Genomic DNA, 72,089 nt, shown 5'->3' on the forward strand with positions numbered 1-72,089 from the left:
TCACACCTCAGTTAAATGCTTTGACTGAAGTCTCACTGCACACACTCAAACTTAGTGTTTGTGTACACCTTGGTCATTATAACCTGACACTGATCAGTGCTGCTCTGACGATCACACTCACATCCATGAAATCATTTAACTGGGATGATCTGAATTTACTGTACAATGCTGAATGTGTCCTTACATTATAGGGAATAACTCTCTCTGTGTTCCTGTAGAGAAACTCTGGGTTTGTGTGCTGACGAGCATCACTCACAGTACGATATGAAGGCTCACTCTTAATTTTCCACATATGTGACAAATTCACTGCTGAAACCTTTAGAACATCATAAACTACACAGTGTTGTACTCTTTTAGGATGGAACAGCTTTCAGATTTATTTACTCTTAAAAGGATAAAAGATGTTTTTTAAGAATTTTGCATTCAAGAGGAAAATGTTTTTAAATAAGTCATGTAAATGAGAATTACAAAGTTGGTGGCTGCAGTATATACAAATTGGTGTATCTCAAAAATAAAACTATGAAGCCATTAAAAATTAATTTGGAAACTGTTTTATGAAACTTTTTTACATTTACAATTTTGAGGGATGAACCTCTGAAATTTCTTTAACTAGAAATTTGTGTAAAAAATACCACTTTTGCAATTTATGTAGTTACTGATGACTTAATGCATACATATGATTAAAATTTGGGATATAACGGTTGTATTGATGTATAGCAACTTGAAATACTCCCAGAAATGGCACTACAACATGTAAAAATATAAAGATAAGCTCAGGCGGACTTGGTTCTGTGGTAGGTCTAAAGGGTTAAACTGCTTCCTCACATCTGCTTCATGAATATGAAGGGTTGTACTGGGAGAAGGTGGTGTGAAATCCTCATAGCTGTGGAGTGAGGAGGGGGCTCCTGTGGGTGAAGTCTTTGATGGAGGTGATGGCTCTGGGCTGGTGGGAGTGGGGAGGTGGGGGGATGATGGACCAAAGTGTCTCTATTGTTGGGGAAGGTGGAGGTGTCAAGGCTGCTTGATGTCTCATCAAACCAGCAGTAAAAGTCGTTGAGGGTGTTGGCCAACAGCAGGTTGTCAGTGGAGTGGGGCTGTGTGCTTATATCCTTACTCTCATCTCCCTTAGCGTATCTGTAACATGCAACTTCTGTCGGTGCTGTGCTACTGGAAACTGAATTTCCCGGAGGAACCCACCCGAGGGATTAATAAAGGTCCATCCATCCATCGGACATTTGCACACATGCTTAAGAATTGCATTGACCCCATTTCCTCCAAAGTAAAATTCTAGCTGCACATGTCCATGAAAATTTCTCCCACTGAAATGAGAGCCAGCACTGTTTTGCAGTATGTTTTAAGTTACATTGTTTTGAGTTTGTCATACATATTTACTGCACAGTTTAAAGCACTTCTGAATTTTCCTGAATATTGAGTCTTTTTTGTGGTGAATTGTTTGTACCAAAATAATTGATTCTGTTCATCTGGACGTGGCGTTTTCAGTGTTCCAAGTGACTTCTTCAGTCTCAGCTGGCTGCAGGTTTCCCCAACCTAGTAAACAGTACATTTGCACAATGACGGAAAACAGCCCACTGAATGAACAATGGGCTGTAATCAGAATCAGAATCAGAAGGGGTTTTATTGCCAAATGTTGAGCAGGTTTACAACATTAGGAAATTGCTGCGGTACTTAGTGCAAACACACTGCCATATAACGCTTAAATAGACATAAAAATAAGAATTAAAGAATTAAAAGAATTAAAAGTGCAGTAAGGTCAGTTTCTTCATCATTAATATGCAAATCATGACCATTGATCAACAGCCACTGATCAAATTCCATGAGTACCATTCACAGAGAGTTGGGGAATGTTTTAGTAAAAGGGAAAGGTTTAAGCCCAATCTTAAAAGTAGAGATAGTGTCTGCCTCACCAATCCCAACTATAAGCTGGTTCCATGGCAGAGGGACCTGAAAACTCAAGGCTCTGCCTCCCATTATACTTTTAAATACTCTAGGAACAACAACTAAGCCCTGTCAGTACTCTTGCTGCAGCATTTTGGATTACCTGCAGGCTTCTCGGGGAGTTTTTAGGACATCCTGATAATAGCAAATTACAGTAGTCCAGTCTAGAAATAATAAATGCATGGACTAGTTTTTGAGTGTCACTCTGACAGGATATTTTGAGATGTTTAGAGATATTGCACATATGAAATAAAGTAGCCTGTGATGGCTAAAACCATGGCCACACTCTAAAGTTGGTAACTCTTGTGTATTTTAATTTCTTCATTTGAACACAATCACACACTTTAGTTTCTAATAAGTTTACTGATTGGTAGTGATGGCTTGCTTGAAGCTGACGCTCTGGTGCATGTGTCAAAAAAATCAACACACTGCTTCAGAAACTCTTTGTCGAAGCTTGATTTGTTTGGCCAGAGTCACATGATCAGTGACGTCCAAAGCTTCATTTAGAACGTGACTGCTTCGGTATCTGATTCAATGGTTCATAAAGAAGTGAATCATTCGCGGGATTTGTGGAGTGTTTTGATGGTGACAGATAGCAAACCACTGATATTTCTACTGAGAGATATGGAGCCAGCGAGGAAGAGAGGAGTTTCTGTCGTGTGGGAGTATTTTGAGTAGATTTTGGTCAATCGGGTGGGTTTTCCAGCTTTGTGTTCTGGCTGTTTGCTTTTGTTTTGTGCGTGTTTATTTTATCTGAAAACGGGAAAAACTCAAAATGTCAAAATCTGTTTTTCATAATATAAATATCATTAAATAACTTTAGAAAAACTTCCATTTGACTCATTACATTTAATGTTAAAAATATATATATATTATTGTTTAATTAATCTTAAACTGCTAGTCTGCCAAATGTGCAGCAATTGAATGTATTTATTCTCTTTAGCTGATAGTTTGTGGGGCCCAGGTAGACTGTATAACTGCATCTCTACCAGTTTCTCTGCACTCCAGCCTCCTCTGTGCCATGTGAAGGGATTTTCCTTAATGCAGGAGAAATTATCTCCACAAAAAGGAACAGGTTCGGCCATCGCACAGTGGAACACATTCTCTTCTTAAATAAAAATGAAAAAGGTTACCTTAAAAGCATCATGTTTTCACAAGCATTTTCCCTTTCCATTTCACAATCAATTCTACCCCCAGGTCAGAAATATGTATAGGAAAATTTCCCCAATATGATATTATTGATAAATACATAAGTGCATGGAGTTAGGACCTTACAGCAGAAGCATACTCCATAATGTGTTGTACATTATTATATGTATATTATATGTAACGTGGTGTTTTCCAATTATTGTATTTACCAACATCAAGAAGTGAAAAGCAAAGAAAGACCACACAATGGAGCATGTTTAAACAAGGAAAATTTGCTGGTCAAAATTATTTATTAAACAAATAAACCACATTTTTATAACCTCTAAAAAATACACGTTCAAAGCAACACAACGGCGGCCCAATATCAGACAGGACACCGCTCTGTAGAGTGAGCAATCATAATGAAGCAGTTGGTTTTATTGTGTGGATTCAAGCTGCTCTTCATATTTTTGGCCACCAGATGTCACCAGAGAGGACTGTGTTGAAAAGCTTTGAGTAATGAACCGTTTTTCAATACAAGCTTCAGAAAGCTTCATTTGGCCATCACTAATAGTTTGTTTCGCTCCTCTGAGTTCAGTACTTTACTCGCTGTGGATGAAAAAGCAGCTCTGCCTGTGCAAACACCTCTTCTTATGCGGTAGAATCACTTTTCCCCTTCTTCCTGTCCTGCTGTGACTTGTTACTGTGCGGTCATATGACTCATTTGCAGGCACAGAGCTGCAGAGAGTGAGAAAGAGGAGTAACAGATATGATTATTAGTGCTAGTAGGACGGAGATTAAGAGTAGAATACAACACAAAATGAAGGAAAGGTGGCAAAAGCAATGGGGGGAAAACATGAGAAGGAAGAAACAGGAGAGAGTAGACGGTTATATCTCGACTTAGATTGGGACACACTGGTCCGACCACATGCTCTGCAACCCTCTGGCCCGTCCTCGCCTGCCCTCCTCTATCATCTTGGCTGTTGGAGGCTGCAGTAAAGACAGTCCCATCAATAGCATAGAGGCCTACGACATCATTGCAAACCGCTGGGTGAATATACCTAATGTTAGCGAAGTACTTTGGGCCTATCAGGGTGTCACTTTCGTGGATGGATCAGTTTACACCGTGCAGAGTTTGACCTGACCACACACAACTGGCAGGAGGTGGCGCCAATGCATGCATGTCGGTCCTACATCAGCGTAGCTACCATGGACAGGTACATATACGCCATGGGAGGTTTTGATGGGCACGGCAGACTCAAGAGTGTTGAACACTATCAGCCAAGCACCAACCAGTGGACTTTAATTGCATCCATGCACAAGCCAGGGAGTGACGCTAGCTGCGCGACCCTCCACCACAAAGTAGGTGGCGCTGCTTTTATGTGTTTCAATTGTTTTTTTCTTTTTTTGGAGAAAAAGACAGAGTTGATGTGCTATTAGATCGATGCTACTGTGACGGGATTGATATTTGAACACTGAATTGTATAAATATCTATTTTTTTCTTTATGGAAATGTAAAAGAAAAGTATACTTCAAACACGCTCCATGAAAAATGGCTTAACATTTTAATGTTGATTTTTAGCTCTATTTTATTTATAGCCTAGGCTATGAGACATTAAACAGCAGAAGCAGAGTCAAAGTGTTGTAGAGACATGTCAAAGGAGTTTGCAAAGAAAAGCGTCTGGACTTCTTTAAGTTGCTTGAAGACGTTTCACCTCTCATCCGAGAAGCTTCTTCAGTTCTAATCACATGAGTCAAGGTGTGAAAGCGGGTGTGGGTCACAATCAGCCAGGGTTTCGGGTGAGCTCATTGTGAAACCTGGCCCCACCTTGTCATGTGAATTCCTGAGGTCAGATGGCCCAGGATGTGAGTGGGCGTTAAGGCGTCTGGGGAGGGAACTCAAAACTGTATTATAGATGGCAGACAGTTGGTGTCGTAAACCACCGCCTCTGTTCAAAGATGGTCGCTCACAGTGGACATAGATGGCCTCTTTCACTCCTCTTTCAAACCATCTGTCCTCTCTGTCCAAAATGTGAACATTGGGGTCCTCGAAAGAGTGACCTTTATCCTTAAGATGCAGATGAACTGCTGAGTCTTGTCCTCCACAGCTGCCTTTATAGGTTAAACATTTCTACACTGGCATTGGTGTCAGCAATACTGGTCCTGTATTTACTTGGTATTGGACAGACACTAAAATTTGTTGTATCATCATTCATCTTTAACATACAGTGAATTTTATAAACCGCCTTCTTTATTCATTAAAATAGGCAAAATACTTTTAACTGTGAAGATTTGGAAAAACAGTTTTTTGGCATCACCTCATAGAGTCTTAACTGTTTGCTGCCAGCTGTCTGGTCTCTTTAAAATATGTGTGCCATATATTAAACTCGAGTTTTTGTATACTTGTCTACATGAACCCTTACATATATTTATGACTCCAGATCTACATCTGTGGTGGTTTCACTGGAACTAAGTGTCTCTCATCTGCTGAAAGTTATAACCCAAGAGCCGACCAATGGACTCTGATCAGAAGAATGAGCAGCAGGCGCAGCGGCCTCAGGGTCATCACCTTTGCAGGCCATGTATTTGCAGTAAGCACAATGAGCATGTGCAAAGACAGTAGGACGCAGAGTCATGAAAATAAATTATTAATAGAAGATATTTTAGTTTGCCATCATCTGTCTGTCTGTCTGTCTGTCATTCTAATAAATGGCTTAGAGCTTCCTCATCTTCACATTTCTGTTTTCCTCATATAGGTAGGTGGTTTCAGTGGAACTGCTCGTCTGCAGACTGTCAAGGCATACAATCCTGACACCAACACCTGGCTGGATATGCCCCCCATGCTGAGCCCCCGCAGCAACTTTGGCATCTCTGTGATGGATGACTGCCTGTTTGTTGCAGGGGGCTACAACGGCTTCACCACCACCCCTAATGTTGAATACTACAATGTCAAGACTGGGGCCTGGTCTGATGCCTGTGACATGGAGATCTCCCGCAGTGCACTGAGTTGCTGTGTGGTGTACGGGCTGAACAACATGGCTGAGTATGCTGCTCCTCGTTACTCCCCGGAACTCCCCAGTGAGGAAGAGGATAAAATGGAGGAATGAAGCTTCATCATACTATGAATTATATTATTGTGCAAAATAAACTGCTAATGGTATTTAATTGAGTAGAAGTGCTTGATGGAGTTACAAAAGCTTGGTCGTTTTGTTAAGTTTCACGTATGATGGAGGGCAGTGTAAATAAATTGCTCGACTCTGGGAACCCAACACGTCTGCTGAGTCTCCATCCTTGGCGTTCGAGTGAGAGTACCTCACATGCGCCTGCTCGTGCAAGAGATTAAAGAAGTGTTTGACGGGCGGAGGGATGATGGAACTCGAGCACGGCACGCTGCCAAACAAATTTTCCACAAACTGCTGCAAAGTGCCATGTAACACACAAAGACACACAATTTTTAAAATGTATCTATTTAATCAGAAAAACTTTCAAAGTAAAATACGTTTGTCCTGGTCAGGAAAGACATCAGTGTAATCAACAGAATTGCATCAGCTAATCAAACAAATACAAACAGAATAAAACCCACAAAACAAGAAATTAGTAAATTACTAATTAGTAAGAAATTAGTAACAATATCTGTAAACAAATCTGAAGTCTAATACGAGAACTTCCATCAGTTTCTGTTGCTGAAACTCGCAAACATGACGGGAACATCTGCAGTGAAGCTGCACAGCTGTACCCTCACAGACAGAAGCCTGGTCTATGTGATGACTTTGTCCTTCATGCTGCCTCGCTTCAACTTCATTTCATCTGCCAGTCTCACCAGGTGGAAAGTGTTATCCATGCAGAGGGCATTTTTTTGTAGGTAACACAGGACTGTCTGATGTTGCTGGGTTTTGGGGGTTTTTTTTGCTGTTCGTTGATGAGGCTGGGGAAACCTGCAGTCAGCTGAGGCTGATGAAGTCACTTGGATGAGTGGAAAACAGATGAACAGACTCAGCCTTTTGGGATGCAGCGAGAACAGTTTCAGTCCATGGAGCTCAATTAAACCATGTTCGGACGGGATCCCGGCAGCAGCAGTGGGAGGTGCAGCATCGGTGTGCTTGCTTATAATTAACCTCATCTTTACAAACAGCCATTAAACCATCAGGAAATGACAGGAAATAGTTGGCATTAAAACACTCATCTGGAGGAAGAGAAAGGGGAAACGTCACAGTGCTGATATGGGCACGTGCAGCAGGTGGAACTCACGTTATAATGAGCCTGCCATGGTCCTGGGTCCAGTGACCCAGTGTTTATGTTTTTGATTATTTAATGTTCTGTGATTTTGTACTTTTTCATGGTTTTATCTTTGTATTTCTAGTTCCCTTAGTTATTCTTTAGTATTTTTGTAGTTTCTAGCCCTTAGGTTTTTGTCACTGAACCTCCCTGACAGTGCCAAATTGCCGACTGTCTTCCAGTGTCCTTCCTTCTGAGATGTGAGGTCGAGGTCGGGTAGGATGTGACCAGTGCAGACCAGTTTCGACATTTTCGGAGAGGTCTGAGAGCCTATGAAATGGCAGCACGCTGCCTGTTTGTCATGGCAGCATTACCCCGACGCCATTTTGGTTTTTTGGTGTTTCTCTCCCTATCTCTCATTTCCACTAAGGGGAATGGAGTGTGTGCGTTCAGCAGTCTTCAGGGCTTTCCAGGGGGGTGTCTCTGAGAGTTACCCGCCATTAAAACAGCCACACCTGTAAGATAATGGCACTCAGCTGTTGCTGATCAGCCGCATCTGAGGGGCTACTTAACAGAGGAGCTGAGCCTCAATGGACACTGGATTGTTGAGAGAAATCAGTTAGTTCCCACTAAGTGTGTAACAGTGTTTCTGGCGTTGAGAAGTGGTGTGTACTTACCAGTTGCTTGTTGTATTCCCAGAGTTTTGAGGATACAAGTGGAGGGAACTGATCACTTTGTACACAGACAGGACGAGAGGGAAGGAAGATTATTATCATCATGTGCATGAGAGAGAGCATCCAGTATAGGCACCGCTGTGTGATCGCTAAAGGAAAAGAAACAGCCCTTCCTTAAATACGGACAGAGACAAAGAACATTCCACTACTCTCAAGTTTCCCCATCCCGGAGGGGGAACTATACCTCCAGCCCTATTCCTCCAGAGACAAAGTTACAACTTATCCTCCATTTAACTGTCACTCATGATATTCTGATTCCCAATTTTCCTTCGAGAGGCCTCTTCCTTCTCTAGGGGTCAGGGAGGTCTCGCGGTCTGCCTAACAATGAGGCATCTGTATGTCTCAGTCTAACTTACTCATAATGCCCCACTATGTGTAAAACAACGTTTGACACACATGTGACGCCATTAAATATGTATATAACTAAGTAACACAGAGGTGAGATACTTAAAATTAGAAGAAATTTCCATCACAGAACTGGTGTAACTAAACAGAGATCCTAGTTTCAGATCCCAGCAGCGCCCAAATGCTCTGATTCATTGTCAATGCTCTCTTGTTCTAATGAGCAGAGCTCGAGATCTTAAATGAAAGAACTTTTTTTCTCACAGAAAGTCTCACTGGGCAAACTGTCGTCTGTAGGGAGGCCAGCTGAACCTTTTTGTTACTATCTTTACGTGTTCAGCACGCTGAGGAGTGACAGAAAGGATGTGGAAGCATCCTAAAAATCTGTTTTCATATCTGTGTAGGTGGAAATTATTGGAGGACAACTGGGTTATGGGACTACTGTGCTCCTTTGTGTCAAATCTATCCAGTAAAACATCCATCTAGAAGTTGATTAGACTTACTGGAGACCTGTTCAGTCCTTTATCATCAACTAGACATGTTTTGGATAAAATCAAAAATTAGCATTGGTTAAATCTTTAAATGATCTCTTTTATTTTCAAACTAAGTCAGCTTTTCACTTTGAGTTTCCAGTTGAGGTGCATGTTTTTGGATAGCTGAAAAAGTGCCTTCCGGTATGATAGCGCCTGTGTTTGGCTTTGCCGCTGCCGGCCGTGGTTTCTCTGTGCTGTTTTTTTCGGCCTTTTTGCTTTCGCTTTTTTTACTAATGTGTTGGCTGGCCTTGTCTATGATCGTCTGACGCTATTATCCATCCGATCCTCTATGATAAGTCAAGATGCCTCATCCTCCTGCAGTATTTTCCATCCTCCGCTGCCGACACCGGTGTCTGGATCTTCGTTAGGTGTCATCAGTGGCGCCTTTCTGTGTCCGCGCAAGTCACGGAGGAGGAGAGGAAAAAGAGCAGGTGTCCAGGTAAAACTCAGACTGTTCTGGAAGCGGGGACTCACTGTGCCTGGATCTATGAGACGGCGCTACCTCAGGAGTGTTCATCCAGACTCTCCTGTTGTTTGGCCCTCCATCCCCGCGGTGGGAATTTATGAACGTCGCGGATCCAACTCTCTGTTTCTTCGTCCCCTAAATCGGGCCGCTTCTGTTAATAATTTGTCTTCTACTTCGCTGAGAGTGGCGCTTTTTAACGCTCGATCAATGACTAATAAAACATTCTTGCTGAACGATTTTATTCTTTCCAAGAAACTGGACTTCTTATTTCTAACCGAAACCTGGCAGCACGATGGTCACTTTTCATCCTTCATCGAACTCTGCCCGAGTGAGTACTCATTCATCAGCCAGCCTCGGACGTCGGGTCGAGGAGGAGGTGTCGCTGCGGTGTTTGGAAGCCGGTTTTACTGTTGCGCAGTGTTGGTCGGACATTTTTCATCCTTTGAATTACAGCTGGTTAGAATTGGAAATAAAGATCCATTTTACTGCGCTGTAGTGTATCGTCCACCTGGCCTAAACAGTATGTTTTTAAAGGAGTTCAGTGACTTTTTATCCTCGTCTTTGAAGCTGTCCAGACTGGTTATAGTTGGGGATTTTAATATACACGTTGATGATGACTCTGACCTCTTTGCCAGAGGTTTCCTTAGCATCATGGATTCTTTTCATTTTACTCAGCATGTGTCTGGTCCCACACACACCAAAGGACACACACTGGACCTTGTTTTTACTTTAGGTTTAAACATTGATTTTATTTGTACTGAGGACATTTTTATTTTGGATCATCATTGTATTCTTTTTAATCTATCTTTTCATTTGTCCCTCTCTCCTATTCGACATGTGGTTAGCTCTCGCATCTTAACTTCCTCTACTGCTGTTAAATTTTCCGATGCTTTTAATTTAGTTTTATCTCCTTATAAAGATGTTCATTTTTTAACAAATCTTTTTAATAATCATTGTCTTTCTATTTTAGACAATGTTTGTCCTGTCAAAACTAGACCAGCTCCGGTTTCAAAGTCTTCTCCCTGGACAAATGACAGCATTCGCTTCTTAAAGCGTTGCTGCCGTAAGGTTGAGCGTTTATGGAGGAAAACGCATTTGCATGTCCATCTCCTTCATTTAAAGGACCTTTTAGTCTCTTTTAACACTTCAGTTCGAGATGCGAGGGCGGCCTATTTCTCAGACTTAGTGTCTAAAAGCAGAGGTAACCCCAAGGTACTATTCGACACCATTAGTGATATTGTTGCTCCTGCTCCACATGCTGTCCCAATTTCATCAAATGAAGATTGTGAAAAATTTCTTTCTTTCTTCGTTGAAAAAGTCAGTAATGTGAGGAACAATATCTCTCCTTCTGTGTCTTTCTTGTCTGCTCCAACTCAAGCTAGGCCTGTAATTTTAGAAAGATTTTTACCTGTGTCCTTACCTGAGCTGGTCAAGTTAGTTAATTCAATGAAAGCATCCTCCTGCTCTCTTGATATTTTACCTGGATCTTTATTTAAAAATGTCTTTCAGTCTATTGGTCCCTCTGTGCTCACAATTATCAATACCTCACTGGTTTCTGGTCAGGTCCCTGTTTATTGTAAGAATGCTGTTATTCACCCACTGTTAAAAAAAACCTAAGCTTGATGCTTCTCTTCTCAGTAGCTACAGACCGATTTCAAAATTACTGTTCATTGCTAAGATTTTAGAAAAGGTTGTGGCTAAGCAGCTTATAGCTGTTCTAGATGAATACAGTATTCTGGATAAATTCCAATCTGGCTTTCGTAGAGCTCACTCTACTGAAACTGCACTTCTTAGAGTCTCCAACGACATTTTGATGAGATGTGATGCAGGAGAATGCTCCGTTCTGTTGATGTTGGACCTGACCTCCGCCTTTGATACTGTGGACCATCATATTCTGCTAGATAGGCTGAGACACTGGGTGGGTATATCAGGGGCTGCTTTGGACTGGTTTAAATCCTATTTGCATAAACAATCCTTTTCTGTGGCTACCTCTAAGTACAGTTCCTCTTCTACTTTTCTTGCCTATGGTGTGCCACAAGGTTCAGTTTTGGGGCCTTTATTGTTCTTACTGTATTTACTTCCTCTTCAACACTTACTGAGCAATTTTAAGGACATATCGTATCACTACTATGCAGATGATATTCAGTTATATATCTCCTTTAAGCCCCATGATGTTACCAAGCTACAGATTTTGCAGAAGTGCATAGACTCCATTAGATGTTGGATGGCTGGAAACTTTCTTCAACTAAATGAGGAGAAGACTGAAGTCCTTGTTTGTGCTCCTAAAAAATTTGTACCTAGTGTTTTGGAAAACTTGGGTCCACTTGCTACATTTGCAAAACCGTCTATCAGGAGCCTTGGTGTTAGTATTGACTCAGCTCTGACTTTGGATGCTGTCAGGAGGAGTAAAATATTATGCTGCTATTATTTGCTGCTATTTTTTATGATCATTATTACTATTCCATTAATTATTAATATTGATATTGCATTTAGATGTTTAAACATATTGGTACCCAACTAAGCTTTTATTACAAGTCCAGTAAGAACCACTTTAAACTGTTGAGTTGAATCTATAATCTTAAAATGTTTATAGGCAGATTACATTGCATTATTTGAAAAGGCTAACCTTTGAAGATAATCTGAGCCTAAAAGTCTTCACGGGAAACTGCAGGTTTGCAGAGTGTGCAGGGCAGGAAGTGAAACCGAAAGCAGAGTCTGAGTGCAAGTATTTTGAGTAGGTTATGAATCTGTAGTATCTTTTATGTATCTATATCTTTGGATTAAGCTTTTAGTAGAGGTTTTTGATTAAAACATTTATTCAGTAGATTACATATATAGTTCCAGTTAGGTTATTACATGTAAGGATGAGCCTCTGTTCTGGTGAAGGGTCAGAAGTGCAACGGGTGAGATGAGAGAGCATTTAAGGACGAGACACACATACACACACATAGTTTCAGTTGTGTACATGCTGGCCTTCTGTCTGGTGGAAAGGTTACAAGGTTTAGCTGATGAAGTGAAGGGTGAAATAAAGGGCAGCAGAAGCTGACACACACATACACATACATATAAGTAGACTGATTTAGTAGGTAAGAAGTTAAGATGTGTTTTGCTGTAACTGCAAAGTTGGGGTGCGTACGTGTTAGTCTGTTCCAGGAAGTACACCAGATGTCCCAGAGATAAGCGACAGCGAAGGCGAGCTGGGGGAAGCACCTGGGTTCGAGCCGAAGATGATGTTCTTTTAAACTATGTCAAAGTTAACTGAACGTTTGTGGTTTTGGATTGACGTATGCTGTATTGGATCTGCCTGGCAACAGAAGGGGGGCTGTACTATTTCAACCCTATAAAGTCTTTGTTCTGACTATTGTAAGACAGTTCAACACTGAATCTGCACAGTGTTGGACTCCACATGTGTATTCATTAAAATGTCGTCTAATTGCACCCGGCAGGATCAGTGGTCATTATTTTTGGTCTTCCTCCTCAATTTCTGAACCCTTAACAATGCCCATGTAAAATCTCTGGTTCGCTCCTGTTTTTATCACTTGAGAAATATTGCTAAGCTGAGTCCCATTGTATCGCGCTCCGAATTAGAAATTGTCATTCATGCATTTGTTTCATCTCGTCTGGACTATTGTAATTCTTTGTTTACTTGTTTATGTAAAGCCTCTTTGGAGCATCTGCAAGTTGTTCAGAATGCTGCTGCAAAGCTTCTGACCAAGTCCTCCAAGTTTTCCCATGTCACACCCCTGCTGATTCAGCTGCACTGGCTCCCCGTTAAATTCAGAATCCAGTTTAAGGTTTTGACCTTGACTTTCAGGGCTCTGCATGGACAAGCACCAACATATATAAGTGAACTTTTACATCCATACATTCCCAGCAGGTCCCTGAGGCCATGTGACCAGGGCTTGCTCGCTGTCCAACACACGAGGCTGAAAACAAAAGGCGACAGAGATTTTGTAACTGTGGCCCCCAGATTGTGGAAGTCTCTCCCTTTGAGACTGAGATCTGTGGACTCAGTGGTCGCTTTTAAAAAACAGCTAAAAACTCATCTTTTTAAACTTGCTTTTGGTTGATTTTTATTTTTAGGTTTTAGCTTCTGTGAAGCACTTTGTGATTTTTATCTTGAAAGGTGCTATATAAATAAAGTTTTACTTACTTACTTACTTACTTACTTACTTACCCACAGAAAACCGAGAAATATAAGGAGAACATGCAAACTGCTCACAGGAAGAGGCTGAGGTTGCAAAAACTCCTCCATTCCTCCTGTCAGGTCTGAGCCACTATGCTGCCTATTTTCCAATCCTGCAAACAAACGAGCTGAAAGCTGAACTCTACAGCTTGTTGTGGTCCCCTGTGGCTTTAGGTGCTGACATGCCTTCCATCTGTTCTCCAGCATTTTCATTTACCGCCATAAAATATCTCCACACATTGCTCCTCTTTCTCTCTGTCTTAGTGATGTGTCGGTCGCGAACGAAATGGCTCTTAGAGCCGGATCTTTGACGTGAACGACTCGAGCCGGCTCCTTATCTCGAGCCGTGTTTTTTTTTTTTCCTTCTCTCACCCTCTCTCTCGCACTTTTTTTTTCCGCTTCACTCCAGTGGCGTGTCTAGAAAATTTTTGTTGGGGGGGCCAGGTAGGGGCACAGATTTGGAGAATACAATTAGGAAATTAGCCAATGCCAATGCAAAACTTTATCTGCCTATTAAAAAAAGGAGATAATCTTCTCACAAACTGGTGTTTGATTTTGAAACAGGAAAAAAGTGGGGAAACAAATGAAAAGACTAACATTTGAATAAAAACTGAAAGCAAGTAAATACTTTCTATGCTGCCTTATGGTAAACTTTGGTAATATTGATGTATAAAGAACAACACTGGCTGATGATGAAATGCAGTCAGCTGGCATGGTGACACTGCCAGTATTAACCTGCAGGGCTGGACTGGGACAAAAAATTGGGCATTTTGACTAGAGACCGGCCCACCGGGTATTAATCAGAACTGCTCCCAACAAACACAGATGTCTACATCAGCGTTGTAACAATTTGTACTGTTATAACTTGCACATTACTTTTCTCAGCTTATATATACACTAACTTATTGAAAGTTACATGTCTACTTTTTAATGCACAGGTACAATAAACAATCTGCACTTTTCTAATTATTCTAAATATTCTTAAAAATTTAAACATCTTTCAGTATCCTGCTATGTTTCCACACTATGTGTACGCTAATTTAAACAACTGTACTGTACTCTGCTCTGGTAACTATTGTCCATGATGTAAATATGTAAAAACTGTGCTTCGGTTCTGTGTCCTGTTCTGTTTGTATATGTGTGTTTTTTTGCTGCTGATACAACCAAATTTCCCCTTGTGGGACAATTAAAGGATTCTTCTTCTTCTTCTATTAAAGCCATAAAGCCTTTGAATGAGAACAAACGTTGTTGTGACAGTGATGTACACCGTCTTGTTGGTATATGTATGATTTCTATACATTTTACATCAGATAAAAACTTTGTTCGCAAGATTCAGATAATTATTTAATAAAAGCTAGATATTTTTTTCCCTGTTAATGCCCTACCTGGCCGCCTGGCAAAACTTTCCTAGATCCGCCCCTGCACAGTTACCAGCTGTCAGCTACGTAGAAAAGGATCCTGGTGTTATTTGTCTCTCAGAAACAGTTCATAACTTCAACTCATTCATGTCACCTAAAAGGTAAACCTGTTTCTCCATCACCTGTTCAGCTCTGATGATTCAGTAAGGACATCTCCTGGTTTCATCTTCATGTTTCCTTCTCACCACATATCCAAACCGACATCATGACCAGCAGCTTTACAGCTGTGGCTCCAGCAAACATCAGCTGACACTAGAAGTGAATATTAAATAAATTCTAACAACAGCTGATCAAGCTTAAACATGCTGCTGTTGTTTAGCGTTCATCCGCTGGTTTCCTGTTTCTGGCGCAAAGTGGGCGATAAATAAACAAGAGAGAAAAGCCGATCAGCTGATCATTGATCAGTTTCATGACTGAAGTAAGAACAGGAGAGGGAGGGGGAGAGAATGAGAGAAGAAAAGGCAGCTGTGCAGCGTAAGGACAGAATAACTCCAGCTTTGTGTCTTTTTTTCATTCTAGCTGAAGTACGGGACAAACTGCGTCTCTTCTCAGCTCAACACGAAACGCGTAATAATTTCTCTGAATGAGGGACCATTCCATTTTTTAAGGAGCCGTTGGCAACTCTACTAACTAACCTTATGAATAAAATAAAGTTCACTATCAGTAACATCATAGCACCCACCAGCTGTGTAGAAACTCCGTCATGCTAGCTAGTACGCAGTACGAGTTATTGTAACTGACTGTAAAAAGTCAGCACAACGAAAATAAACTCCACCTAAACTTGGTTTATATCTGACCCAGATAGACTGCAGGTCATAACTTCTTACCTGAAGTTCAGTTCACCTGACACTCGGACCAGCGGCCGCCTCGGGTCTCTCCTCCTGCCTCCCCTTTCCCTCATCCACCTGCTGGCCGCTGTGGCAGCTCTGCCACAGCCACCACCAAACAACTGAGTTATTTTTACACATCAGCCAGCATCTGGCCAATCCACCACCTCTCATTGTTCATGCAGTTACAAAAAAAAAAAAAAGTCATCAGCCCACCGGGCAAATGTCCGATGGCCAGTCCAGCTATGTTAACCTGTTAATCTTCGCCGAAAAATTGTTTTCTGCGGTGCCGTCTTTCATGCTTGGCTCTCCTATCTTTGTTAACGTGATGCTCATAGTGCAGAAGCCGATGCTGCATTCACTTGCACTCGGATATCTGAGCTTCACTGTGAAAACATAATCGTACATTTGATGTTTCATTGAATTTTATTGTTTTAGCTTAGACATGCCACTGCTTCACTCCACACGCAAGCCTTGTGCTTTGCGCGGGGCAGAGGGGGGAGGGGCGGTAGTTACACTGGCAGTAGCACAGGAACAGAGCCGGAGGAAAAGAGAGAGAAAGAGAGCCAGGGACAACAACGTCACATTAGAAAGGTATAGTAATCATCCACAACTATTTTCAGTTGCGGATGATAAAGGATTCAGAAAGTTTATTCATGCAGGCCCATATGACAGAGAATGTGCATCTTCTTTTTGTTTTCATATTTTAATTTATATTTAATTGTGTCGTGGTTTGCAGTGTTTTGTGTTGTTTCACTTTAAATTTGTAAAAGGAAAAAGCTGAAAATTTAAATAGTTAAAAGTTGAACTGTGAACAGTTGGTTTTTGTATTATATGATTTATTTATTACATTTTATGTGGAGTGAATAAATAAAAGTATATTTACGGTGGCCCCTAGAGACAAAACACGTACAAACTTCAAAACACGTAAAAACTCCAAAACACGTACAAAACACAACAGAAGTGCTCCAGAATGCTAGGCGCAGTGTTGAGCTTTTGTTACCTAGTGACTACAGAAGCCACCAAGTACCAACGACCGGATTTGGTATGTGGTAGTAACAGGTAAATGAACTTTTTTTTTTAATTATTTGAATATATCTGAGTGCTTGTGTCTAAATATACAGACAATACACACATGCTTTCAGTCGTGTAATTTAAATGATCTAGGTAGCTCTGTTTTGGAAGTTCAGTTAATGCTAGAAATATGTTTTGGAGTTTGTACGTGCTTTGTCTCTAGGGGCCACTGTACATATTTATATATAAACATATATAAATAAAACCACTTGTTTTTCAATTAGTAATTACTTTTGTAACATGGGGGCTGGAGAGACTTGTGAAGTGGTGATCAGGTATGGGCCCCTGTTATTATGAATGGTGGAGGTGGTGGGAGTGGGGGGCTGAAGGAGTTGAAGTGTGGGGTGGGGGAGTAACAGGTCTGTCCCTGTTTGTGGAAACCACAGGAGGAGCTGTTCAATCTGTTGGCTGGGTGTGAATTGTTGATGGAGTCTTTAAACTTGTAGTTGCTGTTTTCCAGACTGAAGCAGAGTCGTTAGCTGAAAACTGGTTTTAGAGGTTCATTCAGGACACCTTCTCAGGCTCTTGCAGCCTTACCTGTATCATAACAAAGTGTATAAACCCCAATCCACCTTTAACATGGTCCTTCTCCCAAACCTTCAAATATGACTTTCTGGCCCTGTCATAGTAAAGGGCTGCTTAGAATATTAGAGCCAATGTCACAAAGTTACTCCTGAAGTATAAGTGAGTGAGAGAGTTACCTCACTTTGCAGCACAACACGTCTCACAAGATTTCTACAATCAGACTGAAATTTGTACTTTGTGTTGTCAGATGAACATATGAGACACTTTGACTCTTCAGTGCAGTGTGGAGCCTAAAAAAGATCTGTTTTGTGTCCCAGCTGATCAGCAAGAGGAGAAGAGTCTGACGGAGCAGCAGAGGAACATTTTCAGCCATCTGGACTCAGCTGACTCACTACAGAGGAAACAATGAGCTCAACACAGAAGGTGAGGAAAATATCACAGTTTCACCAAATAATCAGTCACGTCTAAAACTCTCATACTTCCAACCTGTTATATGACTGTGTTGTATTTTATTATATACTATGTTTTTAATTTGGTTTATATCTATTATGTTTACAAACATCAAGAAGTCACAAGCAAAGAGAGACCACACCATAGCACATGTTTAAATAAGGATATTCATCAAAATTATTTATTCATCAAATTTCAAAACCTTTTTAATCACACAAAAAATACATGTGCAAAGCACCACAACAGCAGCCCGATATCAGACAGAACTGTCACATGATATTAAACATAATGAAGCGCTTCATTATAATTTGTAGATTCAAGCTACGCTTTGTATTTTGACCAGCAGATGTCACCAAAGAGGACTGTGTTGAAAAGCTTCAAGTAATGACAGTTTGTTCCACGACTGCATTTCACTGGGGGAGGGTTTTGATTATTGATTAAAATCGGTTCTAGGTTGGATAACGTCAGATTGATTCATTAAAATCCTGAAACGATTTTTAAATATAAATTAATTTTGCCCGAAACGCCAGAATCTCAGGTTAAACAACCACCAAACAGCTAAAACAGTAAATGAGAGCAGGTACACGGAATCTGCACAAAGACGTCCGTGCCGTCGGGGCTGAAAGCCGGCAGCTCACTGATGGTTTTTTTTCTGTTTGTTTCTTCTTCTTTTTTTCCTTCCAGCAACAAAGCCTCATTTCTGCTGTTCAATACAGAACAATTGTAAACTTAAATTATGCAAAACGTTCAGCTGTGTCTCTAATAAACCCTCTGTAACTTTGCTCTGCTTCACTTCAGCAGCATCAGGTAATGTTCATATGTTGATTCATGGTTTTCTTTCATGTTTGATCCACTGCAGAATATTTTTATACTCAGGCCAGGAAAATCTCCTTCATTTTTTTTTCTGTTTTATCCTCAGTTACTTTGACACAAAGGCATCTGCTGTGATGCTCACACCTCTGATGAAGTCTCACAAGTGTCAGCTTTCGTTTTAGAAATATAAAATATGGATATGTACTGATAAGTAGTGATCAGAATTCTAATATTTCTGATTGTCTGAGGCAAAATTTCCCCGAATCAAAATCAGTGGTGATGCCCAAGCCTACATTTCACTCACTGCCTGTGTTTGTATCTCTGTCACTGCAGGACCAACATGGAGCGAGAAGTCAGCGCTCTCAGGAGGCCGACAAACCTCACAGAAGAAAGAGAGAGAAAAAATACAGCTGTGACGACTGTGGGAAGGATTTTACTTTGAAGGTGTCACGAGGTGTCATGAGGTCATCCACACTGGAGAGAGACCGTTCACCTGTGATGAGTGTGGAAAATCTTTTCCCTGGGCGCGTTCCCTAAAAAGACACCAAGTTGTCCACAGTGGAGAGAGACCGTTCAGCTGGGACGACTGTGGAAAGTCTTTTACCCAGTCTGGAAGCTTAAAAACACACCAATTCCTCCACGGTGGAGTTGAAGGGTACAGCTGTGATGAGTGTGGGAAGTGTTTTTCTCAGAAGGCATCCACAGTGGCGTTAAACCGTACAGCTGTGATGAGTGTGGGAAGGATTTTAGCCAACATGCAGACCTAAAAAAACAACAGCTCATCCATAGTGGAGTTAAAGCGTACAGCTGTGATCAGTGTGGGAAGGGTTTTATTGAGAAGAAGGCTTTAAGGTTACATCAGGTCATCCACACTGGAGAGAGACCATTCAGCTGTGACTTGTGTGGAAAGTCTTTTTCCTGGAAGGATGCTCTAAAAAGACACCAACTCATCCACAGTGGAGTTAAAGCGTACAGCTGTGATCAGTGTGGCAGAGCTTTTACTCACAGTAGCAGCTTACGGAGTCATTTAGTTACCCACTCTGGAATTAAAGCGTACAGCTGTGACATTTGTGGAAAAACCTTCAGCCGGATAAGAACCCGAAATACACACCTACACATTCACACCAGACATGATGTGTACAGCTGTGATCAGTGTGGTAAACTATGTTTAACAGGCACACAGTTACAACACCACATGTTTACCCACTCTGAGGAGAGACCTTATAAATGTGACCTGTGTGAGAAGACTTTTAAATCTCCACGTTACCTGAGACGACACCAACAGATCCACGCCAGAGAGAGACTCTCCAAGTGCAGTTACTGTGAGGTATGTATTTATATTTTTATCTTGTGATTTTTAGTCTGACTGTCTGAAACAACTGTTAGCAACATGTTAGCATTTCTGCTGCATGGAAAAGCAGCTCTGAGTGATTATTCAGATTTGAATTACAGTATTTTAGTGGTAGCAGTTGAGAATTACATTAGTGTTATTGTAGTATTGTTTGTATTACAGTTTTTGCAACACATTAAGCTGAGTATTATAAAGCAAACAGTAAATGGATGCTATTTTATGTCTTGTCTTTTCTTTTTCCTGGATGTTGACACAGATGATGTTTTGTGTTTTTTTGTTTTTTCAGGCAACGTTCACGATAAAAATGTTGAAGGACTGACTTACACTGTCTTTGTGTCTTTGTTTAGAAGCAGAGCGACACAGTTGGATCCAGTTCTCAACTCTGTCATCTCTGTGGTGGTGGGAAACACTTTCGTTGTGACCTATGTGGGAAAAGTTTCAGACATCAAATCACCCTAAAAAGACATCAACGTAGACACACTGGAGACAAAATGAACTACTGCAAAGAATGTGGGAGAGGCTTCCCCACAACAAGTGAGTTAAAACAACATGAACTTATTCACAGTGGGGTCAAAAAGCATCTCTGTGATCGGTGTGGGTCATCCTTCACCACTGCAAATCAGCTTAAAAAACACAAATTAGTCCACACAGGAGAGAAACCATACAAGTGCACACACTGTGACAAAAGCTTCTCACATTCAGGTAGTCGTAACCTTCATGAACGTACACACAAACTCTTTCACTGTTAGCAATGTGCCAAAACATTCACCTCATTGTCTGCTCTATGCAAACATCAGCGTGATCATCCAGGACTGAAATCACTCCCATTTCTGTGAATCTGAAGAGACAGAAAGATCCTCTTCTGGTTTCAGGGTCAGACTTAAAACCCTTGAGATCAGGCTCCACAGAGTTCAGGTGGAATCTCCTGTAAAGATATGATGAGGCAGCTATGAATGAAAATGTGCCTCGTTACATTTTAAGCTTTCTAAACTGTTCTACTGTAGTGTTCGTGTTGAGTGGTTCGCTTTGTTCCAGCAGTTGAATCAAAAGATCTGTTTCCTCTTATTATGTTTTTATTGAATGTATTTTGATCCATGTGTTCTGCAGATGTTTTTTGTTGGGTTTTTTTGTTCAGGTTGTTTGTGTTATGAAATCCTTTAACAGTTAAACCAAAATTTTAAATGTTAAATAAAGAAATAGTTTAATGACTACAAGTGTGATCCATGATGTCATTTCCTGTATATCAAACCAAAAACTGAAGTGACAAATGTTCTCAGTGACACAGATGGAGGTTTATCAGAGGAGGAGACTTGGCTGTTCTCACACTGAACAGGGTTCCTGCAGCTTACTGAAAATTCTAACCTGAAATTTATGAAAAAATAAGATCTTTAAAATCTTTTAGATTTTAACAAAAGGTATTAAAAATTCTGATTTGTGTTTGAGATATAAAAAAGATTAATTTTGGAAAATAATCATTTAAAGTTGTGGTTTGACTTGCTCTGTTTATCAGCGCTTCCTTTGTTGGCACTGCCTCTCTTCAGAAGTTGTTGGTCTATATTGACATGACAGCAGATTTTTCGGCTGGACATCCATGATGTGAATCTTATTTCACCACATCCCAAAGGGTGCTCTATTGGAATGAGACTAGGGCTGGGCGATATGACCCAAACTTCATATCTCGATATTTTTCAGCTGGATGGCGATATAAGATATATATCTCGATATTTTTGTTAAAGCCATAAAGTAAGAACAAAAAGAGAGTTCTTAGTCAAAGCTGTGTCCCAGATGTCACACAGGCACTTTTATTAACATACAGCATAGATGTACATGAAAAAAACTACTCAAAATAAATTATGAGCATTTATTAAATAATGATGCTCTATAAATAAAAGAAAACTATGTTGTTTTTGTGCATAACAAAGAGCTCACAATTGTGCAGTCAAAATGTAAACTAACAGACGCTGAGCATAATAACATAGACAGATTTCACAGCTGCTCTGTTCCCAACTTCTACTGCGTGACTGACAGCCTGGAGTTTGAAATCCTCTTTGTAACCATGTCTCTGAACAGGAGCCATTTATGGTCCTTATACACACACAATACGGTAATATTACGTTGAAGCACAGTACGTACATTCTCGAGGCTCCTCAGTAGCCGTAATGCTCCGACAATCCATCAAGCGGTGCAGCTCCGTAGCTTAGCAAAGTCGTACTAAAACATTTTTTTGACAGATTGCTGAGCGCTATGTATCACATAAAATCGGTTCGCGGTCATCAAGCACAACCGGAATTCATACAAAAGGCGCGCAGTCAACTTTTGAGAAAATTAAAGGATTTCAGGCCGTGCAGTTAGGCGTTAGCGTGGCTAACTCGTTAACAGGTTGACGCCGTCCAGCCCCACACACGGGGCGATGCGCAGTAACTCGTTAACGGAGATTTGCCGTGTCCATCTTGTCGCTGCCTGCAGGTGAAGCGATGGGGGAGGAGGGGGAGTTGTGTTCAGTTAAGGAGAGAAGCGAGGTCGAGTAACGTTGCGTAGAGACAAAAGTAGACGAAAGAGAGGCAAACTTGTGGCTCCACAACTATAATTATAACGTAACACAGACTCTATCGATATAAAGGATATTGTCACATCTTATATCTCGTATAAAAATATATCGATATTTAAAAAGAAAAACTCGATATATCGCCCAGCCCTAACTGAGACTCAGGTAGCCTGTGGTCTGTAAATGATGTCAGTTGGTACTAAAGGACCCAAATTGTGCCAACCAAATATCTCCACGCTATTACACCAGCAGCAGGATGGATCCATGCTTTATGTTGTTTAAGACAAATGCTGCCCCTAAAATCTGAATGTTGCAGAGATTGAAAAATGTTGCCTGGTCTGATGGGTCTCAATCTTTTCTTGGCCACTTTTGTACTCGGCCCCCTAGAACTTAACCCACATTTTGTCACATTACAGCCACAAACATGAATCAATTTTATTGGAATTACATGTGAAAGACCAATACAAAGTGGTGTACACGTGAGAAGTGGAACGAAAATCATACATGATTCCAAACATTTTTTACAAATAAATAACTGCAAAGTGGGGTCACAATGCTGGAATTGCAGCCATTCCCCAACTCTCTGTGAATGGTACAGAATCAACTATTTTGGGAGAACATTTAGGTACAAACAATTCACCACAAAAAGACTAAATATCCAGGAAAATTGAGAAGGTCTTTGAACTGTGCAGTAAACATGTTTGACAAACTTAACACAATGTAACTTAAATCATACCGCAAGACAGAGCTGGCTCTCATTTCAGTGGGAGACAGTTTCATGGACATTTGCAGCTAGAATTTTAAACTTTGGGTGAAATGGGGTCAGTGCAACTCTTAAGCATGCAAGCAAATGTTCATTAGTCAGCTGTGAGTGATTTTTTTCCCATTCATCTTTAAATTGCAGATTTTCACTTCAGGATGCACACAGCCCCACTCCACTGACGACTTGCTGTTGGCCAACACCCTCAACGACTTTTACTGCCGGTTTGATGATCCACCAACCAGCCTTCACACCTCAATAGAGACTTCCCCAACAATAGAGACACTTTGGTCACTCATCCCCCCATCTTCTCCACTCCCCCCACAACAGAGCCATCGACGCTATCAAAGACGTCACCCACAGGAGCCCCCTCTTCACTTCACACCTATGAGGATTTCACACCACCTTCTCCCACTACAACCCTTCATATTCATGAAGCAGATGTGAGGACGCAGTTTAACCCTTTAGACCTACCACAGAACCAATTCAATTCAGTTCAATTCAATTGTATCTATATAGCGCCAAATCACAACAAAAGTCGCCTCAAGCCGCTTTATATTGTACAGTAGATACAGAGAAAAACCCAACAATCATATGACCCCCTATGAGCAAGCACTTTGGTGACAGTGGGAAGGAAAAACTCCCTTTTAACAGGAAGAAACCTCCGGCAGAACCAGGCTCAGGGAGGGGTGGCCATCTGCTGCGACCGGTTGGGGTGAGAGAAGGAAGACAGGATAAAGACATGCTGTGGAAGAGAGACAGAGATTAATAACAGATATGATTCGATGCAGAGAGGTCTATTAACACATAGTGAGTGAGAAAGGTGACTGGAAAGGAAAAACTCAATGCATCATGGGAATCCCCGGCAGCCTACGTCTATTGCAGCATAACTAAGGGAGGATTCAGGGTCACCTGGTCCAGCCCTAACTATATGCTTTAGCAAAAAGGAAAGTTTGAAGCCTAATCTTGAAAGTAGAGATAGTGTCTGTCTCCTGAATCCAAACTGGAAGCTGGTTCCACCGAAGAGGGGCCTGAAAACTGAAGGCTCTGCCTCCCATTCTTGTTTTAAAACAAAGTATTTGTACTTAATGTTTGAGTTTAGGGTTTAGTTTTGATTTCCTTCTTTGGTGTTTAGTTTATTAACAAACCAGACTATACTGCCATGTTTGTTGTTTACAATTGTGTTTTGTTTAGTTACTCTTCGTGTGTCATAGTGGTCTGTTCAGACTTTATATTTACCCTTCTGTGCCATTTCATGTTTAGGTCAGTTATGTTTGTTTAGGTCAGTTATATTTCTTTGTGCAGTCATTTGGTTTGTTAAGTTTGCAGTTCTTTGCCTGAATTCAGTTTTGTTTCTTTGACCTTTTTTATGAGCTCAACATTAATTACTTTTGTAAATATAATTTTTGGGTTAAATGAATGAAAACCCTGTTTTTCTAATAATTCTTGTGACTCCTTCTGCTTTTTCAACTTGGTTCATCACACAGCCCTAAATATTTGTTTAATGTCCTGGTCAAATATTACTCCAAGGTGTTACTGGAGGCCAAGGTAATGCCATCCAGAGCAAGTATCTGGTTAGATACCATATTTCTAGGTATTTTAGGGCCAAGTATAATCAGCAGCATAAAGTTAGTTGTCACCCAGGTCTTTATATCAAGCTCTGCTGTGTTCAAGCTATTAAATACTGCACGCAGGAGAGCCAAAACACACATCAAACATTAAAGTTCAGTTATGCCAGCTTTAACCTTGGGACGCCTCAGCTTCTCTTTTATATCCCTCACACTCAACTCTCTGCACCAGGAAGCTCCTGCCACTGGTCACCCTGGGAGTTTCGTCCGTCTACGCCCTAACAGTTAGCAGATAACGTAGTGAAGCATCGCCAAGCAGTTTTCACAAGGTCATGCTGACACATAATCTGACTCTGACTTTAAACACTGGTCACTTCAGGAGTTACTCTGATATACAGGAAATGACATCACAGCTCAAACTCTTTGTCAGTAAACCATTTCTTTATTTAACATATAAAATTTTGGTTTAACTGTTGCAGGATTTCATTTCACAAACAAGCTGAAAAAAAACTGCAGAACACATGGATCAGTGCATTCAATAAAAATATAACAGGAAAGAGATTTCTTAATCAAACTGCTGGAACAAAGCTAACCACTCAACACAAACACTACAGTAGAACAGTTTAAAAAGCTTAAAACCCACCCAACCAAAGAGGGGCATGAAAAACTTAAGTACCCTGGATTTAGAAACATATTTTATTCATCAGATACAAAGGGAACCAATAGGGGAGTTGCAATTCTGATTTCAAATAAAGTCTCTTTCCAGTTGTCTTCACAAATTGCAGATAAGGAAGGACGATACATTTTGGTAAAAGGAATCCTAGACTCTAAGGTAGTGCCGCTACTTAATATTTACAGACCTGGACAGGACAAATCGTTAATAAGGACCATATTTGATTTAATTGTTACGGAGACATCAGGTGTCCTGATATGTGGTGGAGACTGGAATGTACAATTACACCCTACCTTGGACTCCTCAAACTTATCAAAAAAGCAGAATCCAGAATCTCTTTATGTAAGAAAGATGCTTAATGAGGTTGGGCTGATTGATGTGTGGAGAGAATTTCATCCTTCTTTAAAGGCATATACATTTTTCTCCCACCCGCATGGTGTCTACTCAAGAATTGACTAATTTTTTATGTGCAAATCAGAAAGACTGAGGATAATAGAATGTAACATTGAACCCAGAGACGTTTCTGATCATTCGGCAGTACACCTAAAGATACATTTGGATATTAAGCCTAGAAACGTTGTATGGAGACTGAACACTAGCCTTTTGAATGACCGAAAATGTGATGAATTTATTAAAAAAGAAGTTAATGACTTTTTGGAGGTTAATGACAATGGTGAAGTGTCACCGAGTAGTGATGGGTCATTCGCGAACGAAATGGCTCTTAGAGCCGGATCTTTGAAGTGAACGACGCGAGCCGTGGGGTTTTTTTTTCTTTCTCTCACCCTCTCGCACTTTTTTTCCGCTTCACTCCGCACGCGAGCCTTGTGCTTTGCGCTGGGCAGAGGGGGGGAGGGGCAGTAGTTACAGTCACAGTAGCACAGGAACAGAGCGGGAGGGAGAGAGAGAGAAAGAGAGCCAGGGACAACGACGTCACATTAGAAAGGTATAGTAATCATCTACAACTATTTTCAGTTGCAGATGATAAAGGGTTCAGAAAGTTTATTCATGCAGGCCCATATGACAGAGAATATGCATCTTCTTTTTCATATCTTAATTTATATTTAATTGTGCTGTGGTTTGCAGTGTTTTGTGTTGTTTCATTTTAAATTTGTTTAAAAGGAAAAGCTGAAAATTTAAATAGTTAAAAGTTGAACAGTGACTAGTTGGTTTTTGTATTATATGATTTATTTATTACATTTTATGTGGAGTGACTAAATAAAAGTATATTTACGGTGGCCCCTAGAGACAAAGCAGCAAATACAAACTTCAAAACACGTAAAAACTCAGAAGCACGTAAAAACTCCAAAACACGTAAAAACTCAGGCTACATCCACACGTACGTATTTTTGAAAACGGAGATTTCTAAAAATGTCTGTTTTCGAAAACTCCGTTTTTGCATTTACGCGTGGATGAGGAAAACGGAGAAAATGCAGCGTCAAAGATGTGCGCCTTTTTTGACGTCACACCGTTTTGTTTTGGTGAAATGAATTTCTACAATACTGTTACTGTTAATTGTCCTCTCTGCAGTGTTTAAATGCTTACATATACACACACAGTTACTGTCCCTCCACACATACGACTCGGTTCTGCTTCTATGCCCCATCTTTGTTTACTATTTCCCACCGAGGCTTCTAGACTTCTGATTGGCCAACATTTCTACACCTTTAGGAATATATCGGCACCTGTTGCTTTGGCATGCTCCTAGCAGCGTTTTCCTTCATTTCTGCGTTTACATGTGGACGGGATTATTTTTTAAAAGGAAAACGGAAAATCTCTGTTATCAAAAATACCCGTGTACGTGTGGACGTAGCCTCAGAAGCACGTAAAAACTCCAAAACATGTACAAAAGACAACAGAAGTGCTCCAGGATGCTAGGCGCAGTGTTGAGCTTTTGTTACCTAGAGGCTACACAAGCCAGCAAGTACCAACGACCGGTGTGTGGTAACAGGTAAATGAACTTTTATATATACTGTATATATTTATATAGAAACATATATAAATAAAACCACTTGTTTTACATTAGTAATTCCTTTTGTGCATAATTTTATATTATTGTAATAATAAATTAATTAAAGCAATAAAACAACCTGAAGAGCCGGTTCGGAGCCAAAAGATCCGGCTCTTTTTAGTGAGCCGAGCTGAAAGAGCCGGTTCTCTAAAAAGAGCCGGAAATCCCATCACTATCACCGAGTACCTTGTGGGATACCGCGAAAGCAGTGCTCAGAGGAAAACTAATAATGTGGTCTGCGAGAAAGAAAAGGGAAGGAGAGAGGCAACAGACTATCATGTGGAATAAGTTAAAAGAATTGGAACAAGCACATATAGAATCAAAAGACGACAGAATTTTAGAACAAATTAAAAATATTAAGGAGGAGCTAAACAATATTCTGGATAAACAAATAGAAGTCAAGCTAAAATATCTCAGACAAAACTACTATGAAAACGGCCCCAAAGCAAAAAAAAATATTAGCATGGAAACTGCGCAAACAATTAACAGATAGAACAGTAACAAAAATTAAAAATCCACTTACTAAGACCTATTGCCATAAACCTGAAGATATAGAAGAATCTTTTGCGTTGTATTATAAAGAGCTTTACACTCAACCCCAAACAATGGATTCATCACTAGTGCAAGGATTTCTGGAGTCTCTAGACTTGCCTTCCATAGGAGAAGAACAAAACAAAATACTAACTCAAGATGTTACTAAAGCAGAACTTGATAAAGCTATATCTAGGCTGAAGACAAACAAAGTGCTAGGAGGAGATGGATTCCCTGCAGAATGGTTTAAGCGGTATAGGGACCTTTTGTCACTAATGCTGTTAAAATGTTTTAATTATATCTTGAAGGGAGGAGAGACCCCAGTATCCTGGAAACAAGCTATCATATCCGTGATTCCAAAGGAGGGAAGGGATAGATCAGAGTGCACCTCATATAGACCTATCTCAGTCTTAAATATAGATTACAGAATATTTACTTCAATCATCGCAAAAAGACTGGAAGATATTATTCCTGACTTGATTGACCATGACCAAACGGGTTTCATAAGATATAGACAGACACAGGATAATGTAAGAAGAGCATTATACCTAATTCATTTAATGAATATTATGAGTCATAATCAATTTAAATCAGTCGCTTTGAGTTTGGATGCGGAGAAAGCCTTTGATATGGTGCAATGGGAATTTCTTTACTTAGTACTAAAACAGTTTGGATTCAAAGAGCAGATCATAGGCTGTTTAAAATCGCTATACAGTTGTCCAACTGCACGGATTAAAATTAATGGAAATCTGTCCAGGACTATTACACTGGAGAGAGGATGTCGCCAGGGGTGCCCCCTAAGCCCTACCTTGTTTGCACTTTTTATAGAGCCCCTGGCGCAATGTATTAGAGAAGACCAGAAAATCGAGGGCATTCAAGTTAAAGGAGTGGAGTCTAAAATATGCTTACATGCAGATGACATACTTTCGACCTTGTCAAATCCGGACGCCAGTCTTCCCAAACTGATGATGCGCCTTGAACAGTTTGGCCAATACTCGGGCTACAAATTAAATATACACAAAACCCAAACTCTGACTTACAATTATGCACCAAAAGAAAACATACTTAAAATGTATGGTTTCAAATGGAATACTAACAAATTGACATATCTTGGAGTCATCATACCAAAGGATTTGACGGAAATTTATAATTTAAATTACAATGCCATCACACACAATATAAAACTGGACTTGGGAAGATGGGCACATTTGACAGTTGGTCTGTATGGTAGAATAGAAATTGTGAAAATTAATGTTTTACCCCGTTTGTTGTTTCTTTTTCAATCCCTGCCAATTGAAATTCCCACAAAACAATTTAATGAGTGGAAAAGAATGATTTCACAATTTATTTGGCAGAGTAAAAAACCAAGGGTACGACTTAAAACGCTACAGTTGCCAAAAGACCAAGGTGGATTATCCTTACCCAGCCTGGAGGACTATTACAATGCGGCACAGCTTCAGTATTTGGTTAGACTATGTGATAACAGATATGAAGCAAAATGGAAAGATTTGGAACTTGCTCAATTGGATATACCTCTACAGTCTTTACTGGGTGATATAAGTCTACAGAAAAAACACATGTGTAAATTGCATGAGTGCACCAAAGTAGCCTTAAATAAATGGGCTAAACAAAGTAAAAAATTCAATTTAGAAAGGAAAATGCGAATACTAAGGTGGGTAGGATATGATACAGATTTCACACCAGCACATTTGGATGGGGTGTTTAGAGAGTGGACTTGGAAGGGTATTACAGCATACTGTAAAATCTCAACCAAAACAGACATGGACAGCTTCTTACAACTCAGTGAAACATACGGATTAAATAAAACGGACTTTTACAGATACTTACAATTGAGACACCATTTTAATAAAAATATTAAAGTTGCAAGGGAGGACTGTGAGGAGGGAGGGCTCATTGATATGTGTCGACAAACATATCACAAAGGGTTGTGAATAATGTAGGGAAATGATCTTATTCATTCCCTTCCCATTCTGTTTTCATTTAACCTGATTTTCCGGTGCTTGACTGGTCTTAACACCTTATGACCATTTTTTTTTTAATCTTACTTATTTATATCATTATTATTGTTATTATTTCTACTTATTTTGTTCAGCTTTTTCCTTTGCCGTGTCTGTGTAAATGTTCATGTTCCTGTTCCTAAAAATAAATAAAAAGAAAGTTTAAAAAAAAAAAGAAAGCTTAAAATGTAACGAGAGGCACATTTTTATTCATAGGTGCCTAATCAGATCTTTACAGAAGACTCCACCTGAACTCTGTGGAGCCTGATCTCAAGGGTTTAAGTCTGACCCTGAAACCAGAAGAGGATCTTTCTGTCTCTGCAGATTCACTGTAATCCAGAGATGGTAATGATTTCAGTCCTGCAGTAAAACAGTTCCTTCATAATCATTATGCAAATTTTTACTCTATGAATGGCACTCATGGTCATTGACCAGTGGTTGTTGATCAATGTTCATAAGAATTTGCTTATTAATGATCAAGAAATTGACCTCACAGCCCATTGTTCATTCATTGGGCCGGTTTCAGTCGTTATGCAAATATACAAGACTGACTTAAAAGCGGGAATCAAAACGTAACAGTTTATTCGTAACATGGAATTGTTTGTGAGTGGAGTATGAACTGAGATTACTCAAACTGTTTCACAGACGAAGTTCTCTTTCATGTGTCTGCGTTCATGCTTAGTATGTTCACATGATTGTGAAAAGGTTTTGTCACAGTGTCTGCACTTGTATGGTTTCTCTCATGTGTGGACTCGTTTATGCTTTTCAAGCTGACGTGCACTGATGAAGGATGACCCACACTGATCGCAGACATGCTTTTTAACACCACTGTGAAGGATATTGTTTGAAGTCCTTTGAAGTGGTGAAGCCTCTCCCACATTCTTTACAGTAGTTCATTTTGTCTCCAGTGTGTCTACGTTGATGTATTTTCGGAGTCTTTCGATGACTGAAAGTTTTTCCACAAAGGTCACAACAAAAGTCTTTCCCACAGCGATGACAGGGTTGAGAACTGGATCCATCTGTGTCGCTCTGCTTCTAAACAAAGACACAAAGACAGTGTAAGTCAGTCCTTCAACATTTTCATCCTGAACATCGCCTGAAATAAAGAGCATCTCTGCCAAAGTCCAATTACATTTTACTGTTTACATTATCACACTAAGCTCAATTTACTGTGCTATAGAAATGATAAGAGTAAAAACATTAAATTAATACTAGTTTAATCCTACAATAACAGTAATACAGTTCTCAAACACTATTCCTAAAAACCTGTGATTGGAGTCTGAATAATCATTCAGAGCTGCCTTTCCATGCAGTAGAATTGCTAACATGCTAACGCAATTTGATGAGCAGAGTAGTTTCAAACTGTCGGGCTGACAAGATAAAAATAAAAGTACATACCTCACAGTAACTGCACTTGTAGAGTCTTTCTGGTGTGGATCTGTTGGTGTGCTTTCAGGTAATGTGGAGATTTAAAAGTCTTCTCACACAGGTCACATTTATAAGGTCGTTCCTCAGTGTGGGTAAACATGTGATATCGTAACTTTGTGTTTGTAGCAAACTGTTTACCACACTGATCACAGCAGTACACATCATGTCCGGTGTGAATGAGTAGGTGTGCATTTCGGTTCTGTATGTGACTGAAAGTTTTTCCACAAATGTCACAGCTGTATGCCTTAATTCCAGAGTGGGTAACTAGATGATTCTGTAAGCTCTTACTGTAAGTAAAAGCTCTGCCACACTGATCACAGGTGTACGCTTTAACTCCACTGTGGATGAGTTGATGTGATTTTAAGCTTCCAGACTGCGTGAAAGACTTTCCACACTCGTCACAGCTGAATGGTCTCTCTCCACTGTGGATGAGTTGGTGTTTTTTTAAGCTTCCAGACTGCGTGAAAGACTTTCCACACTCGTCACAGCTAAATGGTCTCTCTCCACTGTGGATGAGTTGGTGTGTTTTTAAGTTTCCAGAGTGGGTAAAAGACTTTCCACACTCGTCACAGCTGAATGGTCTCTCTCCAATGTGGATGAGTTGGTGTTTTTTTAAGCTTCCAGACTGCGTGAAAGACTTTCCACACTCGTCACAGCTAAATGGTCTCTCTCCACTGTGGATGAGTTGGTGTGTTTTTAAGTTTCCAGAGTGGGTAAAAGACTTTCCACACTCGTCACAGCTGAATGGTCTCTCTCCAATGTGGATGAGTTGGTGTTTTTTTAAGCTTCCAGAGTGGGTAAAAGACTTTCCACACTCGTCACAGCTGAACAGTCTCTCTCCAGTGTGGATGAGTTTGTGTGTTTTTAAGTGTCCAGACTGCGTGAAAGACTTTCCACACTTGTCACAGCTGAACAGTCTCTCTCCACTGTGGATGAGTTGGTGTATTTTTAAGTTTCCAGAGTGGGTAAAAGACTTTCCACACTCGTCACAGCTGAATGGTCTCTCTCCAGTGTGGATGAGTTTGTGTGTTTTTAAGTGTCCAGACTGTGTGAAAGACTTTCCACACTTGTCACAGCTGAACAGTCTCTCTCCACTGTGGATGAGTTGGTGTGTTTTTAAGTTTCCAGAGTGGGTAAAAGACTTTCCACACTCGTCACAGCTGAATGGTCTCTCTCCAGTGTGGATGAGTTTGTGTGTTTTTAAGTGTCCAGACTGCGTAAAAGACTTTCCACACTCGTCACAGCTGAATGGTTTCTCTCCGGTGTGGATGACCTGATGCATTTTTAGGGAAGCTTTCACAGTAAAATCTTCCCAAACTCGTCACAGCTGTATTTTTTTCTTCCACTTCTTTCTTCAATGAATTTGTCGGCCTCCTGAGAGTGTTGACTTCTTGATCCACGTTGGTCCTGCAGTGACAAACAGATACAAACAGAGGCAGTGAGTTGTGGGAAATACATTATTCTAACCGGCCTTTTATTAGTGGTATTTTGTGAGCTTTTATTTAATAAGTAGTTATACTCATTTTCGTACACAGATTGCAAATGTGCTCATGAGATTTGGCATTCAGTCTTTTGAGGGTCAATGCAAACACGCTTACAGACACAGATAAATATTAGACTTGTTTCTAGGGCAAAGGTGAGAGACATTTGGCCTGCAAAGTGCCTGTACGCCTGCTCTAACTGTTTCTAACTGTAACTGATGCATATTATGATGTCTGCTTACATATTGTGAGGCTGGACTTTAATATACAAAAGTAGTGTGATGCGTGCTTCCTAGTTGAGATCTCTGTAAGTGAGTGATGCTGCAGACCTCTCCCGTGTACGTGTAATCAATAAATCATTGTTTGACTGGACTTCTCTGGAGTGTTGGTTGTTTTTTCTCGAACTCAAATAAAAGGATCAGGACAGTGTGAAATGCAGTCGTGAAACAAACTGAACCTTCAAGCTCCCTCCATTAACACTAGTTTTAAACCCGAGGCTGGTAGTGATGTGAAGTTCATGAACAAGTTTGCTCTAAGAGTCGATTCTTTGTAGTGAACGAGACAAACTGGCTTCTGTCACAAGAATATCAATAACCTTCCCTACCCCACCCGCTCCAACATCTTCAGCACCCTCAGACCCACCACCTCCAAAATTCATAATAGCCCAGACAAAACTTCATTAGAAATTAAACCCAACATTCAATCCACAACACGATTAAAAACATGATTCTCCCAAATCACCAAGAGCTGCACATTAAACACCACAATATATTTTTATTCTCTGTGCTTTCAAATATGAACACTGTTTACTTTCATCTCTGTTTCATTAGTTTTTGTTAACATCTTCCTGTGCATCATTTTACAGCAGCCAGACTCATTAAAATGAGACTTTGTAGGAGTTCACTTCCTCTCATGTGTTCATCCACAGCAGGTGGACAATAAAGTTTATGTTGTGTGTGTGTGTGTGTGTGTTGAATAAACTCTGCTACCCATCCTTCAAATCTTGGGAAATGAAGGACACGTGTCGGAGTCTTCAAATTTGGACATTCTTTGTTGTGTGGCAGTAATCGGCCTACAAATGCGGGTACAGGAAGATGCGGTTACTGAATCTGGGCACAGCTAGATACCGGAAACTGCTTCTTTTTCTTTGGGGTTTAACGGCAGCTGGCATCATCAAAAAGCTTCAAACGACGTGTCGACTATTAAATTAGTCGTTGACGATTTTGATTGTTGACGTAATCGTGACTAGTTGACTAATCGTGGCAGCCCTAATATATACATCAATATTTTTCAATACACGTGTCCATATTTATATCTCCAGATTGTTTGTATAGTGAGCCTTTAAGACTGTACTCTTGGTACAGTTTTTATTTTTGCTGCTTTTGTCTTACACTGTCAAATAAACACAGACTTGCAGCGTTTGTATGTGTGTGCAAAAGCAAATGTGCCAGGCCTCAAGACATTGGGTGGTTTGCACAACAAAAGCAGGAGGAGAATCGAGCACATGACCTGTACAAATCTCAGTAGGGGTGATTAACACCTCGGGACTTGCACCAGAAAATAAAAAAGTCAGTAATTCTAGTAGGTGTTGGGTTCAAGGGATTTCTGCAAATTTGCGCAGGGTTAGTAAATCTAGTGCTGAAGTTAGCTCGGTGCTTACCTTTAGATGAGCCCACAAACCGAGAGAAACTCCGTGATGAAGCTGGAACTCTTTCCAAACACAGGAAACAGATCAGGGAGCAGAGACCCACGTGGTTCACGCTGATCTCAGCCACGATCCAGGAGACAAGGGTGGGCAGATCGATGCAGATATCGATCCAGACGTTGGTAGTGGTTTATGATCGATACTTTGGTTTGTTTCTCTCCTGGAGGTTCACTATTTACTCGCTGTGGATGAAAAAGCAGCTCAGTCTGTGTCAACACCTCTTCTTATGCGGCAGAATCACTTTGCTCCGCCCCCTTCTTCCTGCCCTGCTGGGATTTGTTACTGTGTCGTCACGTGACTCAGAAGCGCTCAGAAGACGCATTTGGACTGCAGAAAGTGAGAAAGAGGAGCAACATGTGGAGATATTTTATGGCTGTAAATGAAAATGCTGGAGAACAGATGGAAGGCATGTCAGCTCCTAAAGCCACAGGGGACCACAACAAGCTGTAGAGTTCAACTTATTTTTTCACACCTCAGTTAAATGCTTTGACTGAAGTCTCACTGCACACACTCAAACTTAGTGTTTGTGTACACCTTGGTCATTATAACCTGACACTGATCAGTGCTGCTCTGACGATCACACTCACATCCATGAAATCATTTAACGATCGTGGTTCAAGAGCTGGGAGTTCGCCTTGTAATCGGAAGGTTACCGGTTCGAGCCCCGGCTCGGACAGTCTCGGTCGTTGTGTCCTTGGGCAAGACACTTCACCCGTTGCCTACTGGTGGTAGTCAGAGGGCCCGGTGGCGCCAGTGTCCGGCAGCCTCGCCTCTGTCAGTGCGCCCCAGGGTGACTGTGGCTACAATGTAGCTTGCCATCACCAGTGTGTGAATGTGTGTGTGAATGGGTGAATGACTGGACATGTAAAGCGCTTTGGGGTCCTTAGGGACTAGTAAAGCGCTATACAAATACAGGCCATTTACCATTACCATCTGGGTTTACTGCACAATGCTGAATGTGTCCTTACAGTACAGGGAATAACTCTCTCTGTGTTCCTGTAGAAACTCTGGGCATCACTGACGAGCATCACTCACAGTACGATATGAAAGCTCACTCTTAATTTTCCACACATGTGACAAATTCAAAAAGCTGCTGAAACCTTTAGAACATCATAAACTACACAGTGTTGTACTCTTTTAGGATGGAACAGCTTTTAGATTTATTTACTCTTATTTATTTTGTGACCCAGAAAGGGTAGTCTGGGGAAAAGGAGGATCGCATTTGTCGGCCACGGTTGTCGGAGCCTGTGCCTACTTGTAAGCGCGGCAATGGCGGAGAAGAGCCGCTGAAAAACTTATTATTTTTTCTGGGTCACAAAATAAACTTTTAAGATATTTTCAGGCGAGAATGTAGCTGTGTAAATTTCAAATATCTGCTCGATTTATCAAGTCATCACATATTTGCAAAAATGCTCCGACGTTTTCGGAGACTCTATGTTACAATGATTGCACAGCCATTAAGGATCAAATCGGTTTCTGAAAAATGTTCTGTTTTTTCTCCCTCTGCTTGCTTCTTACTGTCTTTGAGGCTCGGGACCAGCACTCCTGTTGTTGGACAGAAAGACATCAGTAAGTATTTTGGTTTTCCCATATATTAGCAACTGTCAGTGACATTTATATTAATCAGGCTGAACTTTAATCATACTTTAGATCAGCCTGTTTTACTTATTGTTTTATTTGTGCTTTGGTTTGGGGAAGTTGTTTCTTTACTGATCTTTTCCTGTCTTCTGTTATTAGACTTGAGATATGACTGCACTATGCTGTTGCTGGTGACCACAGTTAATTCTACAAGACATGCTGTGTAAGTAAACAAACAACAACAGTTTGGTCTGCATTTCTTGAAAGATCACATCCCCCAAACTTAGTTTAGAGGGTTTAGTGAGGGTTTAGTGAAGTCTGCAAGTTTTCTAACAGCAAAATTTGTTTTGTGCCCAAATCATTTTGCACATCATTAGAATGAAAGTTATTGGCCATGTTTGCATAGCCCTTTTTAAAATGATGCTTTCATGACATTATTGTGTGTTGGGTGGTGGTCAGGGCTATCCAGACTGACAATTGGAGCATTGAATGTCACCTCTCCGGTGGGGAGGGGGCCTGAGATCGTCTAAATTGGAGTCTGTTTTATACCAAATGCAGAAAAAAATGTTTTAAGAAAGCAATTAAGTTCATGTTCCAAAAAATATGATTGTTTGCTTGCAGGACAACAGGAGAGATGAGTCCTCCGTCACAGATGGTGTGGTCAGTGAAGATGGTCGCCTGCAGGTTCAAGCTCATTGCATCTCCAACCCACATCCACTGCCAGTGTACTTAAGGGAAGTTAAAGACTTTCTTCTGCACCTACATTTGGATCACCTCGATCCATGACAGTCATTCAGGCAGTAATGTTTGAAAATAAAAGTTGAGCTCATTTTAACATCATTACAAAAATTGTTGTTAATTATTTTTAGTCATATTCATGCTACCACAAATTGTTTTTTCATTTAGTTGAACTTGAAATGTTTGTCAGTAGGTAAACAATTAGTATTGTACAGTCAGAAATATCAAGTTATTCTTAATACTGCAGACTTGCAATGTATAAGTTGTCCTAACAGTCAAATTAAGTAAGCTTTACTAAAAAATTTTGAGGCAACGAGTTTCCATAATTTTTTTGAGTTCTGGGAACTAATTAGATTTTACAGTGTAGTTACTGATGACTTAATGCATACATATGATTAAAATTTAGGATATAACGGTTGTATTGATGTATAGCAACTTGAAATACTCCCAGAAATGGCACTACAACATGTAAAAATATAAAGATAAGCTCAGGCGGACTTGGTTCTGTGGTAGGTCTAAAGGGTTAAACTGCTTCCTCACATCTGCTTCATGAATATGAAGGGTTGTACTGGGAGAAGGTGGTGTGAAATCCTCATAGCTGTGGAGTGAGGAGGGGGCTCCTGTGGGTGAAGTCTTTGATGGAGGTGATGGCTCTGGGCTGGTGGGAGTGGGGAGGTGGGGGGATGATGGACCAAAGTGTCTCTATTGTTGGGGAAGGTGGAGGTGTCAAGGCTGCTTGATGTCTCATCAAACCAGCAGTAAAAGTCGTTGAGGGTGTTGGCCAACAGCAGGTCGTCAGTGGAGTGGGGCTGTGTGCTTATATCCTTACTCTCATCTCCCTTAGCGTATCTGTAACATGCAACTTCTGTCGGTGCTGTGCTACTGGAAACTGAATTTCCCGGAGGAACCCACCCGAGGGATTAATAAAGGTCCATCCATCCATCGGACATTTGCACACATGCTTAAGAATTGCATTGACCCCATTTCCTCCAAAGTAAAATTCTAGCTGCACATGTCCATGAAAATTTCTCCCACTGAAATGAGAGCCAGCACTGTTTTGCAGTATGTTTTAAGTTACATTGTTTTGAGTTTGTCATACATATTTACTGCACAGTTTAAAGCACTTCTGAATTTTTGTGGTGAATTGTTTGTACCAAAATAATTGATTCTGTTCATCTGGACGTGGCGCTTCAGGGTTCCAAGTGACTTCTTCAGTCTCAGCTGGCTGCAGATTTCCCCAACCTAGTAAACAGTACATTTGCACAATGACGGAAAACAGCCCACTGAATGAACAATGGGCTGTAAGGTCAGTTACTTCATCATTAATATGCAAATCATGACCATTGATCAACAGCCACTGATCAAATTCCATGAGTACCATTCATAGAGAGTTGGGGAATGGCTGCAATCCCAGCATTGTAAGATGATGAAAGATGTACCCTTAGGGTTAGGGGCTCCAGATTGGATCATGGAGGTAGTGGACCCCCTGCCCTGCAATAATACATACAAAGCCCAACAATCATTTTGGTGACAATGGGAAGGAAAATCTCGCTTTTAACAGGAAGAAATCTCCGGCAGAACCAGGCTCAGGGAGGGGCGGGGCCATCTGCCACAGCCGGTTGGGGTGAGAGAAGGAAAACAGGATAAAGACATGCTGTGGAAGAGAGACAGAGATTAATAACAGATATGATTCAATGCAGAGAGGTCTGTTAACACATAGTGAGTGAGAAAGCTGACTGAGGAAGAAATACTCAATGCATCATGGGAATCCCCGGCAGCCTACGTCTATTGCAGCATAAATAAGGGAGAATTCAGGGTCACCTGGTTCAGCCCTAACTATATGTTTTAGTAAAAGGGAACGTTTTAGGCCTAATCTTAAAATGAAAGTTTATAATGAAAGTATTGAAAGGGGCACTCTTCCCCCCCAGCCTCACTCAAGGACTTATTACTTTAATTCCCAAACCTAAGAAGGACCTACTTTTTATAGACAACTGAAGACCAATAAGCCTCCTAAATAATGATTATAAAATATTAGCTCTATTGTTAGCTAGAAGAATTAAATATATTTTGGATGATATTGTAGATGAGACACAGTCTGGTTTTATGACAAACAGGCACATCTCCAATAATATTAGACTCGTCTTGGATATTCTGGACTACTCAGCATTAATATCTGATGACTCATTCATCCTTGTCCTGGACTTCTATAAAGCCTTTGACTCAAATGAGCATGAATTTATATTTCTTACACTTCAGAAATTTGGTTTTGGTGATATCTTCTGCAAAGCTATCAAAACTCTGTATTCCAATGCTAATGGTTCTATTAGAATGAAAAATGGCACCACTTCTCGTTTTAGTCTTAATCGAGGGGTACGCCAGGGTTGCCCGATTAGCCCTTATCTTTTTTTACTCTGCACCCAAATTCTTGCCTCTCATATTTCGAATAGCACTGTGAAAGGTATAAATATAGCAGACAGAGAGATTGTCAAGTGTCAATTGGCAGATGATACCACAATTTTTCTTAAAAATGCCCGCCAAGTGCCAATTGCTTTACATGTAATAGAGGATTTCTCAAAAGGGTCTGGATTGGTCCTAAACTTAAATAAATGTCAATTATTACCTGTCAAAGAATGTAATGTTCAGAGTATTTGTAATATAACAGTTAAAAATGAAGCAACATATTTAGGTCTGATTATCTGCAAAGATCCAAAAGACAGAATTTCACAAAATTTTCCCTCAATTATTAAAAAATCTCAAACCAAATTAAATCAATGGTGGCAGAGAGATTTAGGTTTAAGAGGAAGGGTATTGCTCTCAAAAGCAGAAGGTCTGTCTCGACTGACTTATGCAGCAATTTCTCTACATGCCATCACCAGTGTGTGAATGTGTGTGTGAATGGGTGGATGACTGGATATGTAAAGCGCTATATAAATACAGGCCATTTACATGTGGACGGCAAAACTTGTAAGGATATTGACCGAATGCTCTTCAACTTCCTCTGGAAAAACGGGACACATTACATCAGAAAAAGTGTAGTGATGAATGACTATGAACACGGTGGTCTCAATGTTTTGGATTTTACTACTCTAAACAATACATTTAAGATTAATTGGGCTAAACATTTTCTTAAAAATCTGGTATCCATTTGGAATTTTATTCCTCACTACATTTTCTCTAAGTTTGGTGGTCTAAGTTTTATCTTAGGTTGTGATTTTAATATAGATAAGCTTCCAGAAAACCTTTCGATGTTTCACAAACAAGTTCTATTAGCTTGGTCCCTTATATATAAACACAACTTTACACCCCATACGTATTCAATTTGGAATAATAGGAACATAGTGTATAAAAATAAATCATTATTTTTTTTCTAGGTGGGTTGAGAAACGGATTGTTTTAGTGAATCAGCTGTTTAATCCTAATGGGCAGCTTATGTCCTATTCAGAATTCTTAAACACCTATAAATTTCCAGCCACACCCAAAGAATATGCCATATTATTTGATGCAATACCTACAGGTATTATAATGCTTTTTAAAGGTATTCAACCTTGCATATCATCTGTTTCTCTCCCCAACCCTTTGCATTCACACATAAGATGAATCTGTCTAACAAACCAGAGTAAAAGTAATAAGAATATTCGTGCTTTGTTCCAGACAGAATCTCTAACTATTCCACATGTGGTCTCTTATTGGAATTCCTTTGTCAGTGACATTAACTGGAAAAGAGCATGGACAATTCCTAACAAGTATCTGGTAACGAATAAAGTGAAGGAAGTCTCATTTAAAATACTGCATAAATTTTATCCTGCTAATCATTATATGACAAAGTTCAAAAGGGACATAAATGTGAACTGTGGATTTTGTGGAAGCCAACCTGAGACTGTGCAGCACCCCTGCTGGATCTGTTCATACGCTAAAACATTTTGGAAAGACTTCAGTAGATTCATTGCTGGACATCTCTACAAAGACTTTACTGTGAAATGGAAAAATGTTGTTTCTTTCAAAGGCAAAAAAAAGATGATGTTTACTTTATAATAAACTTGTTAGTTATCTTAGCTAAATTTTCACAAATCCAAATACAGTAACCAAAAGCCTAATTTTAAACATTACTATAATGATGTTTTATGTTACATAAAATTGATTCGTGGATCACTTAACAAAAAGGCTATGAAAGCTATTACTATTTGTAGTAATGACAAATTATTTGAATGTATGTAATTCTTTGTATTACACCCCCTGGCATATGTTAATTTTGTTCTGGTTGTATACATGTTCTGTATACTGTTTCTCAATAAAGTTTAATAATTAAAAAAAAAAAAGCGTGCGGTCTATTAATTGGGACACAGCCTCAGTCAGTGTCGCGAGCGTGCGTGCTTCCTTCCTTTCTTCCGTGCTTGCTTGCTTCCTTCCATGCTCCTCGTCCGTAGTCTCTGGTCTCCAGGTTTCTTAGTGTTCAGTATTAGTTTCTAGTTTTGGTTTGTTTTTGCAAGTTTATTGTTTATAGAGTTTTTCTCCTGCGACTGCAGTAAAGCAGCCTCTTTGAGTTTACTCCTCCTGCATTTTGGGTTCTACTTCCTGCCTGCCACAGCCGGTTCATGATACTGCTCCTGTAAGAAAAACAGAGAAACACACTCAGATTGTCTGAAACTTCCCTTCCGGAAAAGGCCCAGAAGGATTGTTAGCTCCACTGTGAGCTCGTCTTACTGTTTGTTAATGTTTCACACCGGCGGTTCAAAGTTCAGTGGCACGTGGTTATTGTATGACCTCAAATAACACAAATTGAAGATGAATATGGAGATTGAATTGAATCTGCAGACCAGTGAGCTCCTGTTTAGTCTCGTTGTCAGTTGCTTTACATTAGAAGCAGCGTATTAAGATTAACTTCACACAGATTATTTCTCCCATTAAACAGTAACACAAAGTGCTTCCTGCCTCTTCACTGTCAGCAGGTATGTCCAAACAGCTTCCAAGTGTTTGAAGGATCTTGTTGTATTTTGCTGCAGGGGTGTTTTTGTCTGTTCATGCATTTTCATTCATGTGACCATCTGCTGTCTCAGGACGCTCTCTGTTAGAAAATTTACAGGAACTGACTAAATGACCTTTTCAGTGGTTTATGTACAGCTGTCCCTGCTACAATACATCATTTCATTTCATTTGTTTCAAAAAGCTTTCAGTTCAAAACTGTCTTCTACGAAACAGAGGTTTGATCAGCTACTGACTGGAACGCTGGTGGTTCGAGCTTTGGCTTCCCCAGTCTGCATGTCGAGTATCATTGGGCAAGACACTAACCCCAAGTTGCTCTCCGATGCATCCATCAGAGTGTGAATGTGTATGAATGTTGTTTAGATTGCACTCAAGTATAGAACAAAGTGCTAGTATGAGTGGGTGTGAATGGGGGAATGAGGCATGAGAGATACAGCGCTGTGAGTACTCCAGGAGAGTAGAAAATCACTATATAAGAAGTCCACTATATATCAGTCCATTCCTGTAACTAGCAGCGTGTCCATGCAGAGCGATCGGTCCAAGGTTCCTCATGTTGACTTTAAACTTTAAACATGAGCAGAGGCCTTTTCTGTCTAAGACAGCGACTCATCCCCAACCTGGAGTGGGCACTCCACCCTTTTCCAGCTGCATCCAGCTGCTCAGACTTGATAAATTGAATTCTCATCTTGATAAATCTCATAATTCTCTCAAATTGAACACTTTTGCTGTGAGAATAAAAATTTCTGCATAGCTCTTAATTACTAATGTGTTCGATTTCAGTTAGACAGATCACGCTGATACAAACAGGAGGATATTTTAGTCAGATAACACGCTTTATGAACTAGATTAGTATTAGTTAATACAAGTATATAGATCCTCCTGCCAAAAGAAGTTAAAAATCCTATAATGGCTGCACCAATCTATCAAGACTTAAAGGGGCCCTCTCAGATAAATCTGGACACTTTGAGCTCTTTCCCTGGATCGTTAGGCCTCTGTTCATGTTTAACGTCAACACGAGGACCCTTGGACCGATCGCTCTGCTGCTGGATACAGGAGAGTGTTGTCTCTGCTGTAGGATCTTCCTTCAATTATAGAAACACATTTATGTTACACACCATCCTATGTGACCTGTCTGTTAGAATAAGTAAATCCTCCTGCTAAAAAAACTTAAAGCCATGGAATGGTTGGAGCATGATATAAAGAATTTAAGCCATGTTAAATAAAATGTGTGAGTACAAGAAAACAATTATTAGAATATAATGTGTTAAATTTGCTTAGATAAGAGGGTCCAGCAGTAGATGAGAGGAATAGGGAAGGATTGGTCTGTGTTTTAGGCTGGTTTAGCTGTAGGCCTGAGAGTGTGTAATTGTTTAGAGGGAAAGGAATTTATGGACACTGGGGGTCTGTTGTCATGAAAGGAGACAGGAAGCTACAGTTGGGGGTTGCTGATGCTGATGCTTGTACCTTTAATAAAAACTCATAATTGTTCTAACTTAGAAGTAGGTTTGCAGGAGACTCTCCACATGCTTATCTGTAAATGTAAGACAGCAAGAGGCCAATGGCCCAGTGGATGCAGAGTGGGGGTCTCAGTGTTTGTAATATGTTAACTCTGTTTTCTATGTTGTGTAGAGGAATTTGGTGTAGCTTGAGTGAGGAGATTACTTTTATGACCGACAGGAAGTCACATACACAGAGACACACACACACAGTGCTTTGACTGTTACGCACCCACACCTACATACACACTCACTCACGTGCACTCACATAGACACACAGGCACTCACGTGCTCGTGCACACACACACAGACAGAGTTTGCAGCACACCATGGGGGTTTTATGATGGGGTCGCTTCTATAAAGCTGACTGTAACAAACAAAGGAGGAGAGATCTGCAGAGGGACACCGGCCTTGCACGTCTCCCCTTCTAGAAGATGCATGCTTAACTGAAGATGAATGAAGATGAGTAAAGATGAATAAAGGTTTTGTGAAATGACTACTGAGTTCCGGTGCCGTCTCTGGATGCCTCGAGGAATAAAAAGAACCGGGGTGAAACTGATTTCGTAACAAATGTTACAGGCATCACCCTAATGCATGTAGCCTGATGGGCAGTGTAGTCCGTGCTGCAGGGAGAATGGACTGCCATACCCGTTATGTGTCTGTGAGCGCAGGAGGGAGAAAAAGGAGAGTCGAAAAGTCCGAGCTGTCACCGAGCAGAAACGGGAGCTGGAAGCATGTAAATATAATAATCACCACTGCAGCCAAGAAGAGTGCCTGACGAGCCCAGCTGTAAGTAAGCTATTAAGACTCAACTGTACACTGTGTTCGTGTTTTCCTCCGAAAACAATAAGTTCTGTTGGAGCAGCCTTTCAACGCCTCTCTCTGTCTCTCGCTAGCAAAGTTGACCCAGACAACAAAGTAAAGCTAGTTTTCGGCTACGAGCCCGACATGAACCCGACGTATTAGCCAGAGGTCGTGTCTTTCTTCTGGCAGATCCTTGTGAACTTACGCTGGACAGAAACAGCACACAGAAAGCTGAAACTTTCTGAAAATGGTAGAAAAGTGACGCTGGTAGGAGAGAAGGAGCAGACCTATCCCGATCACCCAGACAGATTTGACCATAGGGAGCAGCTGTTGTGCAGTAATCGCCTGACCGGTCGCTGTTACTGGGAGGTGGAGTGGATAGGAGAAGTTGACATAGCCGTAACTTACAGAGGAATAAAATGGAAAGGAAACAGTGAAGACTGCAGGTTTGGAATGAACGATCAGTCGTGGTGTCTGCGATGCTCTGATGGTGGCTTCTCTGTCTGCCATAATAACAAAATGAGATCAGTCCCTCCCTCCTCTGTCTCTTTTTTTTTTTTTTTTGTCTGTCCCATTTGGTTCTTTAGCCGTCAGAATTGTTGTCTGAAGACCAACAAGGATACCAAATGGATTTATTTTGCCAAATGGATCATCATGGCATTGCCGTATTGGTCCATTTGATCAAACTTTGTTGTTATTATTTATTTTATTTTCAGTTGTTACAGATGGGACAGACATGACTGGGGGATAGGAAAGGGAGAAAGAAAGAGAGGAAGGAAAAGAAAAACAGAAGGGAAAAGGGACAGTGAGAAAGGGCACTTACAAAGACAAAGAAAAAAAAAATCTCCTGGATCACCTGTTGAGAGAAAAAGAAGAGAAAACAAGCAAAAAACCAAACAAAAACAAAGCAACATACTAAACACAACACCATCACGTTAATCTAGCTGAGTGTGAACAGCAGTAAATACTAAATATTGAAAGTTGTTGTGCAGCACGCAGGACAGACAGCGCACAATGTGCTTTGAAGTAGCAGCTAAGAAAGGTGTAGTTTATGTCTCACGAACAGTGAACACCGTGTGCACACCTGCGTGGATCAACGCGCTTGTATACAAAAAGGTTTCCCCATGTAACGGTCTGCTAGAGGGTGTGGAGGCCCATAGCCCCGTCCCCAGGGCATGAAGCAGGCATGGAGGAGATCCAGGCTCCAGACATCCAGAGGCCCCAGAGTGCGAGAGCCCAAGGAGCACCACCGGGGGCATCCGTGCCACCTTCCTGGGAAGGGCTGAGGAGATCCCCAGACGAGGGGTCACCCAGTAGCCACGGAGCAGAAGCCAGAGGGGGCTGCACTGGCGTGCCCGCCCGGCTCTGCCGGCAGCCAGCTGTGCCAGAGTGAACCGAGTTGCAGGCCCGAGGCCGGAGGCCCGAGGGCCCCTTGCCCCGGAAGAGGCCTGACCGAGCGACAGGCATCGGGCCCCGCCAAGTAGCCACCGGGAGTGAGCCGGTGCATACCTGAGCGCCCAGCCCCGGACACCAAGAACCACCAATGCACCAACCCCTGAGGGCATCAGCTACTGGCAGGGAGTGTGGTGAGGGGAGATAGGCCTCCACACTTTGGAGGGCCTGGGAGTTCCCAGGGAGGTGGAGTCTAAGACCCGACCTGACATATAGACACAGACAAACAGGCACACACAGACATAAACATGCTTTCCCACCCTCATGCACACATATACAAACACTCAGCACTCACCCAACGTAGGGATAGACATATATAGACATGTACACACAATCATACTCCCCAAACATACTCTATGCCCCGGGTCCAGGTACCCTCGCCCCCAGAGGGGAAACGGCACCCAGACCCAAGAGATGTGACCCTTTCCCCGGGGTGGAGGCAAGCAGACTGCCCCAGGCTCCGCAGCAGCAGGGAGGCCAATCGGACAGCCAACACCTCCTCCCAGCCCCCCCCCGATGGCTAGTAGAGAACGGGGGTGTGTGAAGACCCCATACCTCCCTCCTCCCGCTCATGTGTAGTGTTGCTGCGTGTTGTTCTAAAGTGCATTTAAAACTAGAAAGCGAAAATTTCAGAAGAAATTTTATGTGTGCCTATGCCGCTGCTAATCTGTGTAGTTTTCCATTCATACGGCTACAGACAGCAAAACTCAGAAGAGCAGCCATTCTCCACCATGAATTATGGTAAAAACAAACACCGCTCGCGCCTCACAGATGACAGCTTACAGTTTTGGGTACAGATGAGGTCACTTTGTACAGCCCGGATTTGCAGACGCTGTGCACACAGGTTCATAAGCAGAAGTCCCTCTGTACCACGGCAGACCCCGACAATGTTTGCACGAACACACTTTGAACCAGTACGTTATGGACCACTTTTCACACATGGTTGGTGTACCCTCCCAGCCAGCTGTAGCTTTTCAACTCACAGCCCGACACACACCCAAAAACAGCCGAGAGAGCACAGACTACGCCCGAGAGGTGTGATTGCAGATGCCCCTCAGGTGGGTCCACCTCCCCTGCAGCGGCACTGCAGACCACGCCCGCCACACATATCAAACACGTAAAATAAATATTTATGCACTTTTGCATTCACTTTTTGTTTTTGTTATTTTTACACAGTGTTCTGAATGATGAACAATGGTCTACAGCCAATCTTGTGTATTATTATACAAACTTTGGTTGTAAGATTCAGATAACTATTTAATAAAAGCTAAATATTTTATACAGGGAGTGCAAAATTATTAGGCAAATGAGTATTTTGTCCACATCATCCTCTTCATGCATGTTGTCTTACTCCAAGCTGTATAGGCTCGAAAGCCTACTACCAATTAAGCATATTAGGTGATGTGCATCTCTGTAATGAGAAGGGGTGTGGTCTAATGACATCAACACCCTATATCAGGTGTGCATAATTATTAGGCAACTTCCTTTCCTTTGGCAAAATGGGTCAAAAGAAGGACTTGACAGGCTCAGAAAAGTCAAAAATAGTGAGATATCTTGCAGAGGGATGCAGCAGTCTTAAAATTGCAAAGCTTCTGAAGCGTGATCATCGAACAATCAAGCGTTTCATTCAAAATAGTCAACAGGGTCGCAAGAAGCGTGTGGAAAAACCAAGGCGCAAAATAACTGCCCATGAACTGAGAAAAGTCAAGCGTGCAGCTGCCAAGATGCCACTTGCCACCAGTTTGGCCATATTTCAGAGCTGCAACATCACTGGAGTGCCCAAAAGCACAAGGTGTGCAATACTCAGAGACATGGCCAAGGTAAGAAAGGCTGAAAGACGACCACCACTGAACAAGACACACAAGCTGAAACGTCAAGACTGGGCCAAGAAATATCTCAAGACTGATTTTTCTAAGGTTTTATGGACTGATGAAATGAGAGTGAGTCTTGATGGGCCAGATGGATGGGCCCGTGGCTGGACTGGTAAGGGCAGAGAGCTCCAGTCCGACTCAGACGCCAGCAAGGTGGAGGTGGAGTACTGGTTTGGGCTGGTATCATCAAAGATGAGCTTGTGGGGCCTTTTCGGGTTGAGGATGGAGTCAAGCTCAACTCCCAGTCCTACTGCCAGTTTCTGGAAGACACCTTCTTCAAGCAGTGGTACAGGAAGAAGTCTGCATCCTTCAAGAAAAACATGATTTTCATGCAGGACAATGCTCCATCACACGCCGTCCAAGTACTCCACAGCGTGGCTGGCAAGAAAGGGTATAAAAGAAGAAAAACTAATGACATGGCCTCCTTGTTCACCTGATCTGAACCCCATTGAGAACCTGTGGTCCATCATCAAATGTGAGATTTACAAGGAGGGAAAACAGTACACCTCTCTGAACAGTGTCTGGGAGGCTGTGGTTGCTGCTGCACGCAATGTTGATGGTGAACAGATCAAAACACTGACAGAATCCATGGATGGCAGGCTTTTGAGTGTCCTTGCAAAGAAAGGTGGCTATATTGGTCGCTGATTTGTTTTTGCTTTGTTTTTGAATGTCAGAAATGTATATTTGTGAATGTGGAGATGTTATATTGGTTTCACTGGTAAAATAAATAATTGAAATGGGTATATATTTGTTTTTGTTAAGTTGCCTAATAATTATGCACAGTAATAGTCACCTGCACACACAGATATCCCCTAAAATAGCTAAAACTAAACACAAACTAAAAACTACTTCCGAAAACATTCAGCTTTGATATTAATGTGTTTTTTGGGTTCATTGAGAACATGGTTGTTGTTCAATAATAAAATTATTCCTCAAAAATACAACTTGCCTAATAATTCTGCACTCCTGTATGAGAGTAAGAAAGAAAAGTATATCTTTGTGTCCACCTTTCTCTGTTAATGCCCTACCTGGCCCCTGGCAAAAGCTTTGCTAGATCCGCCCCTGCACAGTTACCAGCTGTCAGCTAAATAAAAAAAGGAGCTTGGTGTTTATTTCTCTCAGAAACAGTTCATAACTTCCTTCAACTCATTCATGTCACCTAAAAAAAAGGTAAACCTGTTTCTCCATCACCAGTTCAGCTCTGATGATTCAGTAAGGTCATCTCCTGGTTTCGACCAGCCGCTTCTACAGCTGTGGCTCCAGCAAACATCAGCTGATACTAGAAATTAAAATCAAATGAATTCTAACAACAGCTGATCAAGCTTAAACGTGCTGCTGTTGTTTAGCGCGATAAACAAACAAGAGAGAAAAGCCGATCATTGATCAGTTTCATGACTGAAGTTTGAACAGGCGAGAGAATGACAGGGGAGGCTGTCATAAAGTTCAACATCAGTAACTTAGCGGGCACACAGCTGTATAGAAACTCCATCGTGCTAGCTACCACGCAGTACGAGTTATTATAACTGATTGTAAAAAGTCAGCACAACGAAAATAAACTACACCTAAACTCGGTTTATATCTGACCCAAATAGAGTGCAGGTCATAACTTCTTACCTGAAATTCAGTTCACCTCACGCTCCGACCGGCAGCCGCCTGCTTCTCCTGCCTTCGGTTTCCCTGATCCACGATCTACCACCGGTCGATCGGCGGTCGCCGCCGCCTGTTCCCGCATGTTCTTTCTGACACACACGGTGGATAGCTGCCCTCGGTTGTAGCTCGGCGTCAGCGACTACCAAACAACTCAGTTATTTTTTCCACATCGACCAGCATCTGGACAATCCACCGCCTTTCACTGTTTGTACCGTTACTAAAAAAGAAAACCCTCATCGGCTCATAAAAACGAAAAATAAGTCCAGCTATGACCCTGAGTCAAAAGACAGCCAGCTCGGGTTAGCTAGCTACCTGTCTAGCTCTTTGCAGGCACCGAAAACATCAGAGCTAATATGGGATGTCTTGGTAACACGAGCAGATATTTGAAGTTTACATCTGGCCAATCCACCACCTTTCACTGTTTATACCGTTACTAAAATGAATAAATAAATAAGTCATCGGTCCATATAAACGAAAAATAAGTCCAGCTAAAACACATACTGTCGGCGAGCGACCGGTGCTGACACGAGTTTCACCCGCCTCAATATAAGCCAAGCCTGGGTGCTTTTTCACGAAGGGTCGCTAGCGGTGCTAGCTAACTATGCTAAGCGGCGCTAGCTAGCTAGCCGACTATCAGCAACACATAAGAGAACTGCTGCTAAATAAACTACACCTAAACTCGGTTTATATCTGACCCAAATAGAGTGCAGGTCATAACTTCTTACCTGAAATTCAGTTCACCTCACGCCCCTGCCTTCGCTTTCCCTGATCCACGATTGACCTCCGCGTTAGCAAACACCGGTCGATCGGCGGTCGCGGCATGTCCTTTCTGTCATACACCGTGGATAGCTGCCCACTGTTGTAGCTCCGCGTTATAGCACCACCAAACAACTCAGTTATTTTTTCCACATCCAGCTGTAACTCCGATTCTATGCGAGCATTTGCGAGAGACCGGGAGGTGAAACGACAGAGAGAGTCCCCTCGCTATCCATTTGCAGCCAAGTGCGGAAGCTAGCTAGCTAGGTAGCCGGGCTAGCTGTCAGGCAGGACCGACGTCGTCAGAGCACTGTCGCTAAATATGGGATGTCTTGATAAAACAAGCAGATATTTGAAGTTTACACACCTACATTCTCGCCTGAAAATATCTTAAAAGTTTATTTTGTGACCTAGAAACACGAATAAAAGACATATAAAACGAAGTGGTGGCCGCCATTGTTCACTCTGTAGAGGCGTGCTATGAATTGTGGGATATGGAGTTTTCAACACAAGGATAAAATCTTTTCGGCTGTACTACTCCCGGTATACCACTAGAGAGAGCCAAGACACCACAAATGAAGTCTGTTTCTATGGTGCCAAAAGCAGAATCTTTCTCAGGAGCCTAGAAATTGGCCTAAATTTGCACTAAAATCTAAATATTTCAAAAACTATAAAAGTTATAAACACCAAAAGTCACACCATACTAGCCCAGCTCCAGCCGCACAAAATGATGTAACATATGTACCCCTATTGTCAAAACTGTTTGGCAGAGGAGCGCGGGAAAATTTTCACTAAAATATTAATATTTAAAAAACTATAATATTCATAAACACCAAAAGTCATAGCACACCATTCCAGATCCAGCCGCACAAAATGAGGTAACATATATGAAGCTTGTCTCAAAACTGCGGGTCGAGATACACTGCAAAATTTCAGGCGGAAAAAGGAAAATAATAATAATAATAACTAGAAAGGGAAAATTTCAGAAGAAATTTTAAGTGTGCCTATGCTACTGCCAATGAGTGTAGTTTGCCTTTAATGTGGTTCAATTAGTCCCGGTTGCCATTTATAACACTAGAGGGCGCAAGATGCAACATGAGCATAGTTTGCTTTTTATAACACAAGAAGTAGGGAAATGGAATACAGCTGATTCTCAACTTAAAGCAAAGTAAGCTGTATTGTGATCTCTGTTATATGTGGCATACAGAGATGAGAGAAAGATGCTCCAGTTACATGATTACAAAATAAGTTAATAGATATAAAAGAAAATAAATTATGCTTTAGTGTCAGGTGTTCAAGAGAAGTTACAATTTAGATTTTACAGTTTTGAGTCGTTTAAAGTGGTAGAAATAATGTCCATTAAGCGGTATTCAATTTGTATTTCAAAGGTATTTTAATGTGAAAGGGGAAATTCCACATGCAAATTATGAAATTTCCCTTGTGGGACTAAAATGTATCATGTTATTCAAATAATATTTTGTACAAATACCATTTACAATAATGTATGACATTTAAACATGATATTTAGATTGTGGTAAATAGCAAAGCAATATAAAATAAAAAAGGAAAAGGAAAACATTCAAGTAACTTTATATTATGAACTGAAGAGTAAGGCAAAAGTATAAATGAAAAGCATACAAGAATTAATGTATATAGATAAACCCAACAATCATATGACCCCTATGAGCAAGCACTTTGGCGACAGTGGGAAGGAAAAACTCCTTTGACAGGAAGAAACCTCCGGCAGAACCAGGCTCAGGAGGGGCGGCCATCTGCCATGACCGGTTGGGGTGAGATGTAAACAAATCCAAAACTGTCCACAGAGCTACAGGGGCACACTGGGATTGCAACAGCAGCCATAGAGGGAAACAGATTAGGATGTTCTTCCCAGTACTGAAGTGGGTCGGCTTTTCTTATGTGTGCGTTTTTCTCTGAGAGGTAGGTCTCCACTTTAGTTTCTGTTGATGAGGCACTCACGGATACTTCTGGATAAGGGTCATTTGGAAGCAAGTGGTTGGCTGACTTTGCGAAAACAGCTAGAAACAGATAAAAGGAAAACACAATTTAAAACAATAAAACAAGAGACATCACAAAGCGCAGCTCTTCAGTTAGCAAACTGGCAAGTAATGAAGTTCTAAAAATAATTGGGAAAACAAATCTAACTTTAGAACTAAATGACCCAAAACTAAATTAAAATGAAGTAAAAAAAGAAATTGGCTTAATACTGGTGTCTTCTGATGAGGTAAGTCGCCATGCGAGGTAAAAACCACCGTGGCTGTAATTTGATGGCCTGTATACAGTTCCAATCCAAGCATGTAGTTGGTTTAAATGGGTTTAATACTGGTGTCTTTTGATCACTTGACTGTATATATAAACCTGTTGAACAAAAGGTGCATTTTAATTTCACTATACCTGCCCATCCTTGTAGCCGGTCTCTACTAGCGTGGCACAGTTTCAAGATCAGTGTAGGGCTTCTCCACTGCCTTCACTGGACAGAACACATCTGAGGAGTTATGAATGAATGGATGACATTATAGTTTGTTTCAAAGAATATCAATAAATGTTAGAATATAAAGTAAGAAACAAAAAAATACAAATGACCCGTTATGGCAGGGATCCCATCAGGTGCAGTCTTTCTGTTCACGTTTCTGGTCAGCTCTTCAATGGATGAGAGCACATCAGCAGTCTTATCTATCAGTTCCCACTGGTGAGCTGTCCTTGTTGGTGGTAGAGTGTGTTCAGAAAACTCCCTTTAACAGGAAGAAACCTCCGGCAGAACCAGGCTTAGAGGGTGCAGCCATCTGCCGTGAGCGGTTGGGTGAGATGTAAACAAATCCAAAACTGTCCACAGAGCTACAGGGGCACACTGGGATCGCAACAGCAGCCATAGAGGGAAACAGATTAGGATGTTCTTCCCAGTACTGAAGTGGGTCGGCTTTTCTTATGTGTGCGTTTTTCTCTGAGAGGTAGGTCTCCACTTTAGTTTCTGTTGATGAGGCACTCACGGATACTTCTGGATAAGGGTCATTTGGAAGCAAGTGGTTGGCTGACTTTGCGAAAACAGCTAGAAACAGATAAAAGGAAAACACAATTTAAAACAATAAAACAAGAGACATCACAAAGCGCAGCTCTTCAGTTAGCGAAATGGCAAGTAATGAAGTTCTAAAAATAATTGGAAAAACAAATCTAACTTTAGAACTAAATGACCCAAAACTATATTAAAAGGTAGTAAAAAAAAAGAAATTGGCTTAATACTGGTGTCTTTGGATGGGGTAAGTTGCTATGTGAGGTAAAACCACACGTGGCTGTAATTTGGTGGCCTGTATACAGTTCCAATCCAAGCATGTAGTTGGTTTAAATGGGTTTAATACTGGTGTCTTTTGATCACTTGACTGTATATATAAACCTGTTGAACCAAAAGGTGCATTTTAATTTCACTATACCTGCCCATCCTTGTAGCCGGTCTCTACTAGCGTGGCACAGTTTCAAGATCAGTGTAGGGCTTCTCCACTGCCTTCACTGGACAGAACACATCTGAGGAGTTATGAATGAATGGATGACTTAATTAATGGATGAGATTATAGTTTGTTTCAAACAATATCAATATCAAATGTTACAATATAAAGTAAGAAACAAAATTACAATTACCTGTTATGGCAGGGATCCCATCAGGTGCAGTTGCAGTCTCTCTGTTCACGTTTCTGGTCAGCTCTTCAATGGATGAGAGCAGTCTTATGTATCAGCTCCCACTGGTGAGCTGTCCTTGTTGGTGGTAGAGTGTGCTCAGTTGCAAAGACACTAAGATCACTTGGCAAGTCCATATCCCTCACAACCTTGCAGTCATTTTGTGTTAGTGAATTACACAATAAATGGGGTTGTGATAACTGTGATATGTATTCAGAACACCTGATTGGAGGCAGGCGTATGGCTGTGATATGTAAAGGTGATCAATCAATGTGTGTTTTTCGGTAGTTGCAGCAGTAATAAGTTGTGCATATCCTCTTGACTGAAACAGTTCTTGGATGGGTTTTTTTCCTCTGCTCATAAGGTCCTCATTGAAATCTCCACAAACAATAATTGGTTGGCAATTCATCATTTCCAATGAGTCCAAAAGACATTGCATTTGTGGTAAAAACCTCACGTGGCTGTAATTTGGTGGCCTGTATACAGTTGCTATCAAAGCTGTGACTGGCGATTCAACCTTGATAACAACAAATTCAAGGTCAGTCACATTTTGCAGGTATTTTCGAGACTCTGCTATAAGAACTGTTTTGTAGTACATTGCAACTCCACCGCCATTTACCTTTGCCATGTCTGTATGGTTTGTGTAAGAGACGTGTCTGTTGCGTGTGGCCATGTTGTACTGTTCCAGCTGGAAGCGGGAGAAACTGATGATCCAGACAAGTGAGTTTCTGTTATGCATAAAACATCAGCAAGGCTGAGTTCATGGTGGCATCTCATGTCCTCCATGTGAGTTGGGAGACCTTGTGCATTGTGATGGATAATTGTCAACGTGGGGACTGTGGGAACAACTGATTTTAAGAATTGCAACAGTGGTCTTGCATTCTCAAATGATGCATGTCTCATATTTTTGAGTGCATCTGTGATGGCAGGATCAGCATAGATTTTCCTTTCATCAAAGTCTGTGATGTACAGTCCTTTAAGTGAGGTTGTGCGGCTGAGTGCAACATAGGCCATTCCAGGTTCAAAACACGCTTCAAACATACTACTGCTGACTCCATTGTCATGCCTTGTACTTGTGAGCTGTACATGCAAAGGCCAACTTCATTGGAAATTGCCTGCGAAGAACTCCTTTTTACTTGTAGATTCTTCACATTTCTCAATATATACCAGGTTGTCTGAGGATCCTTGTATTTTTCTGCGAAATTTTGCCCAGAATTTTGATTGTCCAGCGTAAGTCCAATGAGATTCACAGTTTTTGGTCCATCCTGTGTGGTTGTCACAATGTTCGTGATTGTTCCAAATGTCCCATTAACAAGCCCATCTTCAACATCCAAATTTCTAATAATCATAACACGCACTCCAGGTGCAGCTTGTATGTTATCAGGTAAATCTCTTTTGTTGCCTTTCATCATATCTGCCAGGAGGACCATCTCACCCGTCCGTGGGTCTTTTCTGTAGTCTTCGCCTGAATATTTATGATATCAGAATGAAGAGCAGTTACAGTTGCTGAATTGTGTTTGTCGACCTCTTTGTTTGTAGCATAAATGTGTAATACATTAGATGGACAGTCTTTATGTCATGGATAGCTTGTGTGAGCAAGGCTTTATCATTGGCTTCAAGAGAATCTGTTTTTTGCTTCACTCTTATCCTGTTCAGAACTTCAGCAAAAGAATGATCATCTTTCTGTCGCATGATTTCTGTCAGGTTGACCATGTGGAAATAGTCTTTCCAGAGATCAAGGACATTGTCCTCGTACACACAGAGTGGTTTGGCTTTTCCAAGGGGTGGCAGCTGGTAAAAGTCTCCTACTGCAAGGATAGACATCCCACCAAAAGGCTTCTTGTTTCCTTTGATCTGCTGAAGTCTCCAGTGGATGTAGGCAAAAGGTCTTTAGAAACCATAGATATCTCATCAATGACCAGAATCTCTGCATTTGAAAGTGAAGCTCTCACTTCATCCAGTGCATTGCCCAGTCCCTGATACGGCGGTTTTAAAGATTTTGGCAGCTTTAGCAGAGAGTGCAGTGTTTTCCCAGATATGTTAAAAGCTGCAGTGCCAGTAAATGCAGTCAGCAGTACTGCAGGGTAGGACATGTCTGCTTGGTCACGGAATCTGGGGAGTTGGTGTAAAATCTTTGTTGCCTCCTCATATATGCACTTGATAACATGTGATTTTCCACAGCCAGCTCCTCCAGAGACAAAATAAAAGAACTGCTCAGGACAGTGACCCCACACAAGTTTGAAACACCACTCACGCACTGTGTAGAATATGGATGCTTGGGTTTCATTCAGACTTTGGTACATTTTTCTGACAAAGTCTGGGCTCAGCTTTGGTGCTATGATTGCTGGCATGGCTCCACTGTTGCTACCACTGACTTGGTAGTCTGGAACAATGTCCATTTCATTTTCGTCAGTGTCATGTCTGGATTGTCGTTGGGCCACACACTCTAAACGATCTACTTCAACCTCAGGTGCAAAGGTGTTCCATGCATTGATAAGTGGGCCTTGTTGTTCAATCTGTTCCAGTGCCCTTTCCATTGTTTTGCCATGGCTTTCATAACGCTTTTTGTTAAAGGTAACAATTGGCCGTACTGCAAAACCATGTTTTCGTCCACTTTTGTAGAACTGTTCGGATGTGGGGTATTTTGTGTTTTTAGGTCATCATTTGATCGATGTGGAAAATAAAGTTTTAGTAGTCTGCTATAAAACTTCTCTGGTTGTTTCTTTTCTGAGAATCGAGGATATCTGATTATTGCAGGTTTCCTCTTGTTCTCTTTTGAATATAACCCATGTTATTCAAAAGAGGGATGGCATTTTTGACTCTGTTTGACGGCTGTAGAGAATCCTGTATTCTGAAGCAAATTCAGCCAAACACATTCTTTCAAACTCAGGTGTTCTGGGTCTGTTTGCATATTTTTCTGGCAATCCAGACATCCACACATTTTCATCATCTGGTGCCATGCTCTGCAACCTGCTCATCGGGAGACTCATTTTCAGGGCATCATCATCAGTCTGTATGAACACCACACTGCGTGAACACTTTTTTTAGTGGCAGGCTGCATGTCCTTGCCACGGATTCTTGGGCACTGACTTCTCTGTGTTTAGCATATGCCTGCATTATCTGTTTCATTTCATCTCTTTCATTGACATTGGACTTTTTGACCTCCTGGATGACTCCATTAAGAAATTGTGTCATCTCAAATTCGGGTTTAGAGACATAAGACATCATGTACATCAGGCAGCTGTAGTCATCAATGACATATTGGATGTCCATGTTGGCATTCCAGGCTCTCAGCAGATCTGCATTGTATGCATTCACCCAGCAGTCATTAGGTTCACGCTTTAAGAGGATGACATGGCCATTGCTTAAATTGAAGACACAATCCAAGTATTGTTCATAAGTTAATTTGCATTTGTGAAGCAGCTCAGACAAGTCTTCAAACGAGGAATTTGGGTCACAGAGCAAATCTCTCAATGGCTGGAGTTTTTCTTTGGCCTCTTTCTGTTTTTTTTTGCGAGCCATTCGTCTGTTTTTTTGCTTTTGTTTTTCATTTGTGCCTTTCTCCTTACTTGTGCTATGCTGCTTATCATTGTGATCATCGTCATCATCTGGGCTTGGGAAAGTGATCATTGTTTGGTCTCACGGGTAGTTTGGGGAACCCAAACCTACATGACACATTACCTTTTTACAGGATCTGGAGTGATTTCTGCTGTGGACTTGAACCTCAGACACAATTTTGTTGAGTTCAGGATCGGCATTTTGGTCAGGCATCTTACATGTTATGTACTTGTCAATAAATTTGTACACGTGGTCTTCAAGGTCGCTTCCAAATTTAGGTGCATCTTTGACCCAAACCAGTAAATGGATATGAGGGCTACCTCTGGCCTGAAACTCCACTCGATAAAAGTAATCTTCTACTTCACCGATGGGCTGTGCTGGGGACAGGATCAGTGTTGTCATTAGTGCATCGACTCTTTTCTCAAACAATCGCATCACAGTCACAGGGTTGCTTCGGAGAATTTCACACTTTGTGTTCCAGTCAAGTTGTGAAAAATCCACTTGTTCACCTTGTTGAGTTTTTATGACCTCAACAACCTCAGGCCATCTCATTTCAGCAGCTGAAAATGTCAGGAAAAAAGTTGGCTTTCCTAACTGTCTGACCATAGCATGCAGATCTTTCAGTGCCTTTTCCCAATAGGCTGGAGTACCTCTCAGAGGTTTCATGAAGCGTGTTGCATCTTTGTTATTTATCAGTCTCTCCACTTCGTCTTTATTTTGAAGAATTCTGTTACAAATTCTACGTCCATCCTTTGTGATTGCCTTACCTTTGCGCAATTGGATGGACATGCTGTTTGTAGCCATGTGTGTTTCTGTTACAAACTGTGCAAAGAATAGGTAGCTTTGGTCAGTTGCAAAGCGTGTATCTGCAGAGAACAGCCGTGTATTAAAATACATGCTTGGGGACAGTTTGACTTGTCTGGCTTCATCTAATGTGTTCTGTCCAGTTGGGAACTGCACAGGAAAGGCCATGGCTTCAAGTTTAGGAACAGAGAAGAAGCCAACAGGTCTATTTCTTTGGGCGGGTGCAATGCTAAATATTCCTTCACCATATGATAAAATGTCCTGTGCTATATCTGGTGGTTGCATACAGGTGTCTAGAACAAGACCGGGGCGAAGTTCTTCCTTTTCTTTCTCCGTATCTTGTAAGGGCTCTCCATTTGAGTGTTCAGGCTCCAATAGTTCGTTTACATCATGACATGGCTCAAGTATTCCAGCTGTTGTATCCTCAGTGGTTCTTCTTTCTGGTAGAATTTGGTTGTCGAAGTTTCTGGGCAGTGAATCTTGAATATCTGCATCAGCAGTGTCATGTTCCGTCTCGATTATCTGATTTGTGGGATCAGCAAAAGTAGCGTCATCATCAATAGATACATCTTTGTATTCTGAATGCATCTCTTTTAGCTTTGATAAGCCCGCTAACACATTCTTCATGTTCACAGTGTAGAAGTGTTGGTATCCTTTGAATCTGATGTGTCTTTTCAGTTGTACCTGCAGGAGCTGGGCTTCATTGCAAGGTCTGGGAAGAGAGTTTACTGTGGTTTCCACATCCGACGGTACACAAACAACAGCCCCATGTACAGCTCTTTGCTGTCCTTTTGGTAATGCAATGATTTTGGCAAACGGGAGAATTTTAGCAATCAGTTGTCGTTCTAGTACATTTAATTGACTCAGTTCAATTGGAATGGGTGCTAGTGCTAAATTGTTTGCCACTGCGATGGAAGAGATCTTTCCTCGTTGTAGGTGGCTGTCACAGTTGTAGCAAATCCACTCTTGCATTCTTTGTTTTGGAAAGGTACAATTAGCTGTACATTCACTATCACAAACATGGACAAATTTTCCTGTCAAGCAAGTGTCAACAACGTGACTATTTGTAACATACTTTGATCTTTTGCAGTGTTGAACTTGATTAGGAAACAGAGTTCTGTGGCACACCGTACAGACATGGGTGGGTCCTAACTTAATTGTTTCACGGAAAGCTAATGTGGCTGCTTGCATCACACTATTCACTACAAGTTGGGGCTGTGCTTCAGACTGTGGACCCTGCTGGAATTGTGTTACTAGTCGTCTGTATTTCTTCTTTATTCTCTGTGCACACAACTTTTATAAATGGCGAAAGATGCAGTGGTGGCCATTTTGTGTCTCTGGTACTGGGCACAGCGCTGTATATGGTGCAGTCTGAATTGTGAGTCATTGTGGTACCTGGCATGAATTGATTTTTTTGTTTGTGCCTGTAGTTTGGATCCGATGCATATTTTGTTCTTATGTATGCCTTCTTCCTTTCTCTGACATGATCCTCTTTGTATTTCTGGTCCATATATTGTTTCTGTCTGGTTTGAAAGCTGGCATCCGTGTTGTACCTCTGGACCATATATTGCTTCTGTCTGGTTTGAAAGCTGGCATCCGTGTTGTACCTCTGGACCACATATTGTTTCTGTCTGGTTTGAAAGCTGGCATCCGTGTTGTACCTCTGGACCACATATTGCTTCTGTCTGGTTTGATAGTCAGGATCTGTGGTATATCTTCTGATAATGTAGTTTCTCATTTTTCGTTGAAAATGATGATCACTTTGGTATCTCTTCACCTTGTGGGCTTTTACTTTTTCTTGAATATGAGGATTTGCATAATAATTTTTGGCTGATAATAGTCTTTGTTTACGGTAATGACAGTTTTCAGCATATTGAATTTTCATAGTCTGTAATCTTTTCATTCGAAATTCACGACAGCAGGCATATCGTTCTCTTTCATGTCTTTTTTTGTTAGTCTTCTTTGCCACTTCTTCAGTTGAAGATTTGTCTTTAGCTTTTACATACTCCTCTGACTTTTTGAGCTTGACGAATAGCTTTCCCACGTCGTCGTTTATTTAATCTGCTCACATTTCTTGCTTTTTGGTGGGTTTTATCTTTTACTTTATCACTTTCATTATTGAGGCTAATTTCTTGTTGTTCTTTCTGGATGTTGCTTGTTGGGTCAACAGATGTTTCAAGTTGATGTTCACAGATTCGATTTGAAGCCATTTTGTCTTGTGATGAGTTTGAAGTATTTTCTAACATTGTCATGTAGGTTTGGGCTGATTCTGGTTGAGGCACTTGCACAGTGGGATTTGTGATTTGTGGTTCATCATTTTGTGGCGATGTTGCTCCTGGTGTTGCTTGAGTTGACTGTGCAGGCTGTTCGTTGTGAGTGCTGACTCTTTTGAAAGAAACAGGCACAAACTCATATCTTGCATACCTGCCTTGATTTTGGAAAAGGTTATGCAGGTGGGTGATCAGGTCATTCACATGAGTGAAAGTGAGCATGACTGCTGTTCCATTTGGCTGGGGTAAACCTGCTGCACTTCTTGAATGTGAATCAAATAATCCATACCTCCCAGATTTGTCACGGAAAACTGCAATGCACTGAGGCGAAACCATGAGCAAAGCATAGTTCACATCTGTTGACAGACATACAAGGCGACTAGCAAGAGGCAACCACCATCCTTTTCTTTGATAAGTTTTGTCCTCTGCTTTCAGGTATCCGTACCTTATGTTGTCCATTTTCACACTGTAAACATTTATGTCAGCATGAACTTCTTTGGGCAGGTCCTCCATGGTCAGATGATTTTGTGTATAACGCCTCTCCTGCTGAAGATGTGTTTTAATCCAACAGTAGAGTGCATCTCCCTGTTCAAGCACCTTATCAAGTCGGGCTGTGTTGAACTGGTGTTCCTCATTAAGGTAGGCCAGGAATGTGAGGGCATTACATGTGCACTGATGATTTCGAGAGAATTCTGTGTACCTTTCATCACTTTGACAATGAGTTGCACTGACACACCAGAAGTGCTGAACTGCGTTGCTCTGTAGCTCCTCTGTCAGTAGTTGTTCATTTATGTTGTGGAAAGGCTGATCAAGGAATGGTAAAGGTGACATGTTATTGTTTAGTATTTAATGATAAGCATTTCAAGGTTGAGCAAAAACATATGCAACTCTTGGTACAATGATGTAAGACATTTTTTAAGTGGCAAGGGTTGTATAAATAAAGATTTTCTTTAAAGAAAAACATTACCTATGGTAAAACAATGAAGCAATGTTCAGGCAAATTAAGCCAAATTATATCACTGCTGAATCATATTACAGCATAATCGAAAGATACACAGCATCAGATAAGCCAGAAACTGGTAGAAAGAGTGTGACAGGAACAGTGAGAGAGAGCAGAGGTGGGAAGTAAAAATGACGAATATTTTAGATATCTGCAATTTGCTTGAGTGCTGTTTTTTAATGACCTTTTATAAAAGTCACATCTGTACTTTCTGCTCCTTATATTTTCCAAGCAGTTAATTACTTTACATATAACACATTAGCTGTTTCCTAAAATGTCGGCTGTATCCTTCGGAGGACCCGACCTATGTGGGGCGGGTCCTTCGAAGACTGAGAAGGCCGGAAGTACGAGGCTGTGAAATGGGACGGTCTAGCCTGCAGATTTGCGTCACCACTGTCTCGGTGGAGTTTAATAAACCCGGCCAGGACACTGGCGAAAATTCTCGACTGTCTCACACTTCTGTTTAAGCAGTTTTCTGTTTGACATTTATTCAGCTGTGTGAAAATCCCGGAGGAAACCACCCAATTGATTAATAATGTTTTATTTAATCCAATAATCTTATAACTTTGATCTCAGACAAACCGATTTGCTTCGAATAAATAAAACAGAAAAAAGGCAAACAATTAAAATTTTAAGTTATCCAAGTGACTTATATATCATGTTTAACCTGGGTAGCGAAAGAGCGGGCATCTGAAAACGATGAATTTAGGAGTCTGCTGCTCTTGCCGGCTGGAGTGACCATTGCCGCCGCCGCCCCCCGGCTTGGTATCGAGTGGTGGGTAACAGACGCCTCCGAAAACGTCGGCACACTTTTGCAAATATACGATAGATAAACCAAGCAGATATTTGTAATTTACACTGCTACTTTTTTCGCATGAAAATATGTTATAAGTTTATCTTATGACCCAGAAAGATTAATAAGACTAATTTTAAAACTTAGTAGCGACCGCTATTGTTGGCACCTGGAATTTGACTGGGCGCTATGAATTCAAATGCGGCCTCCGGAGGATGCAAGCGACGTTTTGGGACACAGCTTTTATTTTAGGTTGCTGCCAGCCTTCAAACATCTACTAAATTGCAGCCTAAATACAAACATATGAAAGGAAATCATGTTTACGTATTATTTGTAAGAGGATCTCAGATGCTCTTAAATCAGATGTAATTCATTCACCGATTTCAGATTAAACCAAATGGTTCTGTACATGTGACATAGTTGTGTTACGTTTTGTAAAGAAAGTACACAAAATTCAGTTACAGGTTAAATGTGATAGAAACAAAATACATTGACATCCATCTTGATAAAAGATGTGTCACAAAGCCATGTTTGTATTTATTCTGAACAATATATATAGAAATAGATAAATAGACAGACATAAATACCTGTTGAGATGTCTGCATTTTAGGAATGTGATGAAAGACATTGGCAAATGTATATGTTTAGTCTAACATTTTAGTATATTTAGTACGAGTTAGTCTTTCACCTTAAGTATGCTTGCTAAATATCAACCCGGTGATTATACAGCAAACATCACATGTATATTAATTGGTTATAGACATTTGTGGGCATACCTTTTAGGTGGAGAATTTGATGCCATGTGGAAATCATCGGTTGCCCAGACTCGTTTTGCTGGTGGACGAGTTTCTGAACTCTGATAATACAGTTAATCAAAATTAGAAAACCTACTAACAGATTTGAAATAGAGTGTAACACTGGATACTTTAAAGAAAACATGAAACAGTAGCGGTTACTAAACTTACAAAGCAATTAAAAAAAATTGAAGCTGTTTGCATAACTGCTAAGAAATTTGAAGGTTAGTGTAACTTTAAAAACCTTAAACAAAACTAACAGAAGCGAGAAAACAGAATTCTTACTGTTTGCATAAGGCTAACATGTAACCATATGTCTTTAACATTTAATGGTAATGTAACTGTCCACTATAAATCCTTAGGAGGAATACTGTTTTAAATTTACCTTGCTGCCTGGAGGACATAAGGAGGTGGGTCTATTCTCCGTTTCCAAGGACAAGCTAGCTGTCTGCTAACCCAGGCAAAAAAGAATATAATGTTAAGACATTAAGTGACCTGACACTTTAATTTCACTTTACAATGCAATGCATGGCATGAACTGTTATGCCAGTTGGGTAACATTACAAGATAGAAATGGTCAACTGTATGGGTAAGTGTAAACTTTGCTACAATGTCGTAGCTGCACCACGGAGCAACACTGTAAAGTTCACTAAACATACATGTTTTAAAGCCATTATTCAATTGTTAATTATTGTTATTGTTAAATAAATATTGTCAAATAATGGAGATCTAGATTTCAGTGAAAATAATTGTGATTATCATTTTTGCCATAATCGAGCAGCCCTATGGGTGGGCATACCTTGTAATTTCTTAATAGAGGAATATTTTTGATATTTACCTTGGTACCTGGGGAACATAAGGAGGTGGGTCTATCCTGTGTTTCCAAAGATAACCCGGCTGGTGCCGTCTGCTAACCCAGGAAAAAGGGTATAGAAGACATTAAGTGACCTGACACATTCATTTCATTTAAATGTTCTGTATACCATGCACTGTTATGCCAGTTGTGTGACATTATAACAAAAATCCTAAACTGCATGGGTAAGTGTTCTTAACTGTCTCAAACGTGTTTTGAAAACTGTTCAACTGTCTGATCACTACCATATCCTCATTACCTGGTCAGATGGAAAACTACTGACTGCCTCATCTTGGTTGTGGCCAGAGAGCACTGGGACAGCAGGATCGACCAGGTCAAGTGGTTTCCAGCGCTTCTTTTGTGCCTGGGATCTTTTATTTTTTTTCGGCATCTGGTAGAATGTCAACATAAAAACAGAATATTAATTATTGGCATTTCAAGCAATTTGTTATTTTAACCCTCTGATACATTGACAGACAAGATGACTACAAGAACAAAAAAAATCTCTCTTTCTTTAAATAGACATATTGATAGTGTCACTACCGGTCTTAAAGCTTTCTTAAGTAAAGTTCCATAACAGTTTGTATATTGTAATTGAGAAAGTGATTACCTTGAAAGTTGGGAGGCAGATTTGTTGACCACGACAGTTACTTCGTTTTGGTGTACAGTAATTGGGAAAGTAATTACCTTGCAAAGCTGGGAGGCAGTGTTGTTGCTGAGACGCTGGTCAAATGCCAGCAGCAAGCAAACCCAGATGTTCACAGCTCACAGTTACCACCTCAAACTTTTCAAACAAATCTTACAAGAACATTTGGCAAAGTGATTGGCTTGCAAACTTAGGAGACAGTCTAGTTGCCCACAACAGTTTTGTTATAGAGTAATTGGAAAATTGGGTACCTTGCAAGGCTGACAGGCAGTCTCGTTGCTGGGAGGCGGTCTTGTTGCTGGGGCTGTGGCAGAATGCCAGCAGCAAGCAGACCCAGATGTTCACAGTCCTACTTAACACCTTAAACTTTGCAAACAAATCTCACAGAACAATTAGCAAACTGATTGGCTTGTAACACTGAAATGTAGCCTTGTACTGTCTGGTTTAAATTTCCTACTGAGAAACAAAGAGGAACTTTACTGTTTGGAAGGGAGTAAAAACACTGTACCATCTAATCTTAAAAGTTTTAATTACAAACAACAGCTCTGGAATAAAATGACATCCAACGCTAAACACACCTATTTTTTTCTAAATATCAGCTGAACACATACATAGAAAATATAAGGGGGGGGGGGGGCACTTACCTTGGCTGAATCAAGAGTTGAGGTATAAAAGTCTGCTGTAGTTAACGCCTTATAAAGACAGACAAAGAGGTGTGAAACGCGACTACAACACATCTTAAAAGTTTCAATTACAAACGATACCACTGGAATAAAATCACAGTCATTTCGTAGATATCAGCGTCAAAACACAGAAAAGCAGTTTCAAAGGTCAATTTCAAAACCGGAGCAGGGACAGAAACGCTTGCCGTAGCTGAATGTGCGCTAACTGGCTTTAGCATCGTGCCGAACGTGCCGAAACAAAGAAATCGATAAAGAAACACATAAAAAAAATCACTTTCAAAGCTAAATTTCAAACCAGAGAGAGATACGCTTACCTTGTCATAGTAAATCACTTTCAAAATCAATTTCAAACCGGGAGACGCTTAATATCCGCTAACTAGCCAGCAACAAAATACCACGAGACAAAGAGAGGTGTGAAACCCGACTGCAATGAAGATATTTTTTGAGAGTCGCATCTTAAAAGTTTCAATTACAAACGATACCAGTGGAATGAAATCACAGTCATTTTGTAGATATCAGCGTCAAAACACAGAAAAGCAGTTTCAAAGGTCAATTTCAAAACCGGAGCAGGGACAAACGCTTGCCGTAGCTGAATGTGCGCTAACTGGCTTTAGCATCGTGCCGAACGTGCCGAAACAAAGAAATCGATAAAGAAACACATAAAAAAATCACTTTCAAAGCTAAATTTCAAACCAGAGAGAGATACGCTTACCTTGTCATAGTAAATCACTTTCAAAATCAATTTCAAACCGGGAGACGCTTAATATCCGCTAACTAGCCAGCAACAAAATACCACGAGACAAAGAGAAGTGTGAAACCCGACTGCAATGAAGATATTTTTTGAGAGTCTCATCTTAAAAGTTTCAATTACAAACGATACCAGTGGAATAAAATCACAGTCATTTTGTAGATATCAGCGTCAAAACACAGAAAAGCAGTTTCAAAGGTCAATTTCAAAACAGGAGCAGGGACAGAAACGCTTGCCGTAGCTGAATGTGCGCTAACTGGCTTTAGCATCGTGCCGAACGTGCCGAAACAAAGAAATCGATAAAGAAACACATAAAAAAAATTCACTTTCAAAGCTAAATTTCAAACCAGAGACAGAGATACGCTTACCTTGTCATAGTAAATCACTTTCAAAATCAATTTCAAACCGGGAGACGCTTAATATCCGCTAACTAGCCAGCAACAAAATACCATGAGACAAAGAGAAGTGTGAAACCCGACTGCAATGAAGATATTTTTTGAGAGTCGCATCTTAAAAGTTTCAATTACAAACGATACCACTGGAATAAAATCACAGTCATTTTGTAGATATCAGCGTCAAAACACAGAAAAGCAGTTTCAAAGGTCAATTTCAAAACCGGAGCAGGAACAGAAACGCTTGCCGTAGCTGAATGTGCGCTAACTGGCTTTAGCATCGTCCCGAACGTGCCGAAACAAAGAAATCGATAAAGAAACACATAAAAAAATCACTTTCAAAGCTAAATTTCAAACCAGAGACAGAGAGATACACTTACCTTGTAAAAGCTTACGGTGTGTCTTAGTAAACACTTCAGAAAATCACTGTAAGTTCAAGTCCAAAGTGGAGGAGGGGGGAAAACGCCTTACCGGTGAAACGATAGCCACGTTGTCTTACAAAATCACGTCGACGGTCAATTTCAAAGCGGAGGAGGGGCGAAGAGACACGCGCCGTTGAGTGTCGTCATTGCGTAGTGTCGTCATAGCGGGGCTAGCTAGCTAGCCGGCTATTAGCAACACGTAAGAGAACTGTCGCTAATATGCGATGTCTTGATAAAAAACGAGCAGATATTTGAAGTTTACACACCTACATTCTCGCCTGAAAATATCTTAAAAGTTTATTTTGTGACCTAGAAACACTAATAAAAGACATATAAAACGAAGTGGTGGCCGCCATTGTTTAACTCGGCAGAGGTGTGCTATGAATTGTGGGATATGGAGTTTTCCACCAAGCATAGAAGCCATTGTGTTTACCGTAACTATTCAATGGGTCGCGCAACCTTAAAACCTCAATGGTTCCTGAAAGCAGCGAGGCTGTGCGCGCCATTGATATTGTCATCATTACGGTATCCAAATAAGGGTAGACAGCCTGTACCACTCCCGGCATACCACTAGAGAGAGCCAACACACCACAAATGAAGTTTGAAATTTGTTTCAATGGGACCAAAAAGATGGCGCCAACACACCACAAATGAAGTCTGTTTATTTGGCGCCAAAAGATGAGTTGGCCTAAATTTGCACTAAAATCTAAATATTTCAAAACTATAAAAGTCATAAACACCAAAAGTCACACCATACTAGTCCAGCTTCAGCCGCACAAAATGATGTAACATATGTAACCCTAATGTCAAAACTGTTTGGCAGAGGAGCGCGGGAAAATTTTCACTAAAATATTAATATTAAAAAAACTATAAAAGTCACAAACACCAAAAGTCATAGCACACCATTCCAGATCCAGCCGCACAAAATGAGGTAACATATATGAAGCTTGTCTCAAAACTGCGGGGCGAGATACGCTGCAAAATTTCAGGCGGAAAAAGGAAAATAATAATAATAAGAATAATAAATCCGAGGAATAGTAATATGTGTGCCTCTTGGCATAGGCACACATAATAATAATAATAAGAATAACTAGAAAGCGAAAATTTCAGAAGAAATTTTATGTGTGCCTATGCCGCTGCTAATCACTGTAGTTTCCCATTCATACGGCTACAGAGAGCAAAACTCAGAAGAGCAGCCATTCTCCACCATGAACTATGGTAAAACAAACACCGCTCACGCTTCACAGATGACAGCTTACAGTTTTGTGTAAAGATGAAGTTACTTCAGACAGCGCCGATTTGCAGACGCTGTGCACACAGGTTCATGAGCAGAAGTCCCATTGTACCACGGCAGACCCGACAATGTTTGCATGAACACACTTTGAAGCATTACATTATAGACCACTTTTCACACATGCATTCACTTTTTGTTTTTTTATTTTTTACACAGTGTTCTGAATTATGAACAATGGTCTACAGCCAATCCTGTGTATTATTATACAAACTTTGGTTGTGAGATTCAGATAACTATTTAATAAAAGCTAAATATTTTATATGAGAGTAAGAAAGAAAAGTATATCTTTGTGTCCACCTTTCTCTGTTAATGCCCTAGCTTCCCCCCTAAAAGCTTTGCTAGATCCGCCCCTGCACAGTTACCAGCTGTCAGCTACACAAAAAGGAGCTTGGTCTTTGTCTCTCAGAAACAACTCATAACTTCCTTCAACTCATTCATGTCACCTAAAGTGTAAACCTGTTTCTCCATCACCAGTTCAGCTCTGATGATTCAGTAAGGACATCTCCTGATTTCATCTTCATGCTCCAGCAAACATCAGCTGATACTAGAAATTAAAATCAAAAGAATTCTAACAACAGCTGATCAAGCTTAAACGTGCTGCTGTTGTTTAGCGCGATAAATAAGAGCGAACAGCCGATCATTGATCAGTTTCATGATTGACGTTTCAACACGCGAGAGAATGACAGGGAGGCTTCAGTAACGACAGAATAAATCATAATGTTTTCTCTGAATGTGGGACGATTCCGCTTTATACGGCACGGCAACTCTATGAACTAACCCTAATGAATAAAATAAAGTCCAACGTCAGTAACTTAGTACGCACACAGCTGTATATAAACTCCCGTGGCATTACGATTGTAAAAGGTCAACGAAAATAAATTACACCTAAACTCGGTTTATATCTGACCCAAATAGAGAGCGACCGGTGCTGACACGAGTTTCACCCGCCTCAATATAAGCCAAGCCTGGGTGCTTTTTCACGAAGGGTTGCTAGCGGCGCGAGCTAACTATGCTAGCGGCGCTAGCTAGCTAGCCGACTATCAGCAACACATAAGAGAACTGCTGCTAAATAAACTACACCTAAACTCGGTTTATATCTGACCCAAATAGAGAGGCGACCGGTGCTGACACGAGTTTCACCCGCCTCAATATAAGCCAAGCCTGGGTGCTTTTTCACGAAGGGTTGCTAGCGGCGCGAGCTAACTATGCTAGCGGCGCTAGCTAGCTAGCCGGCTATCAGCAACACATAAGAGAACTGCTGCTAAATAAACTACACCTAAACTCGGTTTATATCTGACCCAAATAGAGTGCAGTTCATAACTTCTTACCTGAAATTCAGTTCACCTCACGCTCCTGCCTTCGCTTTCCCTGATCCATGATTGACCACCGCGTTAGCAATCGCCTGCCGGCCTCATATGTCTCGTTGGCGGCATGTCCTTTCTGTCACACACGGTGGGTAGCTGCCCTCTGTTGTAGCTCCACCACCAAACAACTCAGTTATTTTTTCCACATCCAGCTGTAACTCCGATTCTATGCGAGCATTTGCGAGAGACCAGGAGGTGAAACGACAGAGAGAGTCCCTCGCTATCCATTTGCAGCCAAGTGCGGCAGCTAGCTAGGTAGCCAGCTAGGTAGCCGGCTAGCTGTCAGGCAGGACCGACGTAGTCAGAGCACTGTCGCTAAATATGGGATGTCTTGATAAAACAAGCAGATATTTGAAGTTTACACACCTACATTCTCGCCTGAAAATATCTTAAAAGCTTATTTTGTGACCTAGAAACACGAATAAAAGACATATAAAACGAAGTGGTGGCCGCCATTGTTCACTCTGTAGAGGCGTGCTATGAATTGTGGGATATTGAGTTTTCCACCAAGCATTACCGTAACTTTTGAATGATTTGCGCAACCTTAAAAATTCCAAGGGCTCCTGAAAGCAGCGACGCTGTGCGCACCGTTGAAATTGTCATCATTACGGTAATCCAAATAAGGGTACACAGGCTGTACCACTCCCGGCATACCACTAGAGAGAGCCAACACACCACAAATGAAGTCTGTTTATTTGGCGCCAAAAGATGAATTGGCCTAAATTTGCACTAAAATATTAATATTTAAAAAACTATAAAAGTTATAAACACCAAAAGTCATAACATAATAGTCCAGCTCCAGCCGCACAAAATGATCTAACATATGTAACCCTAATGTCAAAACTGTTTGGCAGAGGAGCGCGGGAAAATTTTCACTAAAATATTAATATTTAAAAAACTATAAAATTCATAAACACCAAAAGTCATAGCACACCATTCCAGATCCGGCCGCACAAAATGAGGTAACATATATGAAGCTTGTCTCAAAACTGCGAGGCGAGATTCGCTGCAAAATTTCAGGCGGAAACTGGAGAATAATAATAATAACTAGAAAGCGAAAATTTCAGAAGAAATTTTATGTGTGCCTATGCCGCTGCTAATCTGTGTAGTTTTCCATTCATACGGCTACAGACAGCAAAACTCAGAAGAGCAGCCATTCTCCACCATGAATTATGGTAAAAACAAACACCGCTCGCGCCTCACAGATGACAGCTTACAGTTTTGGGTAAAGATGAGGTCACTTTGTACAGCCCCGATTTGCAGACGCTGTGCACACAGGTTCATAAGCAGAAGTCCCTCTGTACCACGGCAGACCCGACAATGTTTGCACAAACACACTTTGAACCAGTACGTTATGGACCACTTTTCACACATGGTTGGTGTACCCTCCCAGCCAGCTGTAGCTTTTCAACTCACAGCCCGACACACACCCAAAAAACAGCCGAGAGAGCACAGACTACGCCCGAGAGGTGTGATTGCAGATGCCCCTCAGGTGGGTCCACCTCCCCTGCAGCGGCACTGCAGACCACGCCCCGCCACACATATCAAACACGTAAAATAAATATTTATGCACTTTTGCATTCACTTTTTGTTTTTTGTTATTTTTACACAGTGTTCTGAATGATGAACAATGGTCTACAGCCAATCTTGTGTATTATTATACAAACTTTGGTTGTAAGATTCAGATAACTATTTAATAAAAGCTAAATATTTTATACAGGGAGTGCAGAATTATTAGGCAAATGAGTATTTTGTCCACATCATCCCTTCATGCATGTTGTCTTACTCCAAGCTGTATAGGCTCGAAAGCCTACTACCAATTAAGCATATTAGGTGATGTGCATCTCTGTAATGAGAAGGGGTATGGTCTAATGACATCAACACCCTATATCAGGTGTGCATAATTATTAGGCAACTTCCTTTCCTTTGGCAAAATGGGTCAAAAGAAGGACTTGACAGGCTCAGAAAAGTCAAAAATAGTGAGATATCTTGCAGAGGCATGCAGCAGTCTTAAAATTGCAAAGCTTCTGAAGCGTGATCGTCGAACAATCAAGCGTTTCATTCAAAATAGTCAACAGGGTCGCAAGAAGCGTGTGGAAAAACCAAGGCGCAAAATAACTGCCCATGAACTGAGAAAAGTCAAGCGTGCAGCTGCCAAGATGCCACTTGCCACCAGTTTGGCCATATTTCAGAGCTGCAACATCACTGGAGTGCCCAAAAGCACAAGGTGTGCAATACTCAGAGACATGGCCAAGGTAAGAAAGGCTGAAAGACGACCACCACTGAACAAGACACACAAGCTGAAACGTCAAGACTGGGCCAAGAAATATCTCAAGACTGATTTGTCTAAGGTTTTATGGACTGATGAAATGAGAGTGAGTCTTGATGGGCCAGATGGATGGGCCCGTGGCTGGATTGGTAAAGGGCAGAGAGCTCCAGTCCCACTCAGACGCCAGCAAGGTGGAGGTGGAGTACTGGTTTGGGCTGGTATCATCAAAGGTGAGCTTGTGGGGCCTTTTCGGGTTGAGGATGGCGTCAAGCTCAACTCCCAGTCCTACTGCAAGTTTCTGGAAGACACCTTCTTCAAGCAGTGGTACAGGAAGAAGTCTGCATCCTTCAAGAAAAACATGATTTTCATGCAGGACAATGCTCCATCACACGCGTCCAAGTACTCCACAGCGTGGCTGGCAAGAAAGGGTATAAAAGAAGAAAAACTAATGACAT

At 41.0% G+C, this 72,089-nt stretch overlaps 1 protein-coding gene, 2 long non-coding RNA genes and 1 pseudogene across 3 annotated transcripts; 1 reads left to right on the top strand and 3 right to left on the bottom strand.

Annotated features, from left to right (window-relative positions):
- Window positions 1–4,012: 4,012 nt before the first annotated feature.
- On the top strand, window positions 4,013–6,191 carry LOC116318421 (annotated as a pseudogene).
- Window positions 6,192–19,355: 13,164 nt separating this feature from the next.
- On the bottom strand, window positions 19,356–34,731 carry LOC120432756 (zinc finger protein 665-like). The gene is made up of 3 exons (XM_039617785.1): window positions 34,691–34,731; window positions 31,572–32,956; window positions 19,356–19,430 (listed from the first exon to the last, which is right to left on the bottom strand). The coding sequence occupies exons 2-3, from the start codon at window positions 32,829–32,831 to the stop codon at window positions 19,356–19,358; spliced, it is 1,335 nt and encodes a 444-aa protein (XP_039473719.1). The 5' UTR covers window positions 32,832–32,956; window positions 34,691–34,731.
- A 17,347-nt stretch (window positions 34,732–52,078) lies between these two features.
- Window positions 52,079–52,800, bottom strand: LOC120441994. The gene is made up of 3 exons (XR_005614440.1): window positions 52,662–52,800; window positions 52,473–52,563; window positions 52,079–52,096 (listed from the first exon to the last, which is right to left on the bottom strand). It is a non-coding gene; the product is annotated as an uncharacterized LOC120441994 (long non-coding RNA).
- A 306-nt stretch (window positions 52,801–53,106) lies between these two features.
- On the bottom strand, window positions 53,107–54,751 carry LOC120442041. Its single transcript, XR_005614484.1, has 3 exons — window positions 53,709–54,751; window positions 53,504–53,594; window positions 53,107–53,124 (listed from the first exon to the last, which is right to left on the bottom strand). It is a non-coding gene; the product is annotated as an uncharacterized LOC120442041 (long non-coding RNA).
- Between the last annotated feature and the right edge of the window lie 17,338 nt (window positions 54,752–72,089).

The sequence above is a fragment of the Oreochromis aureus genome, linkage group 9, assembly GCF_013358895.1.
Source record: "Oreochromis aureus strain Israel breed Guangdong linkage group 9, ZZ_aureus, whole genome shotgun sequence".
Taxonomy (NCBI): domain Eukaryota; kingdom Metazoa; phylum Chordata; class Actinopteri; order Cichliformes; family Cichlidae; genus Oreochromis; species Oreochromis aureus.

Bases quoted from the DNA above. Each gene is read 5' to 3' on its own strand.
- LOC120432756 (XM_039617785.1), bottom strand. From the start codon at position 32,831: ATGCATCAGGTCATCCACACCGGAGAGAAACCATTCAGCTGTGACGAG. The intron at 19,431-31,571 runs GCACACCAACAG...TTGTTTTTTTAG, and splicing joins AATCTCCACATTACCTGAAA to GTCTGCATGTTGGCTAAAAT.